This window comes from Gossypium hirsutum, chromosome A10, assembly GCF_007990345.1.
Source record: "Gossypium hirsutum isolate 1008001.06 chromosome A10, Gossypium_hirsutum_v2.1, whole genome shotgun sequence".
NCBI classification, from domain to species: domain Eukaryota; kingdom Viridiplantae; phylum Streptophyta; class Magnoliopsida; order Malvales; family Malvaceae; genus Gossypium; species Gossypium hirsutum.
In genome coordinates, this window is record NC_053433.1 from 9,033,501 (window position 1) to 9,088,050 (window position 54,550).

The 54,550-nt window shown below is 33.9% G+C and overlaps 1 protein-coding gene and 1 non-coding gene across 5 annotated transcripts; one reads left to right on the plus strand and one right to left on the minus strand.

Moving 5' to 3' along the window:
* Positions 1-8,535: 8,535 nt before the first annotated feature.
* On the minus strand, positions 8,536-15,721 carry LOC107897328 (fatty acid amide hydrolase). 4 transcript variants are annotated; one of them, XM_041079753.1, is made up of 20 exons: positions 15,521-15,667; positions 15,325-15,400; positions 14,940-15,049; positions 14,517-14,577; positions 13,622-13,809; positions 13,340-13,469; positions 12,980-13,057; positions 12,736-12,883; positions 12,371-12,483; positions 11,881-11,956; positions 11,724-11,795; positions 11,440-11,587; positions 11,047-11,118; positions 10,846-10,926; positions 10,525-10,628; positions 9,820-9,888; positions 9,583-9,647; positions 9,417-9,478; positions 9,209-9,304; positions 8,536-9,028 (listed from the first exon to the last, which is right to left on the minus strand). In XM_041079753.1, exons 3-20 carry the CDS (start codon positions 15,039-15,041, stop codon positions 8,966-8,968), a joined length of 1,728 nt encoding a protein of 575 aa, XP_040935687.1. In that variant the 5' UTR covers positions 15,042-15,049; positions 15,325-15,400; positions 15,521-15,667; the 3' UTR covers positions 8,536-8,965. The 4 variants fall into 4 exon arrangements, 3 of the variants coding, with proteins under 3 accessions (XP_040935687.1, XP_016678250.1, XP_016678248.1); XM_016822761.1 differs by lacking the exon at positions 15,325-15,400 and having other exon boundaries at positions 11,536-11,587; positions 15,521-15,721; XM_016822759.1 differs by lacking the exon at positions 15,325-15,400 and having other exon boundaries at positions 15,521-15,721.
* Positions 15,722-22,267: 6,546 nt separating this feature from the next.
* On the plus strand, positions 22,268-22,374 carry LOC121208780 (small nucleolar RNA R71). The gene has a single exon (XR_005903904.1). It is a non-coding gene; the product is annotated as a small nucleolar RNA R71 (small nucleolar RNA).
* The last annotated feature ends 32,176 nt before the right edge of the window (positions 22,375-54,550 follow it).

The following is a 54,550-nucleotide window of genomic DNA, read 5'->3' on the forward strand; positions in this document are numbered from 1 at the left end:
AATTACAAATGCATTATTGATATATATATTATATTTGTTACCAGGCCCCGTTTGAATTATTTGAATTCATAGCATACGAGTGACTTGTCACTAGGGTTACTGATTTGGTCGAGCTCCTGCATTTGTTGCAGACTCACCACGGCTCATATGAGCTTACCGATATATCAACTCGTATGAGCTTACTGTTTTCAGCTTATTGGAGCTTACCGTTTCAGCTCGTATGAGTTTACTTTTCAGCTAGATAGAGCTTACAATTTCAGCTCGATAGAGCTTACAGTTTCAGCTAATAGAGCTTACTGTTCATTAGCTCAGGAGGAGCTTACTGATCATAGCTCGAAAGAGCATAAATGATAATGAATTGACGGATTACTGATGTTATTCACTTGAGTATCCTTTGAATTCCTAATAGGTTCAACGGGCATAAAAATACTGTTATACGAATGAGTTATAGTTTATAAATGTTACTAATGTTATATATATGATATGTGAATTTTGGAATGATGCAAAGTGTTGTGTTAATGGATTGTTTCATGTATTTTTCAAATGATTAACATGTGATGGATACTTGTGATTAGGTGTTGGTTAATTGAATTGTTGCCATTTTAATATTGCTTTGATTATGTATGAATGGTAAGTTTAATTCTGAATTATACGGGCTTACTAAGCTATAAAGCTTACTCTATTTTTTTTTCTATGTTTTATAGAGGCTCGTTAGCTCGCTCGTTTCGGACAAGTCGGAGTTGCACATCACACTACCAAATTCTTATTGGTACTTTTGAACGTTGGATATGTAAATATGGCATGTATAGGCTTGTTTAAGAGACGTTGATTATGTTACTTGATATCATGGTTTTGGGATGCTTTTATGTATAAGTTAAGCCATATGATTTGGCTTATTTTGATATTATATTTTGGTTGTGTATATGTATTCAATTATGGTATAATTTAGCAAGGAAATGATGGAATGAAAATGTGCAAGTGAGCTATTGATACAGATTTGTTAGATGAATGGATTATACATGATGTTAAATAGGTAATTGAGTATGTAATTGTTAGATTTTGATATGGAAAATAATGTGTATTGAAATGGTTATCTTGGCTGCCTATTGAGTTGTAAAAATATGGTCATCTATGCTTGTGAATGCTTGTGTTTATAGGGTGGAAAAATGGCTTTATAAATGGTCTATTTTTGTCCACAAGGGTAGAGACACGGGCGTATGTCTCAGCCGTGTGTGACACAAGGTCATGCTGCATAGCCGTGTGTCCCCTAGGGTACCCTTTGGAATTAAAGCCAATATACCCTACAGGTTTGACACGGCCTAGACACACGGGCATGTCTACTGACTGTGTGTGGTACACTAGCTGGCACATGGGCGTGTGGTCGGCCGTGTGACCCAAATCAGTAACCTCCCTAATTTTCCCACAGCCTGACACAGGCGTGTCCTTATTCGTGTGGTACAAGTCAGTTTGTATGCCTTGTTTTCACACGGCCTGTGACATGGGTGTGTCTGGTAACTGTGTGAGGCACACGACCTGTTCACACGGGTGTGTGACACTTGAAATGTGAAAATTTTTCTAATTTTCCAAAATTTTAATATGTTATCGATTTAGTCCCGAATACTTGATTAAAACTTTGTATGCTCGATTTAAGTACATATTGAATGTGAATGAATGATATTGACAGAAATGAGATGTTATTTGATTTATGATTGTTCAGAATTGAGTTACAAGTCCGGTAATGCCTCTTAACCTATTCCGGCGACAGTTACGGGTTAGGGGTGTTACACTTTATATTTTTATTCAACCCGTTAACAAATCGTTTGCACATGATTTCCTCAATAGATACATACTCTCGAGCATATTTGCTTAAACGTACGAATTCTCTTTCATATTCTGTCACTGTCATCCGACCTTGTTTCAGCTTCAGAAACTATTTATGTTTCTTATCAAGAAATCGTTGGCTTATGTACTTCTTTCAAAACTCAGATTGAAAGAACTCCCAGGTAACTCGTTCCTTAGGAGACACCAATGTCAACATTTTCCACCAATGATATGCATTATCTCTAAGCAAAGATACCACACATTTAATACATTCTTCAGGAATACAGACAATTCCTCGAATACTCTGATCGTTTTCTTGAGCCAAAACTCAGCTCTCTCAGCATCATCATTAACTGTAGCCTGAAACTCTTTGACCCCGTGTTTACGTATCTTATCCACTGGCGGCTTACTCAATCGAATTGGATCTATCACTTGTGCCACAACTAGGACTTTTTGAGGAATAGGTGGGGGTGAAGGTTGTTGAGCTGTCCGATTTGTTAGTACGAACTCCGTGAACCACTCACTCATCATTTGAAAGAAGGCTTGCTTAGCCTCTCCCTCTTGACTACTTGAAATAGGCCTAGAATCGGCCGGCGTTGCCACTTGAACAAGAGCAGGCACATTACTTTCCACATCATCATCTATGGCTCGACCGGGATCCATTTTCTATACGAAAAACACATTTTAACTATCAAGAATCATCACACTATCGCATTTTATATATATGGCATGTATAGCTGGACTCTCACACGTTACGTTAGTCCTAGAATCGACTAAACCGTAACTCTGATACCAATTAAACGTAACACCCCTAACCCATATCCATTACCAAAATAAAGTTACGAGGCATTACCGATAAATCACAGCATAATTCATACATATATGCAATCATATTCAAAATCCATTCAACTCAATCACATTGTCCCTTATAAGGTTCTACGAGACCTTAAAATATGCTTAGAAATGGTTCGGGACTAAACTGATAACATTTTCAAACTTAAGGAAACTTAGAAAATTTTCTTTGATTTAAGGGTCACACGCCCATGTGAACACGCTGTGTGCCTCACACGGCAACCAGACACGCCCGTGTCACAAGCCATGTGAAAACAAGGCATACATACTAACTTGTATCACACGGTCGGAGACACGCCCGTGTGCCATGGCCGTGGGAAAATTAGAGAGGTTACTGACTTGGGTCACACGGCCAACCACACGCCAATGTGCCAGCCTGTGTGCCACACACTCGGCCAATAGACACGCCCGTGTGCCTAGACTATGTCAAAACTGTGGGGTATACTGACTTAATTCAAAAGGGTACCCCAGGGGACACACGACCGTGTAACATGACAATGTGTTGCACACGGCTAAGACGCACGCCCGTGTCTCTGCCCGTGTGGACAAAAATAGGCCCTTTTTGCATAGCCAATTTGTCACCCTTTTCTCATGCACACCTAGCCATCAAAATAATATCATTTTAACACATATATTGGCAGCCAAACCATGCCAATTCACACACATATCATGCCATCTATCATCAACCAATTCAACTATTAAATTCCATATTCAAAACATACCAAATCAACATGCCACACTCATCAAATTTACATAATTTCTAAATGAATTTTCTCATCTTTCTATCAACCAATTCATGCTTCTCAAACATACCAATTCTTCATCCACAAATCATACCAAAATATACCATACCTCAAGCAGTAATACCATAACATATATCTATCCAAAAGAGCATCCATACAACCATTCCAAACAAGCCAACACTTAGGACATTATATACATCACATATATCATTTATAAAACATGTAATTCAAGCCAACTTAATTGGCCAAGTACCAACAATTACAAGTAAAATCTCATGGCTATAATCATAATTCAACACTTAGGACATTATATACATCACATATATCATTTATAAAACATGTAATTCAAGCCAACTTAATTGGCCAAGTACCAATAATTACAAGCAAAATCTCATGGCTATAATCATAATTCAAGACATACCAAAATGACACTAGCCTATACACGCCATATCCCATATATACAAAGCTTCCAAAAGTACCAACGAGATGATCGATAGTGTGATGACATTTCTCAACGATCCCCGAATCTGAGTTAGCTTTGATAATCTATAAAAAAATAGACAAATAACACACAGTAAGCTTCATAACTTAGTAAATTCGTACTAATAAACTCGACGTTTCACAATATTCAATCATCAATTAATAAACACTTAATAAGTCTCATATCATCACTCAATTCTAGCCCATGACCATTTATCATATATATATAGATCCATCAAGCTTCATACACATAGTATCAACTACAACATAGGTTTCGTACGTACCTGTACTCTCCCGTATTTAATTATTACGTTTTCACCTCTTTGTTCAATACGTTAATCCATCCAGAAATCTTTCAATACTCAAGGAACTCGCACACTTAGGGCCAAAATGATTAGCCGAAGCTATAACGATATCACACACTTAGTGCCATCTCATTAAACCGAAGCTATCTCAGTACCGCACACTTAGTTCCACATATAGCTGAAGCTATTCCAATTCGCACACTAAGTGCTATATATAGCCGAAGTTATCTCGAAACGCACACTAAGTGCCAAACATAGTCGATTTGTCATCGTACGCAATCATAGTCGTATATATATACAATTTATGCATTATTAAAGCATTTAAAAACATAATTGTAACAATGTTTATCACGTACGAACTTACCTCGGACATAAAAACAACGAAACTAGTCAACTAGTCGAGTATTTTATTCTTACCTCGATCTAAGTCCGAGTTCCTTTTATCTTGATCTATATTATAACAAATTCAACTCATTTAATCGCATAATCTTTCAATTTTAGTTTACAAACACATATTTGGGTATTTTTACACTTTAGCCCCTAAAGTTACACATTTATTCAATTTACTCCCTATTTCATATATACACAAATTCACAAAATTCAATGTGACCTATGCTTAGCCGAATTCTCTATAGGTCCCTAGAAGCCCATATTTTTCATTTATTTCACAATTTAACCCCTCAATTTATACTTTTCTCAAATTAATCCCTAATTGACATTTTTGTCAAAAAATCACTTTACAGAACATGTATATCAAACACCAAGCTTGCATAATTCATCATCAAACATCATAAAACTCATGGATTCATCAATGGCACTTTTCAAAATCACTAACAAACTCAAAAATTAAGGTACGGGCTAGCTAGTACTCAAAGCAACGGTCACAAAAACGTAAAAATTATCAAAAATGGAACAAAAACGGACCTTCAATTAAGCATCAACATGATCGAACCCTAAAACATCATCTTTGGCTTCTTTTCTCTTGATTTTCAGTTAAAGATGAATGAAAATAAGATGAATTTTGGCTTTTGTTTTATTTTAATTATCATTAATATATAGTTTACCATTTTACCCTTAATGAAACCATTATAAAATCATTTAATACATGTCCATTTATGTACATTCTCACTATCAATGGTATAATTACATCATAAGGACCCTTCATTTAATAAACCATAGCAAATAAACACATTTAACTTATAGCATGCTACTTTTCTATTTTATGCGATTAAGTCTTTTTCTCAAATTAACCACTTAAACGATAAAATTAGCACACGAAACTTTCACACATATCTAATTTCATGCCATAAAAACCAAAAATAATATTAAAATAATTTTACAACCTCGGACTTGTGGTTCTGAAACCACTATTCCAATTTAGCTAAAATCGAGTTGTTACACCAAAGGAGTCTAGTTATGTTAAAACGAAGTTTTAAAACTGATGATTGAGTTGAGTAGCTTAGTGTCCAAATGTGACATCTCTTACTCCTGATGTATCGATTCACTCCAAGTAAAGGATTGTTACAAGATGTCAAGTCTTGTACACATTGTTGCATACATAAGGCTTCCTCTTACAGAGTAAGGAACTTTCTCTATTTGACCATTTTCTTTTAGAGTTTTACGACACATTCTTTTTCTTAGGCTTTCGCTTCTTGCAACAGGAGTATCATTTAACTTGTAGTCTTGCATTCTAAATCGTTCGAGGATTTTTTTTTTAATGTATGACTCCTAAAAATGAGCTATTAGCCTCTTAAAATTGTCTCAAGTAATCTTTACTTCAAGAATGTAAATCTATTCACCCAAGTCTTTCATTTCAAAATAAAGAATAACCAACCTTTTACATAATTATATACTTCTTATCATTTTTAGCCAATAGTATGTCATCCACATAAAGTGAGAAGATTACAAATTTATTCTTGTCTCTTTTGACATACACACAGTGATCTTCATCAATCATGGTAAAATCATACGAAACAATTGTTTGATGAAACCTTATATACCATTGTTTAGAAATTTGGTTGAGGCTATAAATTGATATAAGTAACTTGCACACTTTGTGCTCTTAACTCTTGTCAACAAAACCTACAGGATGTTCCATGTAGATTTCTTTTTCTAGTTCTCCATTAATAAAAGTAGTTTTCACATCCATTTGATGCAACTCCAAATCTAAACGTGCTACTATACTCAAAATCAAACGTGTTGAGGTAAATCTCACAACAAGAGAGAAAGTCTCTTCGTAGTCTATTCCCTCTTATTAGGTATAACCTTTCGCTACAAGGCGTGCCTTGTATCTCTCAATTGTGTCATCGGATTATGCTTAATTTTGAAAACCCATTTGTTCTAGATTGTTTTACGTCATTTTGGTAGATCAACCAATTCCCAAACATGGTTCAATCTCATTGACTCCATTTCTTTTTCCATTACTTTCATCCATTTATCTTTTTTTATCAAAAGAAAATGTTTCTTCCACATCTCTTGGTTCTTCATCTTGTGGAGTAATCATGAAATCTTTTCCCTCTATGTGAAGATGATGTTGAGGCATATGCCCACGACTACTACGCTTAACATAAGATTCTTGTGAAACAATTTCTGCATCTCTTCTTAAGCTCTCACTCGAATGAGGCAATAGTGTTACATTTTTTAAGAAAATGTAATAATTGATTCGAACTAATCAAATCATCAGGATCTCCTATTTCATATGGAGAAAGTCATGTTTAGTGACACCTCTATTAAGAAAATCGTTTTCTAGAAATATGACGCCTCGAGACTCAAATTTGGTAATGCTCCCACTTTGTTGTTCACCTATGAACACATATCATTTTAAAAGTTCATAGTATCTAATAAATATACTATTTTAACCTCTAGGACCTAATTTGTCATGTCTATGAGCGAGCTTATGGACATAAGCAGTGTAACCCCATGGTCTTAAATCACTAAGATCAAGTTTTCTACTAGTCCATAATTCATAAGGAGTCAATAACAGATTCGAAGGGTACTCAATTTAATATCTAAGTAGCTATCAATAAATCATCACCTTAAAAGGTGATGGGCAAATTTTCTTCTACCAACGTAGAGCTAACCATTTCCAAAAGTGTTATATTTCTTCTTTTAGCGACATCATTTTGTTGTGGAATCCTCGAAATATGATTGGCTGCCTATCTATCCCTTTTTTATCTCACAATTTTTTTAATTGATTAGACAAATATTCATAGCACCAGTCAGTTCTCAATGCCTTGACATATTTATTTAACTGGTTTTCTACTGATGTAACATACTTTTTAAAGCATTCTAATGTTTCAGACTTTTGAGAAATCAAATAGACAAAATCGAAACGTGTATAGTCATCTATAAAAGTGATGAAATATACACCTTCATTTCGTGTCCTAACATCTATTGGACCACAAGTATCCGAATGTATTAATTGTAATGGAAATTTGGCTTGAGTTCCTTTACCGAATGATTTTCTCGTCATTCTTCCGGCTAGATAATTTTCACATATAGGTAAATTAACTATTCTGATTAGGCTTAATAATCTCTCTTCATTAATTTGTACATTCTATGTTGTTCGATGTGACAAAAGTCAGCATACCAAATATTCACATCCACATTTGAATAATGGGAAGATGTAATAAGTGAATAACTATAGTTTTCATTACTACTATACAAAGTGTAGTCTACATCCAGTATAATAAAATCATTTAGTAAATAAGTAGATCCATTATAAATTTATCTTAAAAAAATATCCACACTAATACTAGAGTAGTTCGGATTATAATTATAGCGAAGAAGAACTATTACTGAGATCAAATTTTGTCATATCCCGTAAGCAAATAATACATCATGTAGGATCAAGGGTCTTCCACCACACAAGCTCAACTTGCAAGTGCCAATTTCCTTGACTTCAACCTGTAAGTTGTTGCCTACAAAACATCTACATATACCTTTGAGTCTTAACGATCTTAATCAATTGCTTAAAAGATAACACTTCGAAGACTTCTCCTAAAGAAGTCAATTACCCATCAACGACTCATAAATAAAAGTAAATGTATTTTTCTTAGAACCGAAAAAAAAATATAGATTATATTTTTTAAATTCTTTTAAAATAGGCTTTGGGTAAAGTTGAAAATATATAGGATCGTGATTCTTTTATATTTTAATAAAATTTAATATGATGTTTTAGGATTATATTTTTTTAATTAATTTTTTATTTTTAAATATTATTTAAAGACTTGACAACTCTCTGATATTTTATTAATCCGAGTTAAAAAGCTCCCATGCCTTTTATTCATTTATTTTCTCTCTTTGGGTCTGAAAAGCTACCTTGATACGGAATGTGTTTAAAATATTCGAAGTCCATATTTTCCTTAATAAATTAAGGTTTACAGTCATTGCAGCTTAATTCTAATATTAGTTTAAGATCAGATGAACCCTAACTTCACCTTCAGTGTTCTATCTCAAATACTTTCAAGACTGAACCAAATCCGAAACAGAAACACAAGTCATATCCATATCTATAAATCCGTTTACCGATGTGATGCACAGTTTCAACTTCTCTACTAATGATTTTTCATTTTTGAGATATGACCCATTTCTCAACGATGGCAGTTCCTAATCCACAACATCATTCAGCAATACTTCGTTTATTGCTAACATATACCAGGGGAAGTCAGTTGTCGGTCATTTCATCATTGAGAAGAAACTACCAAATAGTTCCGATGTCCGGTTTCGTTCCCACGGTTCCTGGAGGTTCCCACCCTGCGCTGCTCAGCTCTTATGAAGTAGATCATAGAAAACCTTCGGCTTTCTATACTCCGAGATGCACAAGGCCTGAAACCAAATGTCTTTACATTTCAGCAAATACACCAGATTCCACACTTTGGTCTTGAATATGAAAACTCAAAATTGTCCGGTTTATGTTATGTTCTCAAGAGTGAAAATAACCCGACGTAGATGCCAGGATATGAAAGATGAAACGAAGGGATACATTCGGAGAAGCAAGTAGCTTACCTGCATTGCATATGCTACATGCATTAATGTAGGTTCCGACCAAGGTTTCCCTATAAACTGAAGGCCAATCGGCAAACCTGCTTTGTCATAACCGACCTATCAAGAAGACAAAGAGAATTGATATTAGTATAATTGTAATGATTGAATGAAGCTAACGGTCAATTCGCAATATAAAAATCATAAAGATGAGTAGTAATAAATTTCGTACAGGGACAGTCACAGCAGGTAATCCCAAAAAGTTTCCTGCTATCTGATAACGGATAAGGGCAGCTGAAATAATGAAAAAAAAGGATGAACTTCCACTTTTATGTACACTGATAAAGCACAAGGATTTAAATGTAAAAACATACAGAAAATTCAGTTGAAATTGATACCTCCATTTATGCAGTCTACTTCACCAGTCTTTAGAGCATCATCAACTATCGAGTATGCAGTCCGACTGTTTTGACAAAAATCTCATTAAACTTTAGGCACCGTAAGATTAGGTCTCGGAGAGGGAAGTTGAAGGGAAAGACTAACGGTGCTAATAAAAAGCTTATTTTAGAAAAAAAAAAAAAAAACATTTTTCCACTCAAACAGATGCAAGCTGTAGCAGCAAAAAAACAACTTACCCTGTTGTTGGAGCAACTATGACATCTGCCATGGCAAATATATTGTTATGAATTTGCATCTGTCGATTCCTGCATATGTGTAGTAAAGGTAAATTATCATAGCAAGTTTGCGGAATCTAAAATCATAATCCATGTTACTCGGACTCGGGTAAAGGTGTTGGAAAATGAGTATATGCCCGACCCAAGTATGTTCAAAATTTTCAAGATTTCCATGCACTTGGAGAATTATATCCCCATACCCATGTCTGAATGTGTCATATATTGGTGTTGGGCATGGTACATTAAGCAAAATGAAAAGTTACAGTAGCATAGATCATAATAGCTTCCTTTAATTTGAAGCACACATACAAATATATAGATTGCTAAATTTAAGTCGACTTTGGAGAAAACTTCATTGACATTTGCTCATTACTTCTTGAAACGGTTTCTATTTCACAAGTAAAAAGCTTTGAGCTCTTGAGAAAATAGAAGAAATGATTGAATTGAAAAATGAAAAGAACGTTATCATATCATTAACAATCATTTACGTTAAAAGTTACGAATTACAGAAAATCAATCAATCAATTAATTAATTATTGGCTACAATATACCTCATTTTCTGTCGCTGTTTCGACAAGTTTGTATTGTAAGATACCAACTTGTAAATCCTGAATAAAATAAACATAAAAGCATAATATGAGCATTGAAGTCAGCAAGATAACTTACAGTTTTTCCATATGAGAACTCAGTGAAGTGCTGCATTCGGAACTAATGGTCACATAATGTGCAAGGAGCATCGATTCTATATCTGGTATAGTAACCCCTACAGTCTTGTGAATGATATAACTTCTCAGACTGCTGAGCAATCATTTTAATACTATATCATGAATTTATTGTATTTTATACATGCGTTTTGTTTCTCAGAAGGTTAATCATCTGATTAGGTTCTAACAAAGGAGAAGTTGATTGCTCCCGCAGTCTATTTATAGCAAATTATAATATCAAAACATGGGTAGTTATTGCTTGTAAAGAACAACCACTGAATACCTTCCACTTGTAATGGTCGCAAAGTAAGTTCAGAGCATTGGAGCAGCATATTCTGATTTCATCGCTGCAATCATTGAACCACTAATTGAGCCAATTAGTGGTACAAAAATAGAACGACAGGAATTAGAAACCATATCTTTTTAAGTCATAATTGATGATAAAACCGAATGTAAGTTAATTGATCATAATTACATCACTAACCTCTCCATATTTTGCAAACCTGATATTCGATATTGGCTTTGTTGAGTTCAGCAGCGGAAATTGCACTTTGGGCTGGAAGTATCCATGTGTCAAAGAAAAAAAGGGCAAAAGTGGTCCGAACTTAGAATGGCTCGTATAAATACTCTATGATTCAGCAGAAAAAGGCGAGTTTGAACCGGACTTGTTAAAATAAAGTATGATCATTTAGAGTTGATATTCCTTCCAGCATTTTCTGATAGTTACCTCATTGCTCATTTCTCGTCATAAAGGGAAAAATGGGAAAAACAAATGCTTTGTTTCTACTATTTCAGAAAATCTCCAATTTTGAATTTAAATTTTTTTTTTATCTACTCTCAGTATCAGAACTAGAAGGAAAAAGAAAAAAAGATGTACATGTATCCGAACCCTGTTTGGTACCATAATCAGCTTTCTCTTAAAAGGTTGATGGTCTTGCATAGGTTTTACTGATCGTATAGAACTGGTACTTACAGGTAAAGTGGTTGGCTTATGTGATGGAAGGTCGCCACTAATAGCAGCATAACTGAAAAGTTAAAACAGAAAACTAATCTGAGTCCAATCTACAACGCACAAAGTAACCAATCTACACTCTTAAAAAAAAGTAATCTATAAAAGTTAAAAAGGAAATAGATTGATAAAATGAGAGAGGGAATACTTACACAATAAATGCATCATCTAAGGTAGCTGCTAGTATTCCAACTGTCCCCACCGTCCAGTTCAGAGGAAGAACACTAGAAACAGCATAGAAATTTTCATATATTGTCTAAATTTGACATAATGAAACTTATAGAATTATTTTACTAAACAGGTTCTCACCCTGAATGAGGTATGCATCCAAACGTTGGTTTGAATCCAAAAACACCACAAAGGGATGCAGGCATCCGCACAGAACCTACACAGAAACCATAGATGAAATACACTGGTTCTTTAAACTTATTCACGTGGTACGGTGTTGTACAGGTAAGCCAGCACAATATTTTGTTCTTTCAAAATGCTAATGAACATACGATTCCTTAGAGGGTGATAAATGATCTTGTGCATAACTTCTCAATCAATAGGAAAGAAAGAATGTTACACCAAGTAGACTTTCATAATATTGATGAAGTACACAAGTCTTGGGCTGAATAGTATCTAGTGAAAACATAATGAATTCAACATACTTATTTCATGGAGGTAAATAGTATTATCTCTCATATTATTATTCATGAACCAACTGAACTCTAAACATGTTTTATCAGAACATTGTACATAATTTTTCAACAAACATTTTTGTGATTTTTCAGTTAAGTATTAAAAAAGTTTTTACCTCCACTATCCACACCAAGGGCAACAGGGCATAAGCCTGAAGATACTACTGCAGCAGATCCACTAGAAGAACCACCACAAATTTTTTTGGGATCATAGGGATTTCTAATAGGCCTGCATCAATCAAAAAATGAACATACTACCAATCTTTAATGGAAAGAACTTAGACAGGATAAAGGAAAGTTTGTTAAATTTAGCGATGTTGTTTGCCTGTAATAGAACTTGTAATTAAGACTCTATGCAGATAATTAATCTGTAATTAAATGTTATACAGATAAAATGGAGAATAAATTCGAGCAGGATATCATTGAATTTAAACATGGAATTTTTGGTTAATCAAAGGGAAAGAAAAAAGAAAATTCTCACCCGTAGTGGGGATTTATCCCACTTACTCCAGCTCCAAGTTCATGCATATTAGTCTTTCCAACAAGTATAACACCACAGGATCTGAGGCGCATAACACAGCATGCATCACCAGTACAAGGTCTAAATTTGTGAAGCCACTTTGTACCTCCTAGAAGAATCAAGAGCAAGATAAGGACAAAAAATACCACTAAGAAAAGAAAACTTATGTGCAAAAAAGACAGGGTAAGTGGAGAACTTAGGAGACCTGTGGTTGGATATGGATAACAATCTATTTCATCCTTGATAGCAATCAGGACTCCATCTAGAGCAGATATTGGATTCCCTACAGAAGAGAACAATGAGAAAACCATATGAATGTCTAGACGATATTGACAGAGGGATATTATAAATCAAAAAGATTAGAAATCAAAATGAAAGTCCACTTCTCCTATGTTCGAAAATCAACTGCTAACTTGTTTTTCTATTAGACCTTCAGCTAAGGGTTTGAAAATTAAACCATTGTGTAGAATGCGTATGTTCTTGTGGCTCAAGAGAATGGCACAAAGATGTCCCCATAAAAAAGCACATTAGGATATGTCAACAGTGATTAATTAGACTAAGTTACCTCTTTCATATCGAAGTGTTGACTCTGTAGCTTGCCTTAGAATATCTTCAGCATCAGAGTTAATGAAGAAGGACATTGGCAAAGGAGGACTGCAAGATTCACGCACAGCATCTATAAAGTGCTCCGCAACCTGCAGGATTGAAAATTTATTTCCATGACCACAGTAAACCAAAAATTATGGATACAGACTATCAAGAAAAGTCTCAAAAATCAGTGAAAAAATAATGACATAAAAATGGGAAATCAGAAATTTTCCATAAACTAGATAACCACAAATAATACCCTCAGAGGAGTTATTTCTCCAGTACTATAGGCTCTTGAATAATCTGCTATTGTCCAGCGCCGGAAGCAGCTTGATTTTAGATCTAGTGACTTATCTGAGGTTACAGGAACGCATTTTATTGCCTGTTGAACTCGTTCTGGTGGAGATGCATCAGAGTCAATTTGTTTGACTTCTTGTTGATTAAGGTCTGTTTTGATGCAATCTAATTAGACACAAGACCAGAAACACCTTTCAAAAGGAAATGCATATTGGTTTCAAGACATGAGGGTGTGAAATATGTTTATATGATGAAAACAGAAGCTTAAACAAACTAATAGCAAAAAAAGCTGCACAAATATATATATATGACATATCCCATTTTCAGTACTTCATACCCTAAGCAAGATGCACTTCTCTTTTCCCCGGTTACTTCGACCTACCTCTACTAGCAATTTTGTATCCAAGCACTTGATGATGTTATGAACATTCTTATTGTTGTATCTTACAATTTCAATAGATAAAGCATTAGAAATTCATCAAACACCTTTGGAACATAAGAAACTTCCAATGTCTGGAATCAAATTTGGCATCATGTAAAAAGGAGAGTATTCTATTTTTCTTCCATGTTGGTTTCTCGTATATGGAGGAAATAAGAGATAGTAGTGGCCTCTATCCTGGGCATTCCTTTCTTGGTCATTGCAAAAGGAAGTGATAGAAAATTCATAGATATTTTAGTGGCAGCCAATATTATGACGCTATGTTTAACTAGTTCTAAAATGCTTCCATAACCAAACCTTACTGTAGACAGGACCGAATTCCGATTTTATTTATGTAAAGAAGATAAACTATCAGCTGTATGCATAATGTAGCAATCTGAAGTTTATGAATTGTGACAAGTATCTTGCCTATACATACCAGTAATAGGATGCAAGGGGACGAACATAGGTGGTTCCTCCAGAGTTGCATTCGAAACAAGCTATTCAAGGTAAGACATGGTGAGAAAGAAATTCATAATAAATAGCAGATAAGCAACCATGTCAATTATAAACTTGACTCCTGGGGAGCAAAGATAAAGCTTCTAAGTTTCCAGTATTGCAAGAATAATGAATGCCACTTCTATCACAGTCTTTATGGCCGGTTGGTTAATCTTCCATTTGACAAAATGTATAATGGTTCTCTTCATATTAGTATTTTACAAGCATATAAAGAGCAGAAAGTTCCCCTCTTCTTCTTTCTTTTTGGATGAATCCCATTTTTTCTAGAAGAGCCTTATCAGTGCAGTAAACTATACATCAATGACTGATTTCTAATCAAGTGTATAAGCTAACAAGTTCGCACCTTGTGAACTTGATTGTTCTTCTTCACTATGTACAGCAACAACGCTCCAATGATCCTTGACTCCAAGAACCAGGCAAAGATTTTCAGCAGAAATCCAGCCATACGAGGAGCTATATACAGAAAAAAAATTGGTAAAATCCAGTCAGAGAGATTAGAAAGAGTCTGAATTAGTGAAAAAGAGGCAAAATGTGATAAGAGATAGTCAAATTTTTTTTTGAAACAAGAAAAAGTGAACGATTACTATCGAGTATGAAGCTATTTTAGTAAGTAAAATGTACGTAGAAAGAGAACAACCGCAATTCATCTTGAATTTCTTGATTTCAGTAACTAAACAAAAGAAATTCTTAAACAGTTTGATGAGACAAGTTTCTGAAACTAACATCACCTTATACTAAAATGAAACAAGTTTCTCATTTGCAGCAACAGCATTTGAGAATTTGTTCAAGCAAGAGTACTAATCACTGAAATTTAAAAAAAAATCCAAGCATGAATTTTGATGTAAAGACAAGAAATCGGTGAACAGAAGAATGATGGTGATGATGATTAATGCGCAAAAAAAAATGATTTGAGTGAAAAGAAACCTTTATCGGCTTTAAAATATGACTCATTGCTGCAAGGACCAAGATCAGTCTGCTCTACAGGCTTGTAGACGACGCCAGCATCCCTCAACAATCCCATTTTTGCATGAAAAATTTTGGAGTTGGTGTGGGTAGTGGTGGCTGTTAGGGCAACCTCAGCAAAGCAGAATCAAAGTCAATACAGTTCAACCACTATAAATATAAATGTATGTGTGTGTATATATATATAAAGGCCTTTTTCTCGGTTTTCATATAAAAGCTTCTATTAAACTCTTCACAACTATAGAAAAGAATTTTCAGTTACTTATTTACTATATTCGAGTTAATGATTGAATTAATCTAATTAAAAATTAAAAATTTATTTGATTCCATCTTAGATTCAATTCTTACGACATTTATATATATAATTTCAATTTTTTAATAAAAATACTGCATTCAACATGATATATCTAATAATTTCTATAAATAATAGAGACCTCTTCTTACTGTTCTTAAACTGCTATAAAAACGTGCAGTGAGAGAATTGCCATCATAATATTAATGACATTAATATATAAACTCTGATAATAAGTATGTTATAATCTAAAGCATATACAATTAAATGAAGTGTTAGTTCTATATTTATTTGTTTTTCTTCCAAATTTTAAATTATATTTTTATAATGTAATAATATTATTTTAAATTTTTATATTTTAATAAAATTAATACACATATAATAAAATTATAATCTAAAATATATTACTTAATTGAATGTATTAGTTGGACATTTAATTGGTTTTTTTTCTCAAATATTAAATTATTGTTTCTACTATCGAAGAAGACAACAGAAGTAATAAATAGCATCGTCCAGAAAAAAACTAATAAATAACAAAGAATCAGTGATATCACCAACTTTAATGATTTTGTCGGTACTGACTTGAGATTCCTTTTGAAGTTTTTTATTTCCCTTATTTTTTTAAAAGTGACTGTTTATTTAAAAAATTATTATAGAATTAGTTTTTTTTTTAAACATATCAAAACGTTTTATTAAATATTTTAAAAATATTAGTACTAACGTATCATTTATATTATTTATTAAATATTTAATCGAATTATGTTATAACTTACCATTAGATATTAATTAAATTGAAAAAATTATTAATTTAACTTTACTTTAAAATGTAACTAATTTTTTAAGGAATAAAGGTTGATTAATGTGGGGGTAAACTCTATCAATTGTCCTTGAATTTTGATTAATATTACATTTTGATCACTTAATTTTTAAAAAGTTATGTAATTATTATTAATGTTATCGAATTATTACATTTTGATCACTCATCTATTGACTTTCATTAAGAGGATGATATGATATGTTAATTTAAAGAGTTGATAATAAATTTAGTCATTAAATTATAATTAAAATATCTTTTTTCTTAATAATAAGTCTAAAATTTTTTAAAAATATTAAAAATAAATGAATAAAATTTATGAAAAATTGTTTTTTAGAAAAAAAAAGCATATTTATAACTCAATTAAACAAGATTAAAACACAATTATTTTTAGAAAATGAAGAACAATGTTCATAAAAATGGATATAAAATCCTTCTACAGACAAAGTAACGATATGAATAAAACCTGACAAAAAAACAAGAGAGTTTGAATTGGAAGTACACAAACAAATTAAAACCAAAAAGCCAGAAGAGAATGTGTCTGCAACGATGTAGATAATGAAAGCAAGCTAAGAGTGAGGCACAAAAATAATATATTTGTAAATCATGAATTCAAATCCAGCTAATTTGAAACGAAAAAAATTCCAACTTCAAAAATTTTAAAATTAACAAAATTCAAAAGCTTTATATGTATAATTCTGGATAATTTTTAAATTTAATAATGAATCAAACTAGACTTCACATTTATGTTCAATTAGTAAACCCTAGTGAACAGTTACCAAAAAAGGAAAGTTTTTAAAAACAGAAGTACAATCAATAAATAAAATTAATATTAATATTAGACAGCAAAATTCGAAAATATTTGATCTTTTTACCACTAATTGTTTTTTGAAAAAATTCAGTGTTTTTAATCTTGTTTAGTTGAATTGTAAATATACGTTTGTATTTTTTAATAAAAGTTTAATATATTTTTAAAAAAATTTAAGAGTTTATTTATTTTTAATGTTTTTAATTTTTTTTAGAATTATTATTAAAAAAATTTAAAAATATGAAATTGATATTTTAGTTATAGTTTATAGGTTAAATTTGTTATTAACATTTTAAATTAACATGTCACATTATGCCTTAATATTATTATTAAGTTAACGAAGGAGCGACTAAAATATAACAAATCGATAATATTAGTAACAATTACATCACTTTTGAAAGTTAGGTAATCGAAACGTAGTCTTAATCAAAGTTTAGAGACAATTTTTGTAGTTTACCCTTAATATTATTATAAGAGATATTTTTCCTTTTCATATTTTATGTAATCTTCAAATAAAACAATGGAAAATTATTACTTGGGAGTGACCAACAAATTCATATAGAAATCTCTTATCACTCTATTGATAATCATTTGTTGAAATAATTTTATAAATTTATTTTTAATATAAAATATTTTTATTCACCCATATAATGGATATGATAAAATCTAGTTTCTATTATTAGAAAAATTGGTCTTTGTATGTTAGCATGACATACATATGGCACGCCATTTGTCACTATCTGGTTATTTGTTAGGCAGACCAATTTTTAACAATACAAATAGATGAAAATTTTAACAGAAATAACTAATTTGCTCTTTGATCTAATGTACAGGGACTAATTTGACCATTTTTTAGTAAAAGGGACAAAAATGCAATATGATTCTTAGTGCAAGAGCCTCTATGGTACTTTTACCATAAAAATTGTTAAGGATAATGGCACCATTGGCCCCTTTACATTGGGGTTTGTTCTATTATGGTCCCTAAACTTTCAAAATGTCCAATTAAGCCCCAATACTTTATTTTTGTTTACTAAAGTGGTCCCTGACACTAACATGTTAACTGTTTTGTTGGCATGGCAATTTGACCAACTGGGTAAAGACACATGTCTCTTTGTTGACTACTAACTTGGTTGACTAGGGGCATATGAGCAAATTGTCCATTTTATTAATTTCTTTTTCCAAAATTAATTTTTTTTAAAAACATAAATTTTATTTTCATTTTTGATGGTTCCTTCTTCAATTTATTCACTCTTCATTCATTGCAAGATATATTGGTGGGTCTTTGAGTCAATGTTTTACTTTAGGTGTATACTAACTGTTTAGAAAAATCTTTTAGGTTTGGTTTTCTTTCCTCAAAATAATTTTTTGGGTATTAGATTTTTGCTTTGAAGTTCCTTTCATAATAAAATATTTGAAGCATTTTTAGAGAGAAAATTAAAAGAAACGGATGAAAAGGGAAGAGGGCAAACTTTGAGGAACAAAGATCGTAAGTGGAAATTATATAGGTTAGCTTTAAAAATAATGTTTTTTTTTGAAAAAAAAAGGAAATAGCTTTGTTGATGTCTTGGGAAGAGACAATACTTACCAAATACCTTGAGTTGGGTTACATGAAAAGGACACCTTCAATTTCTTCACTCTCCAGTCGTATGTTATGATAAATTTGGAAAAGTTCATGGACTCATCATTAAACTCAGTATGTGAAGATTAGGTTTTCACTCAATATGGTTTCTTTTCAAATATGGGAAAGTCTATTGATGCTTGGCCAGTTGCAGTAGTTGTCTGAAGAAGTGGAAGACCAACTATGAGAAGGTGGATGGAAAAATGAATCTAGCTTCAACATGGTGGAGTGTCATTGGTGGCGAAAAGGAGTTGGAAATTGGAACGGGGGAAGAAAATGGCGATGCTCGATGTTTTCCTTTTTTCATAGATTTGAATAAAAATTACTTTTATCTATTTTTAATACTTTTAACCTTTAAAAAAAATAAAGAAAGAAAAAATGAGTAATTTTGAAGTATAGGCTTAGATTATGTTAGGACTATATTAGAATATGGTGAAAAGTGTTGGATTTCATGGTAATGTTATATGATAATATGAAATGGTATGCAAATGATTTGAATATGATATGATTTTGTTATGTAATAACTTAATTATACTTGTTCATCTTATCTTCAAAGCATGATAGTATCACTGAGTCAAATTGCTCAACTTACAATTTTGTTTATTTCCATGCACAAGTAACATTAGATCTTGAGGACTCCAGAAGTACGACAACATCTAGGATTCATTTATCAGCTCAACAAAGCTTGTATAGCTTTTGATATATTTTATAGCAAGTTGGACTATACCTAGTGTCATAGCTTAGTTTTTTTTAACTTATTTTGATGTTTCGGTATGTGTCATGTTAAAGACATAATTTGAATATAATCATACAAGTATGGTGGTATGTATCATTTAGTCATATTTATGCTATGTTTAAGGTATGACTTGCATGTCAAGTAAGTTGTTTTAATCCATAGAATTGGTAATGAAGTAAACATGTCTGTGATCATGTGTTTAAAGGTTTCTAAATATGCTTGAAATTGTGTTTAAAACTTGTTCAGATGATTTGGTAACTTTTTGGACTAAACTAGGTAAGTTTTGTGGTCGTTTTTGGGTCTTGACAAACTTCTATTGATACAAGTGGTTAGAAACCAAAATGACTACAAAATCATCAATTTTCAACTCAACCATCAAAATTACATCCTAACAAGTCTAAAATGCAATTAGCTACGAATTAAAACCTTACACTACATGCAAAAACACTTAGATTCAATACTCAATTATTCAAATATTTACAAATTTTGGTTCATTCGCCACAAGCGGCGAGTTAAAAATTCAACTTTGGGCGGTCAGTCACACCACCGAAATGATGTTTCATCGGTGCCCTTGACACTTGAACACATCTCTTGTTCAGCACACGACCAAGGCCTCTTGAGAACCGCAACGCTTTTCTTATCCTCGTTCGCCTCCTGATTCTCTTGTGTGGCACACAAACACTTGAAAAATTACACCATTCCATAAAAGTTGGAAACCTATTAACATGATAAGTTCTCGTCTCAATTACTTGGCACTTATACTCTTATGATGTCGACACCTCCTTAGACTTAGATTCGAGCTCAACATATTTGAAAACTTTTGTTTCTCCCCTGATGTCCATAGTCAATTCACCCCATCCTACGTTTATGGTAGCTTTAGATGTGGCCAAGAAATGTCTCCCTAAGAGTATAAGAATTTCAAGATCTTCTTCAAAGTCAAGCATGATAAAGTCAATGGGAAAAATAAATTGCCTCCCTAAGAGTATAAGAATTTCAAGATCTTCCTCAAAGTCAAGCATGATAAAGTCAATGGGAAAAATAAATTGTTTAACCCTTACTAACACATCTTCAAGGACTCTCTTGGGATGTACCAAAGATCAGTCAGCTAATTGAAAAGTGACTTTCATTTCCTTAAGCTCTCCCAAACCTAACCTCCTATAAATTAATAATTAGATAAGGTTAATCTTGGCACCTAGATTACATAGGGCCTTCCCAAAACTCACTCCACCTATTTCAATGGGGATGGTAAAGCTACTAGGATCTTTTAGTTTGGGAGTAACTCTTCTAGACACAATCGCGTTACATTTCTCATTAAGTGTAATTTGCTCTCTTCTCCCTATTTTCCTCCTTCGAGACATGACATCCTTAAGGAATTTGGCATATTTGGGTATTTTCTCAATAAGTTCTAACAATGGGATGTTCACATTTAATGCTTTAAACATTTTGAAGAAATCTTCAAACTCCTCCTTATCCCACTTCTTTTTCTCTTATAAATGACTCAGAAAGGGTATGGGTTTCGGGCTTGGTGGTGGTGGTGGAATGATTCTATCATCGGGTTCGTGTATGGGTTTACTCTCAGGTACTTCCTTTTCTACTACCCCATCGCTAAAACTAGGAGTACGGATGCTCTCGTCCTTCGCACTCACTTCTTTCTCCTTTCAATTTGGTCAGATAGGCTCCTTAACCATAGCTTCTAATCTAAGGGCAATCACCTTGGCATGATCCTTTCCTTCCCTCTCTGGATTAGGTTCGATATTACTGGGTATGCTAAAGGCTAAATTGTTTTGCAACAATTTCAAAACTTAATCTAATTAACCACAAATTTGGCGCACATCGGCTTACACTACATGCAAACCTTCCTCTATTTTTCTCACCCCAATCGAAAATTTAGGATCACTTCTATATGCTAGTTTTCTCTCTTGATCTAGGGGTGCCTTAAAAGGTGACGAAAATTGATATGGTGCATTCCGTTTTAGAGGATTAAGGTTTTGGTTCCCTTGATTTGAAGGTCCCACTTGATTCCCTCCCCACCTAAGGTTAGGATGATCTCACCATCCCGTGTTATAGGTGTTGGAGTAAGGATTATATCTTCTATTCCCTACATAATTAACCTCCATATGGTTGCCCTTATCATCGTGCCCATATGGTTGGGCTGGTTTTGGGCTTGCGCCTTAGTTGCATTCATCTCCAATTGATTTAATCTTTTAAGGACTTGTTGATACTTGTCCTCGCTACAAATAGTGTTCCTTATCGATTGTTTGGCTTGATATGTGAACCGCTCAGCCAACCACATGTAAGAGTTCATCGCTATGCCCTCGATAAGTTGACAGGCCTCAGCGTGGTCTTTGACATGAATGCTCTCGCGGATGCTCCATCAAGACTAAAGCATAAATTTCTATCAAGCCCATTGTAGAAAACTTAAAGTTGCAACCAATCTTGTAAACCATGGTATGGACACTTGCGCAACATCAACTTAAAGTGCTCCCATGCCTTATGTAATGACTCTCCTTCCAATTGTTGAAAATTCGTTATATCCATATGAAGTTTCATAGTCTTGCTCGAGGGAAAATGCTTTGCCAAAAATTTATTCATTAGCTCGTTCCAAGTGTTGATGGAATCCACCAGCTACGAATCTAACCACATAAAATCATTGCTAGTAAGATAGAAAGGGAATAACCAAATAAAAATAACATCATCGGATACCCCATTATATTTGAAAATATCACAAATGGTTAAAAACCGCTTAAGATGTTGATTTGGATCCTTATTCATTGACCCTCAAAATTGAAGGTTTGATAGTATCATTTGGATCATGGTCGATTTGATTTCAAAGTTGTTAGCATCAATTGTCGAGCGATTAATCCTACCTCGAACTACATTTAAATTAGACATCGTGTAGTCATGCAAAGTTCGTTGCTCCATGGGTAGGTGTGGTAGTTGTCGAATTTCACCTTGCGGATGTTCGGTAAGCTACTCTCTTAGTGGAGGTGGTGCATCTCTAGGATGTTGCGCCGTCCTCGCCTGTGTGATGATACATTCCAGTTCCAACTCAAATGGTAAGACACCGTTACCGATTCAAGTCATACAACACTTCCTCCAAGCACAAGAGAATGAAGAAAATTAATTAAAAATTGCAATAAAATAAAACTAACAGAAAATAAGGTTGTATCTATAAATCTTACTTTGGCTACTTATCTCTACCCAAAAGTGTACACTAAAAATTACTCAATTTTACACCATCTTCGCTAGAAATGGTGCCAAAAACTTGACCGACTACACACTAAAACAACAAATGTATATAACAATTTTGAAAGTCGGGTTTTACTACAAGTATATAGTGTCATTTGTAATATTTAAAGTTCCGATGGAACACGAAGTGTTCCAAGAGGTCAAACCCAAAGGAAGTGGTGATTAAGCAATAGCTAACATATACAATAGAGTCTAAGTGGCTACTAATACGATTTTATAGTACAATAATTCATAACAAGATAAGTTTGATTTATCTTCCGATCTCAATTTCACCGACTCAATAGCTAGCATATCTTCGAACAAGGGTTATAAATTGCGCAAATTACCAAGTGGCTCTATTTTATCTTTTGATCTCAATTTCATCGACTTAGAAGAATTAGGTCAAATTTATCTTCCAATCTCACCGATTAATCCGGGACTAATGAATGGGCACACGACAAGATTATCTTCCAGTCTCACTTTATCTTGATATTCTCTTAGGGGCGTCACTACCTAAATTGTAACACTCCTAACCTGTATCCGTCGCCAGAATAGGGTTTCGGGAATGCTACAACAAGTTAACAAAAATAAATAGGTAAAATCATGATCATTACAATATAATTTTTCAAATACCATAAAGTAATTTAATTACAAAAATAACTTACATTTACAAGGCTTAAATCGAGCTTTAGGGACTAAATAATTAATCTTAAAACCCTCAGGGACTAATTTGAAACAAACCAAGAAATTTTAGGAAAATATGAAAAATTTCAAAAATAAGGGACACGCGGCCGTATGGAACGCCCCAGACCGTGTGACTATCGAAGTTGGGACATACGGCCGTGTCCCAGCCCGTGTCTTAAACTGAGTAACTCACTGACTTAGCTCACATGGCCGTGTGTCAAGCCGTGTAACTCTCTGACTTGATACACAGGACCATGTCCCAGACTGTGTATGGCTGTGTGGCAACCCGTGTCCCAGGCCATGTGCACCTAAATGAACCTTAAACATCAAGTTTACCATTTCAAGATTTCTTGGACACTAAGCAATCCATTTACCAACCATTAGACCTATTCAAAATGCCATTAAACATGTTCAAATCATGCTAATTCAACCATCTTAATTGCCTAACCAATGTATCCTCAATGGTACCACAAGTATAAACACTTATACAACAATATAAATCATCAACCAAAAACATACCAATTCACACCACTTAAACTTCTAACCAATATGCCTATCATAAGTATCTTAATTCACAACAATTCAATATAACCTATTAGTCATACATATGCTAAAAGTTTGTACCAAAGACATCTTCCATCATTCATAACTCATAATAAGATATCAATTAAACATTTACCAAATGAGCATCAAAATCATTATAATGATGCTTATGTTTTAAACTTGCATTTAGGCACACTTTGTATATTTACATACCAAAACAAAAGTAATGACATAACAAGCCTATTACATGCCATATAATCCAAAATAAAAGTTCAAACACTACCGAAATTGGATGGATAGTGTGACTTGAGTGCTGATCTGATCGTCCAACCTTTAAAAGTATCTACAAGAAATAGAAATTAACACAAGTAAGCTTATTGAAGCTTAGTAAATTCAACGGATAGAAACAATAAATGTTACCGAAATAAATATAACAATCAAATCAAAAATGATTCAACAACACATGTTTCTTGTCATCCACAATTGCAAACCAGTGAATAGCATACTTCAATTCAAAGCTTAAATAATAATCTCTGGGAAAACATACATATCCATGACGGAGTCAATTCAAGATGTCAAGTACATGTCATGCCATTCAAAGTAATTAACAAGTTATAATATAATAATTTATGACCTGATGAACGAATTATAGATACGAGTACACAAGTAATCCAACCGAAACACAACAAACGCTCATGAGAGCTAATCCAATCGATAACACGCTAAACGCTCATAAGAGCTAATCCAACCGATAACACGCCTCGGCACTAAATGCCTAGCCCATAGGCTATATATCTGCCCCCATAACATGTCAGAACAGGATAGTATAACACGAGGGTTCGCAACAAATGTTGAACCTCAGTATACTCAGGAAAAATATATAAAGTACACCACATCACTCTCCACTCCAATCCCCACATACCACGCCGTCATTCAGTTGTATTCTATCTTGCGTTCATTTAGCCCAAGTATCGAAATTTGATAACATTTTCCCAAACAACTTAACATCATCAATAGAAAAATTAATATCCACTATTTCATATCATATCATCATACAATTCATATAGATATTAAATTACAAACCGAATGAACTTACATGACTGATTTGCAGTAACGGTCTAGAATAGCTCAATCAATAATTAACGTTATGTCAATTCATTAATTTCATTTTCAATTACACACATCAATATAATTCAAACATTATACCTTAAGGCATATAATATATTTAAAAATGTACTAAATTTAAACCATACAAACTTACTAGACTAAATTACAGCAACGACAAAGCATAAGGGCTATTTGGTAATTTTCTCCTTTCCTCGATTTTCCACTCGTTCTTGATCTAAAATAATAATTCCATTCAATTCACTAAGTCTAACAGAAAAATTAGTTCATTTTATGCAATTAAGTCCTTTTGACATTTTTTATAAAATTACCCCCAACATTTTACTTTTATACAATTTAGTCCCTAAGCCCAAAACATGCAATTTAGCCATTTTTATTTAAAACCCACATTGACCATTTATTCAAAGGTCTCCATACGGCCCCTATTTGCAATTATTACACACCAAGTACAAGTAATTTTACCACTTTAACAATTTAGTCCTTAAACATTAAAATCATCAAAAACTACTTTACAAAATAGTCCTAACTAACAACAAAACTCAATAATCTTTCATAAAACTTCATGAATAACTCAAACTCATCAATGACATAATCCAAAACATTTGATAGTTTTACAAATTAGTCCTTGGGTTAGCTAGATTAAGCTAATACAAGCTCAAAACATAAAAATTACTAAAAAGGGATGAGGTTTACTTACCTATTTGGCAAACCCTAGATTATTGAAGCTTTCACCCCTTCAAAAAAGGCTATTCTATTTTTTTTTATGAAGAAACAAGAAGAAAATGTTTCTTTTTAAATTTTGATTTGAAAATTCTTAGCTTATTTACAAAATTACCATTATGCCATTTGATTTTAATTAAAAACTCATGTAATTAATCACATAAATCGTCCACTATAGCCATTAATGGTTTAATTACCATTCTAGTCCTTTAATTTCCCTTTATAAGTAATAAAACCATCTTTTTCAACCTCTACTTTTTAGTCATTTTTAATTAATTAGGATATAAATGTAATTTACCACAATCTAGATAATTCCACGTCGTTCCTATTATTAGGTCATTTAAGGAAGGTCCAACTACACAATTGGTCCTTCAATTATATTAAATTCTAATTAAATAACTTAATTACAATTTAACCTTAAACTAATTAGAACTTAATGAATAAATATCCCAAAGGTTAGTGGAATGATTTCCATCCACCACCGCTTGGACTTTTGGCAATGGTATAATTGCCAAATTAAACCCTCTGCTATTTTAAAATCTACAATGGGTAACTTTTACCTCTTTTACAAATTAATCGTTTTACCTTAATTTAACAGTAAATCATCAAAATTACCCGACTAAACTTCAATTCACATATAATACTACTCTATAAATATTTAATAAAAATATTTACGGCTTTAATTTACGGAAACAAGGTCCTAATACTTCATTTTTAATAAGTACTTGACTTTTGAACCAAACCACTTATACTAACTTTTAATTCAATTAGTTCAATTCATCAAATCAAAATTCAATATAAAAATTATTATTGACTCGTTTAATTTAAATACTAACTATATGAGTATAATTTAAATACTAATTATATGAACTTACTTGTTGGATTTGTGGTCCCGAAATCACTGTTTCTGACACCACTGAAAAATGGGTTGTTACATAAATTCTTAGTTCTATTCGATTTAGTCTAATTTATTATGATTTAGTCATTTTTCCAAAAGTTTTAGTTTGCCTATATCTCCTTCAAGTTTTATCTACTCATGCTCAAAGTGAATAAAATAAACATGAAAATGTAAAACAAGGCAGCCATGAAAGTAAAATTTAAGAAAAATGTAAAAATTGATATTTTTATGCAAGAAAAATTAAATAGAATGAAACCAAAAGCATTTAACAGGAAAATTTAGAGCAAGAAGCATAAAAGGAATAAGCTATAATATATTAAAAGTAAAATAAACAAAAATATATTAAACCAAAGTATAAAAGGTCTTAAAACAAAGGTACAGGGACTAAAAATGCAAATAAACCTTAGCTACAGTAATAACCAACTTAACTAACACTAAGAATAACAAGAGCAAGAAGTAAATGCAGAAAAATAAACTCTAATATAAGGTAGAAGAAAAAAATAAAAACTCTAGAAAAGTGCAAAGAAAAACTAAAGAAAACCTAGAGAAAACTAAGCTAATGTGTGTCTCTTTCCTACTCAGCAATTTTTGGCTATTTTGAAGTGTATTTTGATGACTTTTTGTTGCCAAAAATCCCCCTACACGAGCCTTTTGTTATTGGTGGACTGGGTAGACAAAGACTAGTCTTTTTGTCCAAGTTTGTCCCTATAACGAAGGTGATATCGCGATACCCAGAAGAGGATATTGCGATATCTCAAGCAATGTTAAGCCTTGGGGTCTTCCTTGGAATATGGATATCGCAATACCTAAAAAGGATATCGCGATACCATTGAAGCGAGTATTCACTCTCCTATACTATTAGAGGTATTGCGATTATAAGGTGTGGATATCACGATACCCTTTCCCTTGGTACCATTCCCGTTTGTTTTCAACCTCCAATATGTCCCTACATCACTCAAACACACGTTAGGCCTCTCAATGGCTCTATAGGCCAATTTAGGTCACAAAATAGACAAAAAAGAGACATTTTCACTATATTAACTGAAAATATGAAAATATCGAAAAACTACACTAAAGACATTATTTTATTCGATAAAAAGCTCCTTAAGTGCATCAGAAAAGCCTAATTTGCCACATCGATTTGTGGCAGATCAGAACCTTTCTCATGTTCTCTCCTTCTTCCGTTGTTTTAGGACAATCTTCTGAAGAAAGATGAATTGTGATACGGAGGGTTGATTTCCCTTCTTCAAATCTATCATTGCATAATGCTCCAATATCTTGTCTATGATGAAGTTTGAGACAGTGCTATCATTTTATTCTTTTGATCCCTTAGGATTCGAATACCTAGAACAAAATTAGCTTTTCCAAAGTTTTTCATGCTAAACTATTGTTGGGTTAACCACAGTTTAACCGATGACAATGTCCCTACATCATTTCTAATTGTAGAATGTCATCGACATATAGAACGAGAAAGACCATATTTCTATCCCTTAAACATTTGTAAACACAAGGTTCATCTACGTTTTGTTCAAATCTAAAATTCTTGATCGCTTAATCAAATCTTTGATTCCATGAACGGGATATTTGCTTAAGTCCATATATAGATCTAAGCAATTTGTAAATTTTATGCTCGCTATCTTTAGCTATATATTCAAGGGGTTGCATCATGTAGATGCTCTCTTTAAGATAGTCGTTTAAAAATGTTGTCTTGACATCCATTTGGCAGACCTTGTAATCCAGAGCTGCTGCAATGGATAGTAATATGTAGATTGACTTGAACATAGCAACAGAAGATAAGGTTTCTTCATAATCGATGCCTTCTTTCTAAGAATAACCTTTTGCTACAAGTCTGGCCTTATAAGTTTCCACTTTTCAATCCACATTTCTTTTCCTCTTGTAGAGTCACTTACACCCTATGAGTTTTATCCCTTCCAGTAAGTCTATAACGTAACACCCCTAACCCGATCTTGTTGTCGAATTAGAGTTACAAAGTATTATCGTACAAAATAGAACATTCCATGTCAAAATAGAAAAAGTTATACAAATTAAATATTATCAAAAAATATATAGCAAAAGTACTCTTACGACCCTTAAGTCGAGCCTACGTGGCAAAAAAATAATTTAGGATCAATCTGGGATCAATTTGAAACAAAATAGAAATTTTTAAAAAAAATGAAAATTATGGAAATAATGTCACATAGCCCAGACCGTGTAGACATTCAAAGTCAGGACACAAGGTTATGTTCCAGCTCGTGTGTCCGTCTGAGTGAATAGTCGAAATAGGGTCACATGGTTGTGTCGTAGGCTATGTTCCAAACTTTGTGTATATTTGAATTATAGACACATGACCGTGTCACAGGCCGTGTGCCAACCCGTGTGTGCATACGATGTTCAGTCACACGGCCGAGTCGCAAGCCATGTGCCAGACCATGTTACATACTGACTTGAGACACATGGCCATGTCACAAGTCGTGTTTCTGACCGTGTAGATCCTACACTTAAAACAATATATAACACATGGCTATGTGTGGCACACGGTCATGTGTAGAATAGATATCCTCTAAAATAAGCCATTTTCAAGCCAATTTTTTATGTACCAAGTCATACCTTAACCACATGTTTATAAGGTTTTAAAACACATTCAAATACACTCAAAGCATCCTAAAACAAACAACCTATGTTCCTAACCAATGTTTCCTCATTGACACCTCAATTCACTAAACAAATTCACCCACAAAACTTAAGCTAGAATTTGCATTTAAGCTTATAAGTTCTCACAAAAGAATACATACCATCATTATCAATTCAATTTAACCATTCACAACCAACAAACCATTTCTCAACTACTTTCCAGAATTTATACTAACTAGCCAAACCATGGTTATAAGCACACTTATTACTAAAGCCAAAATACATTTACAAGTACAAAAGTTCATCCAAAAGTAACATCACCCAAATTTAACAAGCTATATAGGTAAGAAGTGATTAACATAACTACAATTCACTTATTACATGTCATATAACCTAAAATGAACATTCAAAAACTACCAAAAGTTTTCCTAGATAGTGTGATTCTTTGAGCCGATCCGACCACCCAATCCTTCAAAAATGTATCTATAATGAATAAAAAAATATAACACAAGTAAGCCAATTTAAGCTTAGTAAGTTCAATGGTTAAAAAAAACACCAAACTTACCGAATTAACATATCTATTACAGAATACAAATAATAAGTCAAAATCCTATAAATTACAATCAAATTACAGGTGAGCTTTATGTTTAACTTCAATTGATACAATCCAATCAAGTACATTATACTATTGTAAACATGCCTAATGAATGTTATCATAGACTCGGATACACGGTTAACTATCCAAAACACACCTAATCGCTCAAATGAGCTAACCATCTGGTAACACACCTGGGCACCAAGTGCCAAGCCTATAGGCTAGCATCCCTCTGAAACACACCTCGGCACTAAGTGCCATGCTTGAAGGCCTCATCCACCGTAGAACACACTTGAATCACTATAATATAACACGATAGTTTGTAACAAATGCTGAACTTTGGTATATTCAATAAACAAAAACTACATCAGAATCATCATCTCCATACAAATCAAATCTCAAAAAATGCGCGATACAACCTATTGGCATGCCACTTGTATCCTATCCTACGTTACCGGCTCAATTATTTATCGAATAATAACGCTTAATATAACTATTTTTTCAAATCAACCCACTTGAACACAATTCAACATTTTCAAGGCATTTAACAATGTCAATTCATACATAATAAAATATCTAAATTATACAAAAATTTAACCATACAAACTTACCAAGGTTAAATTGTGAAAACTACAAAAGTTTAAGGACTAATCAACAACCTTCCCTTTTCCACGATTATCAACTTGCTCTTGATCTATAATATAATTTATTTCAAATATTAGCTTCAATTTCATATTTTATTCAATTCCATACATATAATTCCTTAATTAAAATTTTACACACTTGCCCAAAACTTTTACATTTTTCTCAATTTGATCCCTAACACCAAATCAAGTTTATTTCACAAATCAAAACTTAAACCCCTTATGCGGAGCCTTTAATTATAAATTAACAGCCCTTAATTTTTAAAACTTAGCAATAATACACTTTAAAACTTAGCATATTTCTACTTATGTCTTTAAACTTAAATATAAACAAAAATGGCTTTACAAACTAGTTCAAACCCACTATCAAGCTTCCAAATAATCTATTTACAATTCAAGAGCTTCAAGATCATTAATGGTAAAATTTTTAAACTGTCACAAATCCACAAAATATTCCCTATACTAAATGGAGATCTTGACAATAAGTATAAAAACATTCAGATTCAAGAAAAAATAGTTCAAAATAACTAACATGCAATAGGAAATAGCAACCGAATCTCCTAGCTCTCAACAATGATTTCAGTTTTGAAAAATGGAGAACGGGGAAAAAGACTAATTTCTTTTCTCTTTTGTTTTTACTATTATTAATATTAAACTAATATTATTTTATGTTATAACATTTAATAACAATATCATGGTCGACCACTCACTTAAAAAGTGGTTTAATTGCTAAATTAAACCTTCCTATTTCACTATAGTACACTATAAACTCCAAATCACTAATAATAATTAACTTTTATACTCTTTACAATTTAATCTTTTTTCTTTAATTAACTAACTAAATGATAAAATTTCTTAACCAAAATTTAATATAACATTAATGACTTTGTAAATATTAAATAATTAATATTTACGGATTAACATGTCAAAATTGTGGTTCTGAAACTACTATTTCTGACACCATTGAAAATCAAACTATTACATACAAGTTCCTATACTGAGTTGGAATACATGGAGTCCATCTCAACTTTCATAACTCTTTCCTAGAGCTTGGAATCAGCATTCTGTATTGCTTCATCATATGTGAGTTGGTCATCATATTGCTTTTCGGCATACTTAGTGTTAAAAACAATTCCACCAGATTAGAAGAACTCAGGCCTACAAGAGACCCTTCCACTGCAATAAAGCTCCCTTTGTTGTTGATCATTTGCAGTTCTACTATTAGATGTTGGTTCTGGAACCATTTCTGTAAGGTTTGTATATTTTCCAAAAGCTCCTCGAGTACCTCTTTACTCCAAGGTTTGAAGTCATTCATCTAACTTTCTTGAAGGAAAGTAGCATGACTTGAAATTATAATAGTTTCTTCTTTCGGGTTATAAAACAAACAACCCTTTTGTTCCCTTTGGATATCCTACAAACAAGCTCAATTCTGTCAGTTAGTCTAACTTCCTCGCATCTTTATCCAATGCATAGGTTGGGCATACTGCAATTCGTATGGAGTTTTCGATGTTTCCTTAATCGGCACATTCAAAATGTAACAAGATTTGTATCATATAACCCCAAAAGAGATTGACAACTTTGAATAACTTAACATCGAACGTACCATCTCTAACAATGGTCGATTCATTCTCTCTACCACACCATTCTATTATGGAGTGCCCAATGCAATTAATTGGGATAGAATCTCATTTTTTATGAGGTATCCTAAGAATTCATCAGATAAATATTCCCCACCTCGATCAGACTGAATACCCTTATGGGAAAATTTAGTTGTTTCTCCACTTCTGCACAAAACTCTTTGAATTTATCAAAGGCTTTACTCTTGCGGTACATCAGTTATACATACCCATATCTGGAATAGTCATCAATAAAGGTTACATAATACTTGTAACCACCTCTTGTACTAATGCTCATCGGCCACATGTTGGACATGGTGCCCTTAGTGTAGTATTTTCGTCTAAGTACACTTGTAATTTTTTCGAACAGATTGGTTAATAAAATTATTCATGAATTACATTAATACTTTGTATATTTTCCTCACATGGTTTTTGAACACAAAGCAAAATAGATGCAAATGTTGCTCATTGGTTGTCTCATGTTAACTAATACTAAGTGGTATTATGTTGTCAAATTGTAGTACAAAAGACAACTTGTATTAGTAGACGAACCTAAATATGTTCTTAGTCTAATCGAAAATGAGAAAACTGATTGAAAGACTAACATGTCATCTATCAAGTCCAATTAGGGAGATGCCTTGTCTTGGGCATCGAAGCTAATTACTCGTAAAATATAGAGACATAAATGTGATTGATTATACTGACAATATACCGAACAAGACCCAAGCATAATAGATCATGAATCTATTTATGGATTTATTCACTTGTGATGTTCATAGTGTGACATACCTAAATCATGAGTGGATGGTGGACTATGTATGTGTGACTCGTACATTTTAATGTAAGTAAAAGCCTAAGTTCAAATAGATACGAAGCCGAAAGCTGATACCTTGGATGTACGACTTCTTTAGTATGTAGTGTCATTCACAATAGTGGAATTCATATCCCAAAACATAGGTAAATGATATCCTCACATTGGCATTACATGGTTGGTGAAAAGTAAATGTGGCCACAGGTCATCCGTCTTTGTGATGGATGACTTGATCACCATTTGATAGTGATTGAATTTTTATGAAGGAATATGTAATGGTTACTATGAGATAAAATAGGATCACATTGGGAGAATGAATATTATCCCAAAGAGATCAATGATATCCTATGAGGGTAACATACTTATGACAAAGTCATTAGACGAGTACTGAGTAGTTACTTTTGTAATGGTATGTCATTGGGTAGAGCTCAGTCACGATACTGTACTAGATTGACTTAGTGACTAAATGAGTTTAAAATGAATAGGTGAAAAGTTGAAACTTAATTATAAATCATTTGAGCCTCAACTTCCAATGTCCAATCGACTCGTCTGCTAAGTCATTGAAACCAGAAATGAATTGTGTGTTTGAATAAAAATGAATAAAATGAATAGAAAAAGAGAAATGGGAAAAATTCAGGAATGATTATGGTTTTCTTCAAAATGGAGAAAACTAATCATTTGGAAATAAATGTGTCACACCGAAAAATGGGGTTTAGAAGTTTCAAGGGTAAAATCAAGATTTTAGCTTTAACTCGGGAATTTCGTTATCATGGTATTTAGAAATGTTTTTGTTTATGGCATTTTGAAAATTAAATCAATTTTTGAAAATGATGTCCAAAAGGTTTTCAATTTTAAAATAAGGATTTTTTTGAAATGGGGATTAAAACTAGGAGTATTAAAAGGGCAAATAGCCCAAAACTTTAAAATCAACCTATTTCTTTCCCCCACATACAGTAAACTCACGATAATTATTTTTCCCTCATCCTTTTGTGTCGCCCCTTGATTTCTAAGAATTAATCTTACAATTTGATTTCCAAACTTCATCCTTTTGATTTCTATCATTCTCATAACATTAAACCTTCATAGAATTCCAAGAAAAAAAAACCAAAAAAACATAGATTTCTCCATCGTTTAGCTTTCGTGTTTTTTATGAAACACAAATTTTTTTGTCAACTAAGGTAATGATTTGATCCTTAATTAGTTTTAAATGTTATCTGGTCTTTTAAATTGAATTTTTAGTAATTAAATTGCATGTTTTGAATAAAAGCAGGAAATTGGGTTATTAATGGTGGATTTTGGGATTTTGGGTAAAAATGTGGTTTCAAAGTGTATTTCAATTAGTTTTGATGAGATTAGAATGTTTCTAAACTTACTTTGAAGTTTTGTTAAATATTTCTTGGGTTTTATTGAATTTTCATAGAAATTGTCAAAAGCATGTCAAAAATTTTGATACTGTGAATTGAGTAGTTTTCATAGTTTAAATGTTGAGAATTAGTTGTAGGTGAATAAATAGATAAATAGAAGTGGTTTTAGGCAAAATGATTGAGTATAGATCGAGATATTTAGATATCAAGTTTGTTATGTCGAAGGTTTTGGTTACTTGAAAAATTAGCTTAGGTTTATGTTTTTGTTTTCTTAAGTTGAGTCTTTAGCTAATTTTTGAATTTGTTGTTGTGTGATTTTTTGTGTTAAAGCTTTGGATTCATTAATACCATCTACAAGTTAAGGAATGGCTAGTTTGGGCTTTCAGCATTTTGATGAAAGCGTGTTTGGTGAGTGTTTAGAATAGTTTCTTGTAGACACAATTCAATATGTTAATTGGGAATTTAGAAGTGGCTTATACTACTACTCTAAATTTTGAGTGTAAGCTTTCTCATATCATGAATTTATATGTGAAAATGTATTGTGAATTTGTAGATTATAATGTGACATTATGATATGTCTAATAAGCTTATGATGGATATTGTGAAAGAGTTAATTATAGGCATGATATATATGCCATATGATAGTGAATATGTTGTCTTTATAATGTGATGATGCAGAGATAAAGTGCAGTGAACGGTAAGTAAATGTGTGTGTTAATAACGAATATTTTGGCTTTGTGAACCTTAAGACCATTGGATATAGTTGGCATGCAATAGGATTTTGAGTACTCACATATGTGTGTTATGTGATTTGGGCATTGAAACCCTGGGGCATGTTAGAGAGATAAAGAAATGTAAGTTAAGCTCCATTCGATGAGACATGTTTGGTGTGATGGAGAGTGTTAGCTATATATGCTTCACTTTTTGGGATATGTTAGACTTATGAGTCTTTTGGTGTGTTGAAGATACATGTATCCAATGAGTGGTGATAGAGCCCATTTTTACGTTTCATAGCTCAAATGTCAAACTATTTATAAATATGTTTATGAGATTGTGATATATGCTTAAATGTTATGTGATTATATTTGTAATTTGATATATGCTTCAAAGTGAATGTGGTTACCATGTAAATGAACTAGAAAATAATGCACGAGTGAAGTATAACATGACACTAAAGTTAGAACTGTTGAGGTTATGCTATATGGTTGCTTCATTAATACTTGATGAATTGTTTGCATGGTAGTTGTTTTAGGCATTCACTGAGCTTGTTAATCTCACCTACTCCTTTTAATCCATTACAAATTAGTAGCGTTTCGGTGTAAGCGATGTGGTTTCAAGGGGTGATCCAAGCAAGTCTTTTACATTAATTTGTAGGTGTTTATTATCCATTTAAGATTTGGGAAATAAAGGCAATGTGGTAGAACTATTTCATAAATGTTGCCATGACGTTTTGGTTATTTTGATAACTTATTAATTCTTAGGATTTATGAATATTGTTCTTGTTATATCGCTTTGTTACTCTGACATGATTTCGATGATTGAACTATTATTGTGGTCTTGATGTTTATTTGATAAAGTATTAGTCACATGTTGAATGGTTTATGATTGGGATGGATTATTAGCCTTATTATGCTGTAATTTTGGTGTCTGGAGTAGAGGTATTGATATTCGAGTTTTAAAAACGATACCTCTGTGATATTTCATTGTGTAGGAAGTCAATACTGTAATTTGGTATCGATACCTTATCACGAGTATCGATGCTTGGGGTAGAATAATTGATACTTTAATAAATGTATCGGTATTTTCTGGGATTTGATTTTTAGACGAGAAATAGAATGCTATTTTGGTACCAATTTTTCAATCGGTATCTATAACTTTTAAAGGAAATATCAATACTTTTGTTTCAGCATTGATACCTATGTAGTTAGTTTCAAAATTTTTCTAAACGAGCCCTATGCATGTTTAATTATTTTTGAAAGACTATATGATGTATATTTAGTATGTACTAAGGATGATTAGAGTAAGTTTGACTTATAGCTCGTGTGTGTGTTAAAATGAAAGATGTTTCTGTAGGAATGAGCTCATTCGTACCATGTGTGATGTGAGACGATGGTGTGGCATCCTGATATTTTAGCTTAGTGACCGGGTCAAGTATAGGGTGTTACAGAATGTAGGTTTCCAAAAATGGAAATGGAAATGGAAGTGAAAATAGAAACTTGCAATACTATAAAGAATTACTTAAAAAATGATAGAAGAATGAGTTTATGTTTTATTTTTTACTATTTAAAATCCCGAAAATAAAAATAAATCATTCTGTAATAGTGAACATGTTGAGTTGAGACATATTGAATGATTTTTTTCAAAATTTTACCATGGATAAAATCGTTAAAATTTTACCGAGGGTAAAATTTTCAAAATTTTACTGGGTTAAAATTAGGATGAGAAAATTATTTAATATGTAGATATTACAGTTTATTTTGGGAAATAGAAAAACTAAATCGGGTTGCCTCATATTACAATCAACTAGTCAAAAGGCCTAGAAAGTATTCATAATTTGACTCGATGTAAGAGAGGCCTAAAAACCCCTCGTGGACATTAGGTGGAGGCAACCCTAGTACAAATATTAGGTCAAATCATCCACCCTAGTCCTATTCTAAGTAAGATATTTTTCTACCTTCTCTTCCTATAAATAGATGGTACCGGTAGAGTTATTTACACAACTTTTAGAGATAGTTATTTTGTCAAAAAATAGAAAGAATTTATTCTCAACTGTTACATATATATTTTCCAGAATAACAATTCTACTGGTTTCTATTAGGAAGAGAGATCTTTTGTTTTCACCCTAAAAGGAGAGAAAACTTTTTCTAGTTCTTTGTTCCAATTCAATCGGTTCGAGCCCACACTTGAAGCAGTTCGTAGTATAAGAATAACAGAGAAGATCGTTTGGTTGAAAGGCAAAAAAATCAAGTATCTGCTTATCCAAAAATACAGGTACAAATTTAGTTAAGGTTTTATTGCTATAAATATCACAAACTGGGTCGGTTTTCAAAATTTTAATTTTCCATTGTATAAGAAAACCGTTTTCAAATTGGGTTTTTTCCAACACCTCATACGTCAATGTGCACAAGTTCTAGGGGCTTTTCGATCATCATTCCTTTTGCATTAAAAGATCGCTTAGTCATCTGACCTTCCAAGCAAGATTCGAATTATGGAAGATCAACTTCTTTAAGTGAACTTAAGATGTCGTCTTTCACAAGTCTAGTGATTCTTTCTCGGTTAATATGACCAAGTCTCAAATGCCAAAGTTACGCCCAATTAGAGTGAGATGTTTTAAGTCTTCTATTTTATTTTTCAGTCTTAAGCAGTGTGGACATCTTTGGTTCGATAAAATAAAGATTATTTGACATCAATGCATTACAGATAAAATTGCTATTTCTAAATATTGCAATTTCATTATTAAAAGTCACAGTCAAGTCGTCTTTATATAAACATGCAATAGAAATTAAGTTTCTTTTGAAACTTGGTACAAAGAAAACGTCTTTTAAAATAATCTTTCTAAAATTATCAAAATAAAGATGTGCATATCCCACAATTTCAGCTACCACACTTGTCTCGTTCTTGGTCCGCAACAATAAGCTCTTATCTCTAAGATATTTTGTCTCCTTGAACCCCTGTAGAGAAACACAAACATTATATATGGCTCCCAAATCAATGACCTAGTGGTCTATTGAATCTTCCACTAAACAAGCTTCTATCATAAAGAGTTTCATACATTTTCCTTTGGTAGATAGGTATTCTTTCCACTCTTTATAGTTTGCCTTGAAGTGCCCTTTTTTACTACAAAAGAAGCATTTAGACTTAGATAAGTCTTTAGGCTTTTTAATTCTATTCCTTTCCACTTGTGGTGGCCTAGAGACTTTAGCCTTGCTTTTCTTAGCATGCTTTCCCTTCTCTTTGAGGAATAAGAGATAGCTATATTCACTTCTGCTCTTCGGACCCACTAACCGTCGTTCAACATTAACTCATAAGATTGTAACTCCTTCATAAGTTGTGTAAGCGTCAGGTTTTTATTGCCAAGGTTATATGCGACCCAAAAACTAGTAAAATCCTTTAACAAGCTTTTGAACACCATATCAATTTGAATGTTCTGGTCTTGCCCATTGTCCGCAGCCTCAACAAAATAGCCCATAAAAGTGATCATATGGTTTTTGATCGGAGTGTTGAGCTTTTTCTAGGCATTTATCAAGCTAGTCATGACATACTGTCGAACCAAGGTAACTTGGCCTCTAAACATGTCTTCTAGCTTATCTAGAATTGTTTTATTGGTCTTACATCTCTTTAGTTGCTTATGCAAAGTACTGGTCACGCTTGCTAGCATATAGCAACAAGCTATCTCATCAGACTCTTCCCAGTGTTTTCTAGCCTCAACTTGAGTGGTCGAAGGGCAGCTAGTATTAAAAACTATTTTAAGTTTCTCATAGCTTAGGACAATTCTTTGATTCCTTTTCCATTCCTTATAGTTGTTTCCATTCAGTTTGTTTTTAGTGACTATGTTCAATAAGGGAGTTGGTGCAATTTTCAAACTAAAAATAAAACATTCATATATTAATATCTTTGTATTAAGCAAATGTTTGTAAATGTTTTGCAACATTACGATATGCATTAAGATGATGCATGTGTCTTACTTAAACCTTGAAAATATTTGTAAGTTATTGCAACGTTAATTCGTACACCCATTAAATCAAGCCACCTTGTTATCAACTAGTAAGAATATTGATTACCATCCAATTGGTACATTAACCTAATTCCTAAGGCATTCACACGTACTAATAATCATGTAACATTTAACCATCATTCTAACTTAGGCATAGCTCCCTAGAAAGTTACTTAACTAGATGATCTTGAGTGTATAACCATCAACTCAACACCTAACACATCATGAAACACAAATGAGTTATATTGGGACAATCTGACCAAGTAGCATGCTGTTACTAGTTGTCCTTTTTGAAAAAAAAAATTCATATTGTATTGCATGATAAAACCTACCATAGGGGTCGGTCCAACTATCACATGATCATAAGAATATTTTGCATACTTTTAAGAGGTCTCCTCTATGAAATCCACATGAAAACATCTACCTTGAGGCAGATCCATTTCATGTAGTCACAAGAGATTATCAATGAAGGCTGTAGGTCTTCTTTAGGGACCTTCTCCATTCAATATTTTAAAAACATACAAGGTTTTTAATTTTTGTTTTCAATCATGTATGATCAATATATGCATGATAAGTACATGCGTCATTCTTTCCTAAACTATATGACATGCTTATCTTATGTATGCATGACATGCTCTGACAATTTTATAATATTCATATTCAATTATTCACAATAGTCAATTAAACAATTTTGATTCTCCATAGTTTTTCTTTTAAGGGAAAAATCAAAAAAGTGAATGTGAATCGTGCACCAAGTATGTTCTTAGGAAAGGGAGGTGAGTCGTATTTAACCACTTAAAAACCAAACCTTTCTTTACCAGACTCAATCCTAGACATTCACCTTCTTATTACCACACTTCTCATAATACTCGAATAACCTAAATAAGTGAATGGAATAATACAACACATGTATTTTCTCATTACCGCACTTCTTATCTTTAATAGATCAACTGTGGATCATCTTATACATATATATCATAATCATATCATAAATAATTATTAAATAGATATATAAAGAGATGCATAATAAAATAAAATTGTCAGCCAAGGTTTCCATGGTTCTATTTCTAGAAAATAAATGAAAAACCAAAAAATTACATAGTTTTTTGCCACAAGGCATTCCTTATGTCTTCAACCGTCAACGCTCAATCTTCTCCTTGTGATGGACTCTTTTTTAGAAAAATTATATTTATATCCTATATGCGTTTTCGACTCACAAGAATTCTAAAAATAAAAATAATCCTACGTGGAGATATAGTCCACAGTTTATTTCCTAATAATCACAACATTGGCAAAACAATAATAATTATAAAACAAATATATATAATATTGCATTCATTCACAAACATTCCCCTAAACATGCAAATAATTACAAGAATTCCACATCTGATCAAATATTAATCAAATAAGATAAAGAGAGAGATTTGGTTTCGGTTTACACCATAAACATAGCACAATCTAGCACTCTGATACCAAAAAAATCTGGTTTGAAAATAGAACTGATCCAGTTTATGATATTTATAAAAATAAGCTTATACCGAAATTATACTTGTGTTTTCGGATAAACGGATCCTTGATGTTTTCTAAATTTCAACCAAATAATCTTCTTTGCTATTCTCGTACCATGAAATACTTCGAGTATAGAGTCGAACCAATTTGAATCGAAGCACAGAACTAAAAAAGTTATCTTCTTTTGCGGTGAAAACAAAAATTATCTCCTCTATAGAAAGCGATAGAATAGTTATTTTGGAAAAATATATTTAATAGTTGAGAATTAATTCTCTTTATTTTTTGGTAGAAAAACAATCTCTCAAAAATTGTATAAATAGCTCTACCGGTACCATCTATTTATACGAAGAGAAAGTAAAACCCTTATTGAGTTGTAGTGGTTTATTTCAAATAGAAAATTAACTTGCTACTTAGAGTAAGAGAGGGGTGGATGTACACCCTAGTATTCCTACTAGGGTTTCCGCCCCCTTTATGTTACATGAGGAGTTTTGGGTCTCTCTCACATTGAGTCCAATTATGAGTACTGTCTAGGCCTTTTTGACCTAGTACTCTGTAATGTCATCCAACCTGGTTCAATTTTTCTATTTCCCAAAATAAAATTTAATATTTATATACAAAACAATTTCTCATCCCTATTTTATCCCTAACAAAATTTTGACAATTTTGTCCTTGGTAAAATTTCGAGAAAATATGTTCAATATTCCATAACTCAAATGTTCACTATTACTGAATGGTTTATTTTCATTTTCGGGCTTCAAAACAGTCCAAAAACATAAACTCATTCTTCTGATCATTTTTTAAGTAATCTATATAGGATTGTAAATTTTCATTTTCATTTCCATTTTCATTTCTATTTTTGAAAAGCTACACCAATTTTCAAATGATTCCATTTCTCCATTTTGGAGAAAACCATAATCATTCCTGAATGTTTCCCATTTCTCATTTTCTATTCATCACATTCATTTATATTCAAAACAGGTAATTCATTTTTTTGTTTCAACGTACTAGCGGAGGGACCTATTGGACTTATATAGTTAAGGTTGAAATGATTTATAATTAAGTTTTGGCTTTTCGTTTATTAATTATAAATTTATTTAGTCACGAAGTCATTCCACTATAGTATCATGATTGAGCTATACCCAATGACATACCATTACGAAAGCAACTACTCAGTGCTTGTCCAATGACCTTGTCATAAGTATGTAGGATATCATTGATCTTTTTGGGATAATATCCATTCTCCCAATATAATCTTATTTTATCTCATGGTAAGCATTACATCTTCATGAAATGTCAATCACTATCAAATAGTGATCAAGTCATCCATTACAAAGATGGATAACTCATGGCCACGTTTACTTTTCATCAACCATGTAATACCAATGAGAGGATATTATTTCCTATGTTTTTGGCAATTAAATACCGCTATTGTGAATGACGCTACATACTACAAAAGTTCTATACCCAATGCACTAACTTTCTATTTATTATCTATTTGAACTCAAGCTTTTACTCACATCAAAGTGTACAAGTCACGCATACATAGTCTACCATCCACTCAAGATTTAGGCATGCCACACTATGAATGCCACAAGTGAATAAATCCATAAATGGATTTAGGATCTATTCTGATTGGGTCTTGTCTTTATGTACAGCTAGTATAGTCACTTACATCTATGTATATATATTCTAGGAGACATCCCTCCGATGCCCAAGACAAAACATCTCCCCAATTGGAATTGATAGAAGACATATTAGCCTTTCAATCATTTTTCTCATTTCTAATTAGACTAAAGACATGTTTAGGTCTGTATACTAACACAAGTTGTCTTTCTGTACTATGATCTGACCACGTAATACCGTTTAATAATAGTTAATCATTTAGAGAAACAATAAGCAATATTTGCTTCTATTTTGCTTTGCGTGCAAAAACCATGTGAGGACAATTATACAAAGTATATTGACAAAAATACTACACTTAAGGCATCAGATCCAACAGAAACTACCCTTAGAAAACCAATAGAAGGCTGCATGTACAAGGATAACATTCAATAACATTCCAACCTTGTCTATGATACTAACAAAACTCATCGAAACAAAAATTTGAAACACAAAACACCTGTTATCCATTCCATCCAAGTTGACATGTGTAACACCCCAGACCCGACCAAGACGTTATGGCCGAATCTGGCGATGTCACGTGATAGTACTTTTGAAATTGTACTTGGCGAGTAAAAACCAATCAAGTTACTTAATCTTTGCTATGAATAAAACATTTCTCCTTTTCGCGGGAACTTTGAAAATAAACTATTTTAGGGAAACACGTAATTAATTTCCGAAGACCTTAGTTTTTAAGAAAATCTGTTTGTTTTTAGTAAAAATAGAATTTTGATCATACTTGTCAAAAATAAAACATCAACAGTATAAACCGAGTTAAAACCAAATAGTCCAAAGTCCCAGAAATTACAAAGTAAAGCCCAAATTAAAAGAGGAAGCAAATAACTAAGAAAACTGCATAAATATAATATGTAATCGTGGTGGTCATCACTGAGACCTCCGTTGCACCGATCCGCCTAATGCTGGGGATTACCTGAAAAGATTAAACAAAAAAGAGTGACTTTTCACAAACTAAGTGTTTAATCCCCATAGAAAATATACACACAGCACATATCTGAAATCAGACATGTATTTATACATAGTTCGGGCCTGAGCCCTTTACAAAATCGGTGTGGACATTAGCCCACTCAGATATAGAATCAGATACAGAACAAAATAACAGAGTCCTACCTACCAGCCTCTACACACCAGCTCTGTCCAACCCTACACACCATGTGGGGATAAAATCGAGCCACCCATCCCTACACACAATGTTGTGCCGAAATGTGGCACATAATTAGATAATTGCAGCTGTACTGCCAGAAATCAAGCTTAGGGGCGTTTCAGAACACTTCCTCTATATACAATAACCCAACCCCGATGCAATGCAACATGAAATACATGACATGCAAATATGCAATTAATAGATCATACATACAAATCGGTCTACATGCTAAGAGTAACACGTTAGAGTACATATATCACATGGTCAGATCACGTAATCAGGAGTCAAGTAATCTTACCGACCTTACAGTAGGTCCCAGTAGACTTAGGTGACTCGAGCAACCTTTCAGAGTATTTTAGGAAATTGGGCTCACATGCAGATGTGGTCTGCCCGTGTGGGCCCACACGCTTTTGTGGCCTGCGCATGTGGGTCCACACGCCTGTGTGGGCCACACGGCCCGAACTGGCCTTGGCCGTGTAAACCACACGGCCTAGCCCAGAATTCCACACGCCCGTGTAGTTCACCCATGTGGGCCCACACACTCGTATGGCCTACACGGCTCAATTGGTCAAGCCCGTGTCTAGAACACGGCCTCACCAGTCCTCACAAGGTCGTGTCATGAGCCCGTGTCACGCGTGCATGGCCTAGTTCGTCGATCACATGCTCGTGTGCTGCCACACGGCCTAGCACACAGGTGACCATATGCACATGTGGCGTCAACAGTTTCATTTTTCGACTTTCACTGATTCTTGTTTTCTGTGTTTCCGAGTACACACCTGGTTCGTTTACGCAACAAACACGATCCCAAAATTACCAGCACCTATAATTGACCAACAAACACCAATTAAACACTTGAATCATGAACAATTTGAAACACCTTAACATGGACAACCCCTTATTCCACAAGAGCTCTTACCTTAGAATGAATGACAGTGAATCCAAACAACCCCAGCACCAATCGGAATCCACAATCCCTTAATCGTCTCCTAAACAAAGAATAAACCCCATTAATCCACGATTCAATATTACAGAATGTTAAATACGCTTACCCCATTTACCAGGACACAGAACAGTGCCGAAGTATCGAAATACCAGTTTACGATAGCAAAGAAATAAGGAGCAACGGGGAAATATTGTAGAATGGCGAAAGAGAAAGAAAGTAACGACAGCGAGAAGAAACACCAACAATAGAGTTTTTCCTTAAGAGGAAGAACCGAATTTTCAAAACAGAAAAAGAAAAAATAATGAAGATAATTCCAATAACTCCCAATATCCCTCAAATCTTTCTCACTAACCCAGTAACAACCAACTATTCAGAATCCAACTTCAGCACAACTCTTACCGAAATTCGAACAAAAATAATACCCCTTGCTAAGGTAGAGACTCGAACTCAAGACCCCCAACACACCAACACACACCCTAACCATCGACCAGCAGGCCCATTCTGATATAGACTTACCATCAATTAAAATAAAAGCATACTGATTAGAGATAGGGCTTATTTCAGAAGAATACCAAAAATTTTCCCAATACAAGGCTTAAACTTGGGACATTTCACACATACCCAGAACACTCAACCACTGAAGCATATACTCAATTGTGTCATAATTTACCAAAAACATATACAGATATTTTTGCGCTACTGATTTACAAAAGCCGAAGTTTACAAAAATTTAGGGCGTTACAACTCTACCTCCTAAAAGAAAATTTTGGCCTTGAAATTTTACCTTATCAGAATAGATGAGGATACTACTAACGTATCGAATCCTTTAGCTCCCAAGTAGCCTAATCAGTGCTATGATTACGCCATAAAACCTTAACTAAGGGAATAGGCTTTCTCCTTAGAACCTTTACGTCGCGATCCAATATCTACACCGGCTCCTCCTTAAATGTTAGATCTGGCTGAACTTCTACCTCCTCCACAAGAACAATATGCATGGGATCAGAGCAACAGTGTCTCAACATCGAAACGTGGAACACATCATGGATACGGTCTAGCTCAAGAGGTAATTCCAACTGATAAGCGACTGGCCCCACTCGCTTCAAAATATGGTACGGCCCAATAAACCTAGGGCTTAGCTTGCCCTTACAATCGAACCTTAGAATCTTCTTCCATGGCGAGACCTTAAGGAAAACGAGGTCTCTCATAAAATATTCTACCTTCCGGCGCTTCAGATCTGCATAAGACTTATGTCTATCAGAAGTCGCTTTTAGTCAATCTCAAATCGAACGGATGTTGTCCTCAGTCTCGAAAACCATCTCTGGGCCTAGAATACGTCACTCACCTAACTCAGTCGAGCATAAGGGAGTGTGACACTTACGCCCATACAGTGCCTCGTAAGTGCCATCTGTACACTAGACTAGTACCTATTATTGTAGGCAAACTCTGCTAATAGCAAGTACTCCTCCCAACTGCCTTGGAAATCAATAATATAGCCCTTCAACATGTTCTCTAGTATCTGAATCACCCTTTCCGACTGACCATCTGTCTGAGGATGGAAAGTAGTACAAAAGTCTAACCTTGAACCCAAAGCCTCATGAAGTTTCTTCCAGAACCGAGACGTGAAACTAGGATCCCTATTAGAGATAATCGAGACAGGTACCCCATGCAACCTCACTATTTCAGAAATATAGAGCTTGGCCAACTTTTGCAAAGAAAAGTTTGTCCTCACTGGAATGAAGTGGGTAGAATTAGTCAATCAATCCACAATGACCCAGACAGAATCCTTCTTAGTGGGTGTCAGAGGCAACCCACTAACGAAGTCCATCGTTACTCGCTCCTATTTCCACATCGGTATCTTAACCAGCTGTAGCAAACTTGAAGGTAACTGATGCTTAGCCTTAACTTGCTGACAAATCAAATAGCGGGCAACGAAGTCAGAAACCTCACGCTTCAACCCTAGCCACCAGTACACATCTCATAAATCTCGGTACATTTTATTTCTGTCGGGATACATAGCATAAAGGCTACTATACGCCTCTCTTAGAATCGACTGTCTCAAGTCCTCATCGTTCTGTACACAAATCCGATCACGAAAACATAATACCCTATCCTTATTAATCCCAAATTCCGTAGTAGTATCACTATCATCCAGACGGAAATGCAACTCTAGAGACTTATCCCCCATCTGTTTATCTCTGATCTGATCAATCCATGTCTATCTAACCTGAAGTTCTGCCAACAGACTCCCATTGTCGAAGAGACTAAGTCGAGCAAACATTGCTCTTAGATCGATCATAGCCCTACGGCTTAACGCATCAGCCATCACATTGGCTTTATTAGGATGGTACTCGATAGGGCAGTCATAATCCTTACAACCCATCTATACTGCCTAAGGTTCAACTCCTTCTAAATGAGGAGATGTTTGAGGCTCTTGTAATCTATGTAGATAGTACACTTCTCACCATACAGGTAGTGCCTCTAAATTTTCAGAGTGAAGACAACTACTGCCAACTCTAAATCATGCGTCGGATAGCTAGCCTCATGAGTTTTAAGCTGTCGAGACGCATAAGTAACCACCTTACCATCTTGCATCAGAACACAACCCAGATCCACATGCGATGCATCACTGTATACTATAAAGTCTTTACCAGGCTTAGGCTGCATCAGACTAGGAGCCTAAGTTAAGACAGTCTTGAGCTTATCAAAGCTCTCCTACTGTGTATCAGTCCAAATAAAAGGAACTCCCTTATGCAAAAGCTTAGTCAACGGCGTGGTGATCAGGGAGAACCCCTCTACAAATCGTCGATAATATCCTGTTAGCCCTAGAAAGCTCTAGATTTCAGACACATTCTTCGGTTGTTTCCAACTCAACACAGCCTCAATCTTACTAGGATCGACTCGTACCCCTTCAGCAGAAAATACATGTCTCAGAAATAACACTTCTCGAAGCCAGAACTCACACTTGCTGAACTTCGCATACAATTATTTCTCATGAAGAATCTGTAGAACCACTTTGAGATACTCATCGTGCTGATCCTCTGCCTTAGAATACACCAAAATGTCATCGATAAACAACAAATTGGTCCAGATAAGGCTGAAACACACAGTTCATCAAATCTATAAATTCCGCTGGCGATTAGTCAAACGAAAGGGCATAACTAGAAACTTGTAATGTCTATAACGAGTCCTAAATGTCGTCTTATGCACGTCGGCCTCCTTAACTCTCAACTAATGATAGCTTCAGCGCAAATCAATCTTAGAAAACACAGAGGCCCCTCTAAACTAATCGAATAAGTCATCTATCCTCCAAAGTAGGTACTTATTCTTGATTGTTAACTTGTTCAACTGACGGTAGTCGATACACATCCTCATTGCCCTATCTTTCTTTTTCACAAAAAGAATAGGTGCTCCCTACAGAGACACACTGGGACGAATGAACCCATGATTTAACAACTATTAAATCTGAGCCTTAAGTTCCATCAGCTCTTTCGGTTCTATTCCGTAATGGGCGATAGACACCGGAGCTGTGCTAGGAATAAACTCAATCCCAAATTCTATCTCACGGCTTGGAGGTAACCCTGATAGTCTTCAGGAAACACATCTGGAAAATCCCTCACTGTTCTGATGTCTTTAACCGAAGAGTCCCTAGAATAAAAAATACTAAAGTAGGCGAAGAATGTCTCACACCCTTTTTGAACCAATTTTTTTGCTACCAAAGCAGAGATCACATTAGTCAGGTAGTCTCGTCGCTCCCCAATCACCACTATCTCACTGTCCTCCTCGCTTTTCAAGACAACCTTTTTCGTCATACAATCCAGACTCACCCGGTGTTTAACCAGCCAGTCCATTCCTAAAATCAGATCGAACTCTCCAAACGGAAGCTCTATTAAATCAGCCAAAAATACTGTCCTTTGGTCCTCTAGCGGAACGTCTCTAAACAGTTTACTCACTCGAACAGATTGCCCCAAAGGACTAAACACAATCATCTCACTATCAGTACCTTTGACTAGAATCCCCAAGGTTTCAGACACAGTACTAACTACATATGAATGGGTAGAGCCTATGTCTATCAATGCCAAATAAGGTACATTATAGATTAAAAACATACCCTTAATGACATCTGAAGCATCTCTGTCCTTACGGCGACGAGCAACATAAACCAAAGTAGGCTACCTCGCCTCAGTCGGTCCAGTACCTCTATCTAGTGCTCTTTGTCCTTGGCCCATGCAGTTACCACCCCTAGCTTGACCACGGCCCCTAGGTGGTTGCTGAACTACCCTAGGCGGCTGTGCAGTAACATAACCTGAAGCTTGCATCTGATCGGTTCTTAGTGGACAATCACAAACACGGTGCTCAGTAGATCCACATCTTAAACACGCCTAAGTGGTTTTCCAACACTCGTCCGGGTAGCGTTTACCACAATGTCCACAAGCGTCACCCCAATAGGTACAACAGAAGCCCTAACTTTGACTAGCCTATCAAGTCTGACCTTTTTCTTAGGTCTCATCGCAGAACTGTAATACCAGTGTCTCGCTAGTATCTAGATTCGGAATAGTATCAAATGCCAATGACTCAGCTCGAGCCCCCTACGGCCCCTACCACGACCTCTAGTACCCCGTCTATGAGTACTACGTGTGCTCATTGTAAATTTTAGAATTTATCTATGTTAACAGTTTTATGCATTAGTTATAGTTCCAATAATTATTGACAGATATTTTATCCAGAATAGTATTAGAAGTTTAGAGTCTGTTATCGCAAATCACAGTCTCACTACTGGTTTCAGTTTACACTCTCTAGAGCGATTTCAGTGTAATATACTAACTAGAGTAGTTTCAGTATATTTTTATCACACTTTCAGACAATTCTAAACAGAGTTTTAGAAACTTACAAGATCGGCACCGGAGACTCGATGTGCCACATACTTTTTTCCAAAAATATTTCAAATTATTTACAAATCATTTCTTTAAAACCAATCTTTCAAACCCAAATCCATAGCCGAGTTTTTCAATTTGGCTCTGGAACCACTAAATGTAACAACCCATACCCGGCTTAGATGTTATGGCCGAATCTGGCGATGTCACATGATAGTGCTTTTGAAATCGTACTTGGCGAGTAAAAACTGTTCTAGTTACTTAATCTTCGTTATGAATAAAATGCATCTCTTTTTCAAGGGAGCTTTGAAAATAAACTATTTTAGAGAAACTCGTAATTAATTTTTGAAGACCTTAGTTTTTAAGAAAATTCGTTTATTTTTAGTGAGAACAGAGTTTTGATCATGCTTGTCAAAAATAAAACATCAACAGTATAAATCGAGTTAAAACTAGATAGTCCAAAGTCCTAGAAATTACAAAGTAAAACCTAAATTAAAAGAAGAAGCATATAACTAAGAAAACTGCAAAATATAGTACGTAATTGTGGTGGTCACCGCCGAGACCTCCGCTGCACCGATTCGCATAATGCTGGGGATTACCTGAACAAGTTAAACAGAAAAGAGTGAGTTTTCATAAACTCAGTGCGTAATCCCCATAGAAAATATACATACAGTACATATCCGAAATCAGTCATGTATTTATACATAGTTCGGGCCTGAGCCCTTTACAGAATCGGTGTGGACCTTAGCCCACTCAAATGCAGAATCAAATACAGAACAGAATAACAGAGTCCTACCCACTAGCCTCTACACACCAGCTCCGTCCAACCCTACACACTATGTGGGGATAAAATCGAGCCACCTATCCCTACACACCATGTTGTCCCGAAATGTGGCACATAATCAGATAATTGTAACTGTGCTTCCAGATATCAGGCTTAGGAGCCTTTCAGAACACTTCCTCTATATACAATAACCCAACCCCGATGCAATGCAAGATGCAATACATGACATGCAAATATGCAATTAACAGATCATACATACAAATCGGTCTATATGCTAAGAGTAACATGCTAGAGCACATATATCACATAGTCAGATCACGTAATCAGGGGTCAAGTACCTCTTACCAACCCTACAGTAGGTCCCAGTCGACTTAGGCGACCTGAACAACCTTTTAGAGTATTTTAGGAATTTGGGCTCATATGCCGATGTGGCCTGCCGTGTGGGCCCACACGACCGGAGTTGGCCTCAGCCGTGTGAACCATACAGCCTGGCCCAGAATTCCACACGCTTGTGCGGTACACGCTCGTATGGCCTATACGGCCTAATTGGTCGAGCCCGTGTCTAGTACACCGCTTCGCATGTCCTCACACGACCGTGTCATGCGCCCGTGTCATGTGCACACGGCCTAGTTCGTCGATCACACGTCCATATACTGCCACACGACCTACCACAAGGGCGACTATAGGCCTGTATAGCGTCGACAGTTTTATTTTTTGGCTTTCACCGATTCTCATTTTCTGTGTTTCTGGGTACACACCTGGTTAGTTTACGCAGCAAACATGATCCCAAGATTACCAGCACCTATAATTGACCAACAAACACCAATTAAACACTTAAATCAAGAACAATTTGAAACACCTTAACACGGCCAACCCCTTATTCCACAAAAGCTCTTACCTTAGAATGAACGACAGTGAATCCAAACAACCCCAGCACCAATCGGAATCCACAACCCCTTAATCGTCTCTTAAACATGAAATAAACCCTATTAATCCACGATTCAATATTACAGAATTTTAAATACACTTACCCCACTTACCAGAGCGCATAACAATACCGAAGTATCGAAATATTAGCTTACGATAACAAAGAAACAAGGAGTAACGTATAAATATTGTCAAATGGCTAAAGAGAAAGGAAGTAATGGTAGTGGGAAAAAACACCAACAACAGAGTTTTTCCTTGAGAGGGAGAACCGAATTTTTAAAATAGCAAAAGAAAAAATAATGAAGATAATTCCAATAACTCCCCATATCCCTCAAATATCTCCCACTAACCCACTAACAGCCAACTATTCATAATCCAATTTCAGCACAACTCTTACAGAAATTCGAACAAAAATAATACCCCTTACTAATGCAGAGACTCGAACTCAAAACCCCTAGCACACCAACAGACACCCTAACCATCAAACCAGCAGACCCATTTTGATATAAACTTACCATCAATTAAAATAAAAGCCTACTGATTAGAGATAGGGCTTATTTCAGAAGAATACCAAAAATTTTCCCAAGACAAGGCTTGAACTTGGGACTTCTCACACACACCCAGAACACTTAACCACTAAAGCAAATACTCAATTGCGCCATAATTTACCAAAAACATATACAGATATTTTTGCGCTACTGATTTACAAAAGCCAGAATTTACGAAAATTAGGGGCGTTACAACATGCTTTGTCAAAGTTCAAGTTAAATAGAAGATGATATAAATTGAATAGCAAAGCCAACTAGTTCGATACCTAACTTTAATTGAATCCCCCCTAAAATCAAAATAGTTGTAGATGTTTTTAATGAAGCGCCTTAGTTACCCATGACACTACAACTTCATATTTTAGACACTAAATTCAAATGCATTTTGGAATTTGGTTGACTAGCTTCTCAAATGCCCAAAAGTACCTGGCCTGTTCCTATAGATTAACTTAAAAGATCTAGGAAAGGTTACAAATAGAGTCATAATTAAGATTTATATATAGTATAAATAGTTCTCTATATTTTGTTTATGTACTATCAAAATAACTCTATTTTATGAATATTGCTTTCTTAGTGTGTGTGCATATATATACCAAATTAATTTGAAAATATTTCAATAATCTTCGGATAAGTTATTTAAAAAAAAGTGAATTTTGAAGAATAATTTTTGTTTCAATGATTTAAGATCAGGTAGATGAATCCCACCTTAAGGTAAATCAAAATGGAATCCCTACATATAATTTTTGTTTGGATGATTTAGTGTAACACCCTATACCCGACCCGGTTGTTGGGTCCAAGCTATAGGATGCCATATTTGTTGTTGGAACAACTACGATAAATTATACACAAATTAGATCTTTATACATTTAGATATGAGTATTACATGTGTTTAATGCGACATATATTCATTTATGGGTCATATATGATTTTATGAAAGCTCAATACTATTCTGGGTCAAAAAAAGACTAAATTGTAAAGTTTGTAAAACATCTCAAATGGGTGTCACGACTTCCATGGCTTGGTGTCACAGCCTTGAAGATAGTAAGCAAGTTTCCTAACTTGAGGACCAAATTGTAAAATTTTCAAAATATTACAGTCAACGTCATGACATCAAATAGAGGATGTCGCAACGAAGAGGATCGGTGACGTGGCATCCAAGGAGTGGAGTCGAGATATCATCAACAATAAACTACACTTCCATTTTCATACATTTCCAAACTAACATATGACAATAATAGTTGGCTTTAAGCTCCCAATTGACCAGTCAACATATATAAAACATGCTTAATATACAATTTCTAAACCATAAAATCCATTTTCATGCATAACTATTAAAAATTTTATTTATTCACTACATCATACTAAAATTGACCATTTTCAACTTGAAACTAGATAATCTTAGGTACATTCCAATTGACAAAATGAAAAGAGCTATACAAACTTACTTGAGTTGAAAGTTGTGATCTAGATGTTGACTTCACCTCTTGGGGCTTTAAGAATTACCTAAACCTGTGTAAGGGATAAACAAACCAAACATTAAGCGATAAAATTTAATGATACTTTCATGGTTCAAGATAATGTAACATACACATTAGTAGCATATCACAATACAAATACACTCAATATCTAACCAATTCATGTTCTATAATGCCAATCAATCCATTATCGTATACAAATATGACAATGAAAAACCAATCCATTCAACATTGCATCATATTTAATCAATTCAATTCACTTACTAAGCTCCTATCATTAAGTCATTTAGCATTCATTATCATTCATAAATTCAATATCTATACATATATACCATTGACATTAAGCCATCCAAATCCCATGATTAATCCATATCATTTACCTTTTAACTTACCATTAAAATCATTTTCCAGAGTTTATTGACTCATTCGCATTATTCGGTCCCTAGGGCTCGTTTTCAATTGATTTGCATAATAGGTTACATGCATTCTCTATCTTAATTCACATATATACATAATGGATTCCATAGCATTATATGATCTTATTTCAGTATCATTTATCAAGTTTGCAATTTATAACCCTTAATTAACCTAACTTAAACTCGGATAGATACACGGATCATCCAACCAACACACCAAATTAGCATCGAAGTGCATTATCGGATAAGCCGAAGTAGGGAAAACTAACAATGATAGTGCATATTGGAACACGAAGTACATCCTAGCGTACAAAGTGTATTCTAACACATGAAGTGCATCCTATCACACAAAATGCATCCCAACACACAAAGTGTATCTTGGTGTATAAGCGTATAAACTCATACACAATCCAATCTTATGGCATTCCAACTATATCTGACACAGTCCGAACAACTAATAGGGTACCAATGTTCTATTCTCATTATATCATCTGATTCATTTATTATATCACATTCAATTTCATAATCTCAATTCTATTCATCATCAATATACATGTATTTACATCATATAACATATTTCCATTCATTTTTCTATGTCACATATCATATTTCAACTAATTCTTGTGATTTTATATTCTATTCAATTCAATCCAATTCTTGACATTCAATATCATTCAATACGAATCAATTCATACGAAAATATAAGATTATCTCCATAGTTAATCATGCAATCAACATGTATATGTATATATATAATGATCTCGAATCATAAAAGTACAAACCGAGATCTTGCGTCACTTGTCAACAACTCTCACTTTTTATTTCCTTCTTGACAGCTTAGTGTCAAGTTAGCTACGTA

What these genes read in the sequence shown, in the direction of transcription:
- LOC107897328 (XM_016822759.1), bottom strand. Translation starts at nt 15,617, where the DNA reads ATGGGATTGTTGAGGGATGCTGGCGTCGTCTACAAGCCTGTAGAGCAG. An exon ending in GGGATAAATCCCCACTACGG is followed by an intron (nt 12,484 to 12,735) that starts GTGAGAATTTTC and finishes TGATTGATGCAG; the next exon opens with GCCTATTAGAAATCCCTATG. An exon ending in ATAGTTGCTCCAACAACAGG is followed by an intron (nt 9,648 to 9,819) that starts GTAAGTTGTTTT and finishes TTGTCAAAACAG; the next exon opens with TCGGACTGCATACTCGATAG.